The sequence below is a fragment of the Olea europaea genome, chromosome 16 (genome assembly GCF_002742605.1).
Source record: "Olea europaea var. sylvestris chromosome 16, O_europaea_v1, whole genome shotgun sequence".
Classification (NCBI taxonomy): Eukaryota; Viridiplantae; Streptophyta; class Magnoliopsida; order Lamiales; family Oleaceae; genus Olea; species Olea europaea.
This window is the reverse complement of record NC_036252.1, coordinates 14,194,615-14,250,747: the sequence shown is the minus strand read 5'-3', so window position 1 is coordinate 14,250,747 and position 56,133 is coordinate 14,194,615. Positions and strand designations below refer to the sequence as shown.

The following is a 56,133-nucleotide window of genomic DNA, read 5'->3' as shown; positions in this document are numbered from 1 at the left end:
TTCCGTTCAATGCGCTCCGCGCCGACATCGCCCCATTTGATCCAGGACCTGTGTTTCACTCTATATGAGCCACATGCACAACAAGTTCAATCCTCTTTTTTCCTCACTTTGGTCTGGAACAAATTCAGAATTCTATTCCTCTAGTTTGAACAATTTCTCTCTCTTCCCCAATTCCCTTCCTGTTCAATCATTGTGGTCACTATGCCTACAGAGGACTCTCGTTTCTATTACACCATGAATTGTCATGCACGTGTAACTTCTAGCATTTACTTTAAACACTCATTTTCAGAATGAGGTTTATGTTCTGTTCTGCTCTCCCCCATCTTCAAAATTTGTGTTCCTTTCTTCCTTTTCAGGTAAGTAACAAGCATAAAAATTACTGAAGACAAACCATATCCACACGCAATGCACCTTGAAGGGTCAGCAAGGTCACATATTTTTTAGCCTTAACTAAAACTTTATAACTATTGCTTCAAACTTCCTCCCACAAAGCTTCAGCTATTGACTCTTTCTACCTGTCTTGTAGGATGACAATGTAATATGAGTATTTACTCAAAGTTATGAATCAATATCCTTCCAAGTATTAGAGGACCAACATAATTACTAAGAATCCCTATGATGTGGCTCATTTGGGGATAAGTTAGTTGCAGAGAAATGCTAGGATCTTTCAGAATTCTTACAAGATCCTTTTTTAGTTCATTGAATAGAGCTGTGTTTTTTGTATCTTCGTGGTCTGAAAGCTGTCCTCTGGACTAGGTTCCTTTTTTTTTTTTTCCCTCTTTTACGTATTTGGCCTGAGGCCTCTTTGTTCTCTATTATTATTATTATTATTATTTTTTTTCCTTCAATTTTCTCTCTTGTAATAATTTTCTTCTTTATCCAAAAAAATGAAGATAAAAGGTCACCTATTTTTTGTAATTTGTCCCAGCAATCTTTCACATAAAACGTAACTCCCTAAAATTTGATGTCAAGAAGACCTTTGCTTTCATCTTTTTCAGACCCCTGATTAGATTGCGTAAAGAAGATAACTAAGGGTAATCAGATTAATGTCTCAATGGTTTTGTAGTCTATCTCTAATCCATCACCAGGATCTGAAGGAAAGAGATCTCGAATACACCGTAACACTGTGTATGTATAGTTTATTTGTTATATTTGTGGTCTGAATCCTTCGTTCTTGGCCTCTATAACTTTTACCCTGTTAAAATGTCCTCACTTGCTTTATCTGTCCAATTAATCTTAATTCTCTAAACATGGTTTGGATCTGTTGAATCTTCAGTTTCAAGAAGTTTGTCGCCAATTTGGAAGAGGAAATGGGATATGAGAACAGTTGGAGCATTGATGTAGAGAAAGAATCTGCTGCCACCGGTGCAAGTAAAAAGAATAAAAATGAAGTCTCTCTCATCGTCAAAGACTTGTTGGATTCTTCTGATAGATCCATCAAGTGCAAAGCCTTGGATAGATATAAATCTGTTGGAAATCAATTCTATCAAGAAGCACGCCTATTGGATGAAGAAATAAAAACTTTTGAAACTAATATTCGAAGGAGGTATTTCCAAGTGACTCCCCTTGATGACGATGAACTTACTAATTGGCATCGTTATTTGGATTTCATTGAGAAGCAGGAGGATTTGGACTGGGTATGACTCTCATCATGGATTTGGAGTTTTCCTTTTCATCAGCATGCTAAAGTTAAACACTAACCGTACAGGCTGTGAAATTGTATGAGAGGTGCTTGATTTCCTGTGCTAATTATCCTGAATTCTGGATTCGATATGTGGAATTCCTGGAATCTAAAATGGGACGTCAGCTAGTTATCTCTGTTCTAGACCGAGCAACACAGATATTTTTAAAGGTGCATTGCTCATTAACATGTATGCAACTTTTACAATTTCCATTAGTTTCATGTTTTTCTTCACTCTCTGTCCTCTCTCTAGGTTTGGAGAGAAGGGTTGGGCTGGAATATAAGTTTCTGGTACTTGTAAACCTGCAATTGATTCGATCTGCACTCCTGCATTTAGTTTCATGCAGTCTTTTAGCTGTGATTTGTTGAGATTTCTACTCTCTAATCTGTTTATGATCCACCCGAACAATAAATTGGGTCATGTTGTCAAAACTATATCGATTGGATTAACATAGGAGAGATAGTTTTTGGCCCCATATAAAAGCTGCCTAAGATTACTTGGCCTCAATCTGTAATAATTGTTTCTCAGTGTATTTCAACGTACACGCTATGTAATTCATCCGGCAGACCTCAAAACAATTAAAAAAAGGTTACAAGTGATAGGGTTTGCTTCTATAGCATGGCCAATTTTGTGGATGTATATATTAATTTCTGTCCCACACTTGAACTGTGAACAATCAGTTTATACCCTCTTGCCTCTATCATCAAAGAGGTTACCAAGAAGGTTTAGGTTTGTGGTCTGTTAAAGCTAATACTGCCAACTCAAGGCAGCTGCCAGTTGAGAAGGCAGCTGTCACTGGTTAGACTAGGGAAGGGTGAATTATTGTGGGCTAAAATTGTAAAAATAATCTACTTTGGAGTCAAGTTTGGCCATTTTCTCTGTGTGTGTCACACACTCACACACAGAGAGAGAGAGAGAGAGAGAGCGCTTTACATGTGTGTGGATAGCTGTATGCTTGTATTTATTGAATTTATGTTTGATTTATTGGATAGCTGTATGCATGTATTTATTGAATTTGTCTGATTTATTGAGTTGGTATTTGCTTTGTTTGTACTTTGTCGAAGTAAGCTCTGAATGACAGCATTTTTGCTAAAACCTGTGGAGGTAAAAATGTAAACTAAAATAAGCCTAAGTTTTAATCTAGTTTTATCTTGACTATCTAGTTTCATGTGGAGAAATATGGAATCTTTCTATCCAGAATCAGAGTCTAGACTTCCGAAGTTTTAATTTACATTTTTAGATTGCTTGCTGCTGTTATAGCAACTTTGGGATTTCGATTAAAAAAAGAAAAAAAGAAAACAATACTTGAATTGTCAAATTTTCTGGACTAAAAAGAAATCATAACTTATCTTTTCTTTTAGTATCTTAAGAGATGGGGAGGGATAACTGCAACTAACTATTCTCTTTCAATTATCATTTTCTGACAGAGTGTTCCAGAAATTCATATTTTCAATGCAAGGTTTAAGGAGCAAATAGGAGATGCAGATGGTGCTCGTGCAGCATTGCTTTTGTGTGATGCAAAGACTGATTCCGGCTTCATTGCAAGTGTTGTAAACCAAGCTAACATGGAAAAACGTTTGGTATTCTTGCGTTATTCCATACTTCCTTAGATCTAGGCTGGGGATTTTGTTGAGAATGGATGGTTTGAAATTGCAGGGTAATTTGGCTGCAGCTTCTTCTACATATGAGAAAGGCCTTAAAATAGCATCAGAAAAGCAAAAGTTACATATTCTTCCCACTCTATATTTTCACTTCTCCAGGCTTACATTTATGGTAAGAACCTTGAGTTTGAGCAATCCAACTTTTCTGCATTGTGAAACATCATAATTCTTTCTTTGTGTTTGGTCACTTTTAGATAATAGCTTCCGGTGCTCTGCCAAGGTGAGAGGTGTGGGCAAATCGCGAACTAGACATTTGATACTTTTGGACTTCATAATTCTCTGTGTTCTGATTCTTTTAAAGTTCAAGTAGTATCGGTGATTGATGGTGTCAAATGATTGAAACTAAACAATTGATTAGACTCATTAAATTATTTGCTGATAGAATTTTGGCTTTTTTCAACACGAAGAATTACTAGATAGTGTATAATGGAAGAATTCATGAGCTTTAGGCAGCTTCGCTACATGTGACTATGGATTTAGGGTTGGACTTGTATAATGGAAGAAGTCATGAGCTTGTGGCAGCCTCTCTAACATTGTTTGTTGGCTGTTCTGTTTAATGGAAGAAGTCATGTTTTCATGTTTGATGTTATGCTGAATATTTTATTTGGTTAAAATTGAAGATATTTCGTTAGATCATGCTAACTGAGAGAGGACCATTAGTCATGGCAATATTTCCTGATGTATTGTGGAAGACAATTCTGTCATTCTTAGTTACAAATCAAAGAAACTGTTATGATGATAATGCCACTCAATCACAACTATGCTTAGAGTGCCATTTTTTGATATATCTCCTTGTAGTTTTTGTCTAATTTCTTATTTTATGAGGTACAACTTAATATGTATATTGACTTCTTGGTTATGATTTCTAACTACGCCTAATTGGCTGGTAGATAACTGGTAGTGCAGATGCTGCTAGAGATATAATAATCCGTGGTATACGACATGTGCCTCATTGCAGATTCCTTTTGGAGGTAATATGGATGGTCTTGAATAGGTCATTATCTGATCTCTATCCCTCTATGGTAGAATTAATGAAAAACTGGTAATATAGCGGTTCTAATTTATCTACTTAGCCTTCCGTGCCAGGAGGGATTATTCTCGGTCCATTCCAAGACTGGGCCAATTAGGCATAGTCGTAATGGTTGCTCAATTTTGACTTTCAGAAATTGCTGCTCATCTAGAATGTCAATCCGTAATATGGATTGTTTAATCACTTGTATTTACTGCTTTGTTTCCTTACTGCCCTTGCCAAGTACTGTGATCAAATAATTGATTGTTCTTGCTTCAGGAATTGATAAAATTTTCAATGACTCGTGAAGGAGCAAGTCAAGTGAATATAGTAGAATCAATTATAGTTGATGCGATCGCTCCTGGATCAGACAAATCTGAAGGCTTGAATTCCAAGGATAGAGAGGATATATCATGTCTCTTTTTAGAGGTTATATATTTTCTTATGTCTATTTTAGTTGTCTTTTTTTCCTTGGTTTGTTCATGGTGAAGTGCACTTGCATGCTCTCCTCTTACCATCCTTTTTAATTTGGAGAAGGGGAGGGGGCGAAGTTGATGAGATTTTCCCAATCTAATTGCTCAACTTGCCAAGGATTGGAAATATTATTTAGTTGATTTAGATAGGAAAACCTGTAAAATATACAAATTATCTAGGATTATGATTCCTGGGATGTGGATATGATGCTGTTCTGGGGCTTTCAGCAGCTGCGGAAGCAATTGCATAACGATTGGCAAAATTTTTGTGAAGTTTTTTGGAGCTTACCAGTCAAGTACATACGAGTTGGAGCCATGGAAAATAGGAAATCCACCTCATATGATGTAAAAAGTGTTGCATCAGAAGCGTCAATTTCTATTTGAGGCAGTAGTTTTTGTATTTGCTAGCCATGACAATGGACATTTCCTGGATTAGCAATAACAACGAAGAAATGCTGTTTGAAAGACTTGGATTACATCTGCCATTTTAATATTGAGCAAGCTCACCTTTCAATAACTTGTCGATACATTTAGCCCCTGTTTGTGTCCCATTTTGGTAGGAAAATGTATTTTGGAATAGTCGTTTTTTTGGAGAATGTGGTTAAAAAAGACGGAAAATTTTTGATTTACTTGTAAAATTATTTTATGAAAGAATGTGATTGAAAAGGAATTTTGAAAAAATGAGTTTTTTTTTGTAAAAATGGGGGCCAAACAGCTTAATTGAAATTTTGCTAATAGCTCTGTACATATAACATGCAAGTCATGAACTGCAATGATACCATCTGCACAAAATTATTTTGGCTTTTGCGACTAATAATTATTTGGAGTGGTCATGAATGAGTTGCCTAATAAGGATGGCATTGTGATGTAATAGAAAAAGCTATTGAAATATTTCATGCATTTTATAGTTACCCTTTCACCATCTGTTCTGTGACGAAAACGTTGTTATGGCATACACTTCATTGGTTGATTCAAAATACTTCTTGACTGCATATTTCTTTCTGAATTTACACATATCGGCTATACTCCCCATAAAATTTCACATTTTATTTAGTTGTGGATTCCATATAATTCACTGTTTGATGTGTCATTGATGTCCATTTATTATAATGAAGCAGTTTGTTGACCTTTGTGGAACTGTAAATGAAGTAAGAAAGGCTTGGAACCGTCATGTTCAATTATTTCCCAAGTGTACGAGGAAAAGAGCCCTGTGCAAGAAGCCCATATCAGGCAGCCATTTATTAAATTCAGCTGAGGAGCGAAGTCAGAACTTTAGTTTAACTGGGCTTGGGATTGACCAGGCATCCAAAACCCGGAGTTCTGATATTCTAATTAAACTTGCGGAGCAAGAACAGGTACCCGTACTTCCTGAGAATAATGATGTCCAGCCCAGTCCAGTTTTAGAAGATTATTCAATGCAAATGGACGATGACAACAATACAAAGGAAAAACTGCAGAGACCATCCACCGAAGTTGCAGTTGTATCTAAGGAATATGCATCTCGTGACAATGACCTAGCTCATAGTTCGAAACATCATTCTGGAGATCATGTTCCTGGATCAGTTGAATCAACTCTTGGTTTGACATGTCAACCTAGAGAAGATAAACGGGAATTAATGGAAGTCACTGCCGAATTGGTCCGACCACATGAATTAACTCACGAGGTTAGCAAGTCATTGGGACCAACTGGTTCTGTAGAAGCCTTGCGTGGATGCTCCGGTTCAGTTAATTTTCAGTCAGAGCTGGACCCTGAGCTCCAACATCATAAGCAGCCAGTTTTTTTGAATGACGTTTCTTCAAATTCGCAGGCAAAGGAATCTCAGGAGTTGATACCCATGTCTTGTAAAGAGTTCGAGGCTACAAAAGGCACGCCTGCCTGTAGTCGGAGCCCATCACAGAATTTCCCCATTGTTAATTATAGTACTTCTGCCAGCCCAAATAGCTTTCAGACTGTTGATTCACCGCAACTTCCTAATGAATCTGATAAAGATATATCAGAAAATCATCAAAATCATACTCTAGCACAAGTACATCCAAATCCAGAAGTGTCTTCCAGGACTGATGAAAATTCTCATCCAAGAAATCACATGGTGACAGCTGCAGGACAATCACCGCTATTATCATCCCCACCTGTTTCTGTTCCTTATGATCAACAAAATATGTTACAAAGTGATTTGCAAAGTAGCCGGCAGCCTGGACAAATGCTCCATGACCAAGCAACGAGTCAGATGTTGCAATATCAGTATCAGCAGCAACAGCATTTTCTGCAACAGCAGTATCAGCAGCAGCAGCCCGTTCCTCAAGTGCAACAACACTATGTACAACATCCGCCTTATCAGTTGCAATCGCAACAGCAGCAGCAGCAGCATGCCCAGCTTGCACACCAGCACCAATATGTCCAACAGATGCAACAGTACTATCAGCAACAGATGCAACAACAGTATTACCAGCAAAACCAACAGCTTGCATACCAGATGCATCAACAAGGATATCAACATGCAGCGCATGGACACGAGCTACTTTTGCAGCAGTACCAGATGTATAAACAAGGGTATCCGCCTATGCAAGTTCAGCAAGGACATCACCAAATGCAAGAACAAAATGTTCATCAGAATTTACCACAGACGCCACAGCACGAAAATCTGCAGCAGCGCCATCAAGTTACTTCAGAACAGAATTTGACTCAAAGCTTGAGCCATCATCAACAGGTAGTTTCGAGTAACTTCTAGTTCTTGTTTTATATAGAATTCCTTGAGCCATATGAGTTGCACTAAATTAATATTTTGGAGCTATGGAGTTCTGAAGGCTTCATCTCTTACAAAGTTTTTGATGAAATAACCTTCTATTAACTATCCACACTTCATATTTAAACTTTAGCTATGATCTTTACTGAGTTATTTAGGTAATGACGTGGTTATGATTATCATAGGATGCAATAATGGATTTGACATTAATACTTACAATTTTACTCATATTTCAGAAGACTGATTTCTTATTACCTGCAGGATCAAGATGTTGCCACACCAGACTTTGATGGTGCACCTGAACCTTTTGAGTTGTCACTTCTTCAAGGCCAATCTCCAAACTTAGCATGACTTCATAATGTTGATTGATCCTGATAGTTTGACCCTTGGCATTCATAGGCACATCCAAATCCTGCATTCTGCTGGATAATGTTGCAATTCCTGACGATAAGCAGTAGTCTTCCATGCTCGATGAAACTGGGACAAGGTGGTATTATCATGATGATGTTGACGATTTGTAGTGTATCCTTTACTTCTTTTCTTCAAGTAACTTTTGGCACTAGTTGTGAGTCTAAACATTTTGAGTATTGAGGGGCTTTATTACACAGCTTCAGAAGCCCCATGTGTTCACCAAAAATTTCAATGACAGCCCCTGCACTTAAATTACTATTTTTCACAAGTAACTTAATTTTATGAAAAATGCTATCTAGCACACATCTATGTTGGATTATGTAATAGACTCAATTAAAGATGAAATTATGAAATTCATTTGATTGCACTTATCATTTAATGGCACTCAATGTCATTTAGATTGGTGTTGTATCACTAGTAACGTGAGTATTACATTATAAAATTGATGCAGGATAAAGAAGAGAATAGCAAGAAAGGGGGGGAGAACCAGAGAGAAAGGGGGAAGAAATTGGAGGAGAAGCAGAAATTCAGGGGTAAAGGGGAAGGGAGAGGAAGGAGACGCCACAACCAATTTCAATAATTCATATTCATCCAAAACTAATGAAGTTACATAGGAAATTAGCTTTAAATAGTAAAGAGAAAACCCTAACTAGAACGGGCTTGGGTCGATACAAGCACAATTACATAAATAAGAATTCAAAATTAAAATAAAGTCCCACTAGAAATAAATAAAATAAATGATGTCCTCATTAACTCTCCTGAGGTGGAAGAAAAACTCGACCCTGTCGAGTTGATAGAACAATGTAGGCTGCAATCAATCTGAAACTCTAAATGCTTCAAGTCAAGCCACAAGGGATGATCTTTCTGACGAACCAAGTACCGAAATTTCATTATTAATAATACTGAAAACTGTAGTTTATTCCCAAGAATATGATATAGCTAAGAAGGGCGGTCTTTCCTTATATCCAAGTACTGATATTAGACTTCTTGGGATATCATGACCTTTACACTTAGTTTCCCAAATGGAAGGAACATTAGATGGGGAAGGCTCACTGATAGACTTATGACGAGGTGATAAGATGGGTGAACGATGGTGACCAGGCTTTCCATATGGAGTACTAATAAGTAACTCGTAGTCCCGAGCTAATGAGTAAGCGTAATCAATAGTAGTGACGTCTCGAAAGAAAAGTTCACGCCTAAGTTCATCTCTTAGACCTTGTATAAACCTACTCAAATTCAGGGCCTCATCCTTAATGACATGACATTTCATTTGAAATTCCTCAAATTGAGCAATGTACTCAGTTACTAGCCAATTCCCTTGTGTAAGGGTGTTCCATTAGGTAAAAATTTCATGACCTAAGCAACCATCGAAAGTAGGAGTATCTGACTTAATGTCACTAAAAAAACGCTCCTTATGACGAGGAAGAGGTTGAGTACCATGGCCTCGTTCTCGTTCACGGCCCTGATCCCTATCTCTACGATCGTGTTGAAAATATTTTTGATCACCTTGTCGCCGACGATATTGTCTATTGTGGGACACTTCAAAATTATTAACATTAGTCGAATGAGGAATGTGCTTAAAAATGTTCAAATTAGCAGAAAGGGCCTTACTCTCTTCAAGAGTAGTAGTTATCTGGGTTTTGATAGCTGCTATTTGTCGGGTGAGTGTATCAAATTGTGAAGAATCCTGTTTAAGCACTGAAACCAGAGTGACAAGACGATCGGTCAACCACTATGCATGCATTGTATTAGCAGCTAAATGTCGTGCAATAGAAAGATCAATGAACAATAAGTGCAAGAAATGGAAAATAACTTGAACCTTTTTTATTTTTTTATTTAATTTTAAATATTGGGATTAAATAAATCCAAAGCAAGCTAATACTGTTGGTGCATGTAAAATAGCAAAGCAAGGGTCAACAACACACTAGTCAAATTCTCCAATCAATTTAAATGGGAACAATGAAAGTCAATTCGATCATTGGTGTCAATTTGATCAATGGTTTCGATCAAGTGGGGTTTAAGGCTAAAATTATCACGTTAACAGCAAGATAATGAAATTAACGATGCAATTTTAAAATGAAGAGTAGTATAAGCCAATAATAAATAAGAACAGTGACTCCCTGAATTCAGTTGATTTGAGTTGTTGATGTGCGGGTTTCAATCCAGTTTGTGTCCTATGCTTCGTGTCAAGTGACTTCAATTTCTAAAACTACTCCAATTGCGCCTTGTAAAGAAGTAAGGTTTTTATTTTTGTGGTGATTGTTTCTCTGTTGCGGTGGCAGATGCGTCTGGGGTGAGAAGAGCAGATGTGGTAGTGAGCTTATTTTGTAGCCGTTGATATTGGTGATGTGAGTGACTACTGTTGGACCCAGTTCTACTGGTGGTGATGGTGGCAACGACAGGTGGTCGTATGAGCAACAACTGGTGATAGGCAGTGTTGGCGGTGTGAATGTAACTTTGAATGTGGTGATTGTGGCTTTTAAATTGTTGAGATGGACTGGAAATATATGAATGCTGTGACTGTGGTTGAAGTGTGTGGGCCTGGGTTGGTGGAGGCTTGCGGGGGTTGGGATTTCAAGTGGCTGTAGTCGTTGTGTTTAAGGTTGAAGATGATGGTGGCAATGATAAAGTAGATAGCGTGGCTCGTGGATGGTGCGACTTGGGTGGACGTTTGGACTGTCGGTGATGGAAGCCGACAATTGAAGGTTGACCGACGACGAGAGACGCAATTCGGGTTGCCGACGTGGAGGACTGGATCTGGAATCTGCTCGAATTTGGTTGTCGACTGGATCGAAGAGGATTGGGTTGAAATTGTATGGGCTAAGGTGAGTTGGGTCAAATGAATGATATTAGGTAGTTGGGCTTGATGAGTTTGTAGTTAATTGGGCTTGGGTGGGATATTGGGATTGGGCCAGATGGGAAGAGGTTTGGATCGTGTTATAGAGATGGGCCAACTATGGTTAGTGTTTGGGGAGTGGGCCTGTGTCGTAGAGAGTAGGCTGGGTTAATTGGGCTAAACGGAATTGGGCCGTGTGTAAGAAGGATTGAAAGTTAGGGTTGGAATTCGTGGAACAACAATACAATTGTATAGAAGAAACAGCAGCAAACGAGAAATTTTTTTTATTTTATTTTATTATTATTATTATTTTTTTGTTTTGTGGGTGAAACTGAAATTGCAGAAAAAAATCTAAATTGAAATTTTCGAGTGTGAACAATAACGTGAACAGTAATATTTTTTTTTTAAGGAACTAACCAAAATACTAAAATTGAATTTTCCGGCTATGAACAGTAACTTCTTTTTTTTTTTTTTTTGCAACTTTAACTGCTAACTTTACCACAAACTTTTCATTTATGCTGTTCCAACGAGAAGAAATTTTGGGAAAATGATGAGAAGAAAATTTGGATAAGGAGAAAAATTACTCAAGTTTGACTCTTATACCAAATTTGATGCAGGATAAAGAAGAGGATAGTAAGAAAAGGAGGGAGAACCAAAGAGAAATGAGAAAAAATCGAAGAAGAAATAGAAATTCAGGGGGAAAGAGGAAGGGGAAGGGAAAGGAAGGAGATGCCACAATCAATCTCAATAATTCATATTTATCAAAACTAATGAAGTTACATAGGAAATTAGGTTTAAATAATAAAGAGAAAACCCTAATTAGAACGGGTTTGGGCCAATACAAACCCAATTACATAAATAAGAATCCAAAACTAAAATAAAGTCCAACTAGAGAAAAATAGAAATAAATAAAATAGATAATATCCTCATAAAAAATACTAAATTAAAGCTAGAGTAATAAGCTCCCGTCATGGTACAACCAATGTCTTAAAAATAATTAATTATTTTAATCTTCATGGATTCTATTATGTAAATATATCTACGTGTATTAACGCTTTTTTTTCTTCATTTTTTTTTTCACTTCAAAGCCAATAAGCATGTTTTGTTGATGTTAAAGAAATTTTACTAGGGCTTGTTCGATAGTAATTATGAGAATTGATTTTTTGGTCGTTAGAGAGAAAAGTGGATTTCACCTGTGAGAAAAGAACCTAAAAATGATGGCTGAAATTGTGAAATGACGATCAAAAAATTGATTTTTTGGGGTGAAAAATCAATATCAAACTTGCGCTAAAAAATTTATTAGAGGTACTTACGAATTAGACTGTTTGAGTCATATTTAGTCCCTATTTGGTAACAATTTTTTATTCAAAAAGATCAATTTTTTTTATCGTTATTTTACTATTTCAACCATTATTTTTGACTTCTTCTTTTATAGGTGGGATACACTTTTCTCTCTGACGATGAAAAAATTAATTGTCGTAAACACTTCCAAACGGGATCTCAATTTCATGAATCAAACATCTTTTTAATAATTGATTTTATAAATGCAAAAATAATAGCTTTTTGTTTTAAAACATAAATAGACAGACCCCACACTTTCCTCACAAGTCATTGTATGTCTAGTGGCGTGACAACCAAAGGTCTATACTCAACTCCACATGTCCAATTCACAACCAGTGGTCTAAAGAAGATGATAATGCAATTTCACATCTTTCTTTTCGTCTCCTAATATTTATTTTAATAAAATTTAAATATTTTTTTATTTTTTATTTTATTTTATGTTGTGTTGATATTAGTGTACAACTAGAATATAATTAAAAGCATATTTTCATAACTTTTTGTTTTAAAACTTATCTAAGGAAGTTGCTTTATTTTACTATTACATTTATTTAAAAATTAATATTGATTTTATTATCAAAATAAATCACTTTTAATTCCTAGCAAACACGCTGGCAGTGCTGGTAATGATTTTGGACATGCAATACAAAGGTAAAATCGAATAAGGGGGCGAATATGCTCTATATGTAGGAAAATCGCTCTGGCATTATCACCAAAAATGTTCTGCGTGGGGAATAGCAAAATCTTGTCTTGTAAGAATTTTCCCAGTAATTGGGTAATTAAGATGATGATTAGAACCATAAACTAGAATCCAGCAGACGAAAGAGATGTGTATAATCCCCAAGCAGTCTCCTCTTGCTGAAGAAGCGAGTACAGTCATGATAAAGATCCACCTATTATCACTATTATTACTACTGAAACTGAATTCACTTGAATTTCTTCGGAAACTCCATTTTCAAGAAACACCCATAAAATGGAGAGGGAGGAACAGAGTAAAGAAAATAAATATCCCACTTCTTCGAATATCAACTTCTGGAAAAACGAGAATAACGCTAATACCGCCTTTTCTTCTTCTGCTGCAAGCAATATGAACACCAACAAATCCATCGCTCAGTACAGTGCTGATGCGAGTCTGATGGCTGCGTTTGAGCAATCTGCGGAGTCGAGTAAGTCGTCTAACGATGCTTTTCATGCGCCACAGATTTTGAGTACCGAGGAACAGGTGTCTGTTTATTTATCAAGAATCCAGAGGGGTGGTCTTGTGCAACCCTTTGGTTGTATGCTTGCTATCGAGGAATCCACTTTTAAAATCATAGCTTATAGTGAGAATTGTTTTGATATGTTGGGTTTGAAGAAATTTGCTGAGTCGGAAGAGTTTACGAATCTCTTTGGACTTGATGCAAGAACCCTTTTTACCCCTTCGTCAAGTGCTTCATTGGCAAAGGCCGTGGGGTCTAAGGAAATTTCTTTTTTGAACCCAATTTGGGTTCATTCTGCGACTACCCACAAGCCTTTTTATGCAATTCTACATAGAATTGATGTGGGAATTGTTATTGATTTGGAGCCTGCTTATTCTGGTGATCCTTCATTGCTGCATGCTGGTGCAGTGCAGTCTCAGAAACTAGCTGTTCGGGCGATTACGAGGCTCCAGTCTCTTCCCGGGGGAGATATAGGGGTTTTGTGTGATACCGTAGTTGAAGATGTTCAGAAGCTTACTGGGTATGATAGAGTAATGGTTTATAAGTTTCATGATGATGATCATGGTGAGGTTGTGTCTGAAATTAGAAGGTCCGACTTGGAGCCCTACTTGGGATTGCACTATCCTGCAACAGATATCCCCCAAGCGGCACGATTTTTGTTTAAGCAGAATCGTGTCAGGATGATTTGTGATTGCAACGCTCAGCCAGTTAAGATAGTCCAAATTGAAGAACTTAAGCGGCCTCTTTGCTTGGTTAATTCAACACTTCGAGCACCCCATGGCTGTCATTCTCAGTACATGGCCAACATGGGGTCGATTTCATCTTTGGCAATGGCGGTTGTTGTTAATGGCACCGACTCAATGAAGCTGTGGGGATTGGTGGTGTGCCACCACTCTTCACCACGCTATGTCCCTTTTCCCCTTCGCTATGCATGTGAATTCCTGATGCAGGCATTTAGCCTGCAGCTTTATCTGGAGCTGCAATTGACATCACAGTTAGCAGAGAAGAAAATTCTCCGAATGCAAACGTTATTGTGTGACATGTTTCTCCGTGATGCTCCATTCGGCATTGTCACTCAGTCTCCTAGCATCATGGATCTTGTAAAGTGTGATGGGAGTGCATTATATTATGGTGGGAAATGTTGGTTGCTTGGTGTTACCCCCACTGAGGCACAAATTAAAGATATTGCAGAATGGCTACTTACTAGCCATGGGGACTCAACAGGGCTAAGTACAGATAGTCTTGCAGATGCTGGCTATCCAGGTGCAGCTCTACTCGGCGTTGCAGTTTGTGGAATGGCTACAGCAAGAATTACTTCCACAGATTTTCTATTTTGGTTTAGGTCCCACACAGCAAAAGAAATCAAATGGGGAGGGGCTAAGCATCATCCCGAGGACAAAGATGATGGTGGAAAATTGCATCCTAGATTTTCATTCAAAACCTTTCTCGAAGTAGTTAAAGGCCGTAGTTTGCCGTGGGAGGTTTCAGAGATTAATGCTATTCACTCTTTACAGCTTATAATGAGAGATTCATTTCAAGATGTTGAAGACAGTGGCTCTAAACCCATGATAAATTCTCAACGGAATAATTTGGACGGGCCAGAGGTGGATGAACTTACTTCTATGGCAGTTGAAATGGTCAAATTGATAGAGACAGCCATTACTCCAATTTTTGGGGTTGATTCATGTGGTTTGATTAATGGATGGAATGCAAAAATGAGTGAATTGACAGGATTACAAGCTTCTCAAGCTATGGGGAAATCCCTAGTTAATGACATTGTTCATGAAGACTCACGCGTTGTTGTTGAAGTTCTTATGCACAGAGCTCTAAAAGGTAATTATTTTCTGCCATCAATTGCTAAAAGCTGTCTGAAAGATGTCAAAGACGCTCATTTTTTTATGAGTACTTCATACGTTTATTCATAAACCATCTTGGAAAATTGGAAGTCTTATCCTTTTTTCTATTTTTTATATAAGTGAAGAAGGAAAGACGGTAGCATTTGTGCGTCACTGATTTGTTTCTCTCTGTGTTCTGTTTAAAGTTAGAGTAGCTGTATCTGTGGAATAGTAGACTTTGTTGTGACCACTGCAGAGCTGGTCACGTGATATAGAAACCAACTTCCTTATCAATGCATATGGTATTAAGGACCTGATCAAATAGAATAATACGAAAAATTGAGCAGTTTTTCATCCCTGACATGTGCTAAAAGATAAATCTGAATTGAAGCTAACTATACGCAATGTATTTAGGGCATGTTTGATCCCCATTTTTTTGAAATAATAGGTTTTATAATAGTTATTTTTTGGAAAGTATGTGGTTAAATAGTAGATAAAAGTTTTGGGTTTACATGAAAAATTATTATTTTGGAAGAATTTGTAGTTAAAAATGAGTTTTTATAGAATGGAGCTCAAATAGGGGCTTATATTCAAGTATTTCAGGTTTCTTGACTTAGGCCCTTCCATCTTTAATTGTTTCAAAACCGTCGAATTGAGTCACTCAACCCCCACGCACCCCTTCACTCTACCTCTCTCTTTCTCACTCAACTTGATGTACTTTAAATTTAGGTGAGGAGGACAAAAATGTTGAGGTGAAACTGCTGAGGTTTGGGATACAAACCCCAAATTCGGACATTTACCTTCTGGCCAATGCATGCACAAGTAGAGACTATAAAAATGATATTGTAGGCGTTTGCTTCACGGCTCAGGATATCACATCTGAAAAAATTGTGATGGACAAATTCATCCGTCTGCAAGGGGATTATAAGGCTATTTTACAAAGTGTAAATCCACTTATTCCACCCATATTTGCTACCGATGAGAATGCCTGTTGTTCAGAATGGAATGCAGCCATGGAAAAACTAACAGGTTGGACGAGACATGAAATTGTTGGTAAAATGTTGGCAGGGGAAGTTTTTGGAAGTTTTTGTCAGCTCAAAGGTCAAGACACGCTCACTGAACTTATGATTTTACTGTACAGAGCAATTAGTGGCCATGACACCGAAAAGCTTCTTTTTGGATTTTTCAATAGAAAAGGAGAGTTTGTAGAGGTGTTCTTGATGGCCAATAAGAGAACGGATGAGGTGGGAAATGCTGTTGGGTGTTTCTGCTTCTTGCAGATTATGGAGATTAAACAGCGGCGGTCCATAGAAGACGAACAGGAGGAGGGGCATCTTTCAAAACTCAAAGAGTTGACTTATATTAAGCAAGAGATGAAAAATCCTTTGAATGGAATCCGTTTCACCCACCAGCTTCTGGAAGGTTCTGATATTTCAGAGAATCAGAAGCAGTTTCTTCAGACTAGTGATGCTTGTGAAAGACAGATATTATCCGTTATAGAGGATATGCATTTTCAATGTTTAGAAGACGGGTAAGTCTTTTTTCATGGTATATCTTCTATGAGCTGGAGATGTAACTTTTTCAAGCTATATTTCTGAACTATTTTATGCATTCTTTCAAAAATAGAGAATGGAATACGTCCCCATATTTTTTCCTCCTGCTGCTAGAACTAAATCACCTATTTCATAGAGATTACCTCATGTCGTGCACTATATATAATCTTTGATGGATTCTTATATCTGACATTAATATGTTTTGAATTCTGAGGTGTGTGCAATTAGGCATCAATGCGTGATGTTTGTATATAAATAAGATTTTTTTACTTTTAGAGAATTGAGCATGACCTTAAAATCTTCTCACTTGTATTGAACATTTGTATTTAATAATGTAGTGTATGTCTTTAAGAAGTAGGTTGCATAGTTTCAATGATTTCGATAGAAAAGGCAGTATTTAGTTAGAACATTTCGCAATATCTCTCTCGCTATCTGATAGCCATATTTGTAACGTCAGGATGTGATTAAGATGATTAAGTTTAAAAAGATAGTCTACTTCATTTTTAACCACACATTTCATTTAAAAAGATAGTCTACTTCATTTTTAACCACACATTTCATTAAACCCACAACTTTCATTTACTTTTTCCCCGCACATTTCATGGGACCAACTAACTTTTATCAACATCATGGAGCCCCTAATTCAAAGAGTCTCAGTTTTTTCTGTGATAACGCCATGAGCTTGTTTGGTTAAGCCAACAAAAAATTAAGCTTACTTTTCTTAAAAGTAAGGACTCACTTTAATATAAGCAAGTTTTCTAAAAAAGAAAAGTAACTTATAAATAGTTGAAACTTATTTGTCAAAAATGGTGACTTTTAAGCTTGGATATATTTTGGCCATGCTTAAGACTTGAAAGTTACTTTTTATCTAACTTCAGTTTTTTAGGCTTAGTGAAACATGCTGTATATTTTTGAGGGTCTCTTTTATTTCATCTAGGCCAATATTTTGGGTCTTGATAATTCACTGTTATTCTGTCATACTCTCCTGTTTCTCCACCTTGCCTTTACATTGTTGCAAGGTACCATAGATTCATGCTTTGAGCTCTGTCTTGGTAAATTATCTAAACAAAAGGCTTTCTAGTGTATAATGTTCTCCCATTTCCAGCAGCAGGGTTGAGCTCAAGATGGAAGAATTTTTTTTGGGAAATATTATCGATGCTATCGCTAGTCAAGTAATGATTTTGTTAGAGGAAAAGAATTTACAACTTCTCCATGATATCCCTGATCAAATCAAAACTCTCTGTTTACATGGGGATCGAATTAAGCTGCAGTTGGCATTGTCAGATTTCTTGCTCAGCATAGTGCATTATGCGCCTTCTCCAAATGGTTGGGTTGAAATTAAGGTCTCTCCTGGATTAGAGATGATACAAGACGGGAATGAGTTTGTTCATATACAATTTAGGTACTGTTAACCTGAATATTTTTGCTTATTAGGTGTTTTCTTTCTTCTTGCTTAAGGCTCTATATTGCCCGGAATTTCCTTTTACTATAAATGCATGTATATCATAATGGTTAAGTAGTATCAATATTGTGTGAATAAATCCAGGTCCTAATATCTTAATTGGCAAAATAAACATCATAATTTTGTGAAAGATTTTGCTGTACTTACTACTGTGTAAATTCACCATCTGAAAATATTTCTTATCACTTTTTTTTTACTGCATTTAATACTATATTCTCTTTTCCATTTCTGTAGAATGGCTCACCCAGGAAATGGCATCCCTCATACTCTTATTGAAGACATGAACGGAGCAAAAAGTCAATGGACAACACAAGAAGGGATTGCTTTAAACCTTTCTCGGACACTTCTCAATATAATGAATGGTAATGTTCATTATATCAGAGATCAGAATAAATGCTACTTCCTCATTGATCTTGAATTCAAGTCACAGAAATCACGATAAAGGGGTTCGACCATGAATTCAAGCAGCTGATGCAGTTTTATCTCATAGTTCTGAGTATTGTTTGATGAAGCTCTTCTGTAGTTATTCCTGGTCACTTCTGAAGCCAATCCTGCTAATCTTTACTTTCTCCTTGCCAATAAATTAGTATTGCTGGTGTGATGCAGTACATATTCTAATTGTCAAAAGTTGCAAGTGATTATGTATATTTTGTTGTTTATTTGCAAGTATATATATGATGAAGAAAAAGGTTACTATTATTTCATTGGTTAGTAAACTGAATCGAGCAAGACCATACCTGCTTTTGATGGCCTATCATGGAAAATGTTGCCCATTTGATTCTTATGTTCTAAAACAGGTATGTTAAACTTGTTATGGATGTTGTGTATGCACGGCCACATACCTTACCTTACTCCCGCTACACTCTCACTCCAAGCTACGCCTACTGCGCTAATTGCGAGATTTCTACATCTATGATCCCCTGTTTTGGTTTCATTAAAATGTGTTTTTGAGGAAAAATATATTTTGGAATAGTGAATTTTTGAACAATGTGTAGTTTAAAAAAAATGAATTTGGATTAGTGTAAAACATTATTTTACTGGAGAATGTGGTTAAAGAGAAAATGTATTAAAAATTAATGGAGCCCAAATAGGGGTATTTTTCAAATTTTTGAAATCTTAGTTAATAGTGTGGAATAGATAAAATTCTTACGAAAACTTGAAAGTTAAACAAGGAATAACCCTTTGAATTATATTCTTCTTCCTAAACAAATTCTGAAAGTGCGCTATCAGTTAAAGAGATATTTCCAGCAGTTTAAACATTGGGTACAAGTTGCATCCACTTCAAAATTAGCTATTTTACATTAATGTAATGATAATAATTATATCAAATTCTCCAACATCAAAGTTCTATAATGTCACTAATGTTCATAACATAGAATGATATGTTTCAAAGTTGAATTCTCCCTCATAACCCCCCCGCCCCCCACGCACCCACCCACACAAAACAAAACAAAAAGGGTTCAACTAAAAAGACGATTTAACATTATTTTTATGCTATAACAGGACCAGTTTCCCATTTTCCCAGACAAAATGACCGGATTGGGTCAATTTTCAATACACTAAATAGGAAATGAATTTATCTAGTAGTACATAATGGGGTATACCGAATAATGTACACTCCACTCACATGGGTGTGGACCCCATGTGAAAGAAATGATATTTTAATTGAGTGGGTCCCTTCTCCATGTGAGTAGGGTGTACACCATCAGGTACCCTCCGATGTACCATTAGCAAAACCGATAGGAAATTACCTTTATATTTGGAATCCTGGATCTTACACTGAAAACAAACCATTTCCATTCCTTTGACATGCCATTGATGCAAAAGCAGAATCCCAACTTACATATATTTTTTTCCATTTATGTTGAGAATTCTGTCTATACAAATGTAAACAGTCGCTAACACAGAAAGATTCAAACTTCAAAACTAATTTAACGAGTTCCTCTTACCAACTGAATTCAAGATTAAAATTTCCAGTCTGAAAAAATATCAGAAATCTACAAAATGCATTGCACCTTGTAGATAGCTAGCCTGCATGCTTCCCATCCAAACTGATAACAAAAGTACATCCTTTTAGGTGACCTTTTTCTGCCTTCAAATCAAAATGCCATGCCATGGTGCAAAAATCTGTTCTGCTATCTAAGGGTCTCGGCCTATACTGTATACACATTCTTTTTCCTATTCTGCTTCTGACTCCTTTGCTATTGCTTCTCCACCTCAGCACCCAAGAAACCCTTGCTTGAGCTTCCAGGTGAATTTGTGGGGTCCATTTCCTTCGATTGACAGGCTTGCACGTTCAAATTACGGGAAAAAAAATGTCCCTGGATCATCTGCTGCTGCTGCAGCAATGCCAACACTTATGTTACAATGTGCTACTTTAGCTAATTGTCATGAAAAAAGGAAAATCAAATCCAATTACATAAACCTATTCCATTAAAAGGAAGAGAAATCACAACAAAACAAATTTTTTAGAATAAGAATATGTGAAATATAGCATAAATTTGTCATCTTCACGTTTATGTTAAAGTCACCTGATTGCCAGATTCTGAGCTCTCCGGATGAAAGAGAATGGGCCTGCAACGCTTGTCTTCATTCATCAAACTAGAATTTTGGAAGTGAGCGACCAGGGCTGCTGTTCCCTGGATCCGAGCATAAGCTAAACAAGCAACTTTCTCGCTGTTGAACTTCTCCCATTTCTTCCCGTTAAATGCCTGCAATTGTAGCAAAAATATATAAGGATGACCGGTAATTTAATGACATACCATACTACCAAAAAAAAAAAAAAAAAAAAAAGGCAAACCTCATAAAATGAGATAATGTGTGATGGAGACAACATGTTGATGAATGCATAGCCGACATTGCATTTGTTCTACATCCGCATTAAGGTAAATGTCAGATTCAGCAAGCTCAGCAAATCACAAGAATTGTATGATTTTTAGTACAACAATAAGTTTACCTTAAAATCAATGGGCAAATAGAGAAAATCATAAGTACTCTTATGATGCTCATCGATAGTAGCTAGCAACATCTTGGCAGTATATCTACAGAAAGATGAAGAGCAAAAGTAGTACTTAACATTCTTTTTGGAAAAAAAAAAGAAGAAGAAGAAGAAGTTGATATTCATAGTTAACCAGTATTTGAATGTTCTTACTTGTTCGGGATATTTTTTATCATCAGAGTTGTTCGAGTATCTTCACCTTTTCTAATCTTATCCAAATCAAGCTGAAATTGTTCCCTGTTATCCATCTGGTTCCCATTGTTCACGACAAGGCGGGACCTCCCACGTTCAGCTGGACCCTCCAAGTCCATGGCTGTCAATCCTGGAAAATGACCGTTATCCAAGAACATGGGACTAAGTCTAGGAGAAGACATCATGCCAAAACTAGAAGAACCAGTATCCAATCTGTTCCCGTAAACAGAACCAGCATTCATAGCACCGTGAGCATCCATATTTACCATGAAATTCCAATCTTTACGAGACAAAAATGATGCCTCTGGTGACTCCTGGTAAAACCCAGACTGTTGTTCAAAGGGAATGCCAGATGGAGCAGATCCAATATTATGATGGTTATGGTGGTGGTTGCTTTGAGATGAATAGTTTAAAAATTTATGCTCATCAGTGTATGAAAGGCGTTGGTGGCCATTGAGCGTAAAAGGATGTCTAACTGGTTGCGCTTTCCAGGAAGACGAGTTAGACTGGTCGGGGAATAGCTTAGGACTTCCCCAGAGAAATTGTGGCCCAGACAATGTCTCAACATGTGGTCTATTTGAACTGGAAGAGACAAAAGAGGGCATGTTTCCAGAATAAAGACCTGATTTTTGCTCAGGAAATGAATGGGACTGTTCAAATACTCCTCTTTGGCTTGAATATCTATTTTTCAATAAATGTTCCAAATGACTACCCCTCGAATAGTCATTGCCAATGGATGCCAACTTAACAGAATTCGACAGTTGTGAAATTGCAGCCAATCCAGGAAAACTCTTTCCTACTGGTGGACTCATTGAGCTATGCTCCATTGGGCTGCCAAACGGTGGCCAATCACCTGCCAAAATGTAAGAAAACTAATTGAAAAATGAAAATCTCCAGCATTAAGCTACTAATAATGAAAACCTTTATAAGACATACCAGGGGGAGAATTCCTAATTGGTGAACCCAATTGGTGGCGTAAACTTCGAGACTCGTCTTGTTCGAGATCTTGATTTGGCTGTAACATCAGACTAAGGTACAAGACACTTGCAACATTAGATTAAAAGTACAAGGCATAGATCATTAACATCTCTATTAAGTGAAAAGTAGGCATACAAGTTCTAAGAGGTTACATCTCGAAGACCATAAATCTAATTACTATGCCCAGCGAAGGGGACGGTAGTGAAAATATTATAATTTACATACGACAATTTGAATGTTTCCATTTGCAATAAAGTAGAAGAAAAAGAGAAGAAACAAATACTTTCAAGCTGATCTGATAATTGAAAAAGATATTTAGCTAGCCCCTGTTTGTCTATCATTATTCAATGAAAATGAGTTTTGAAATATTGAGTTTTCGAATAATGTGGTTAAAAAGTAGTAAAAAATTTGGGTTTATGTACAAAATATTTTATTGTGATAATATATGATTGAAAATGTGTGTGAGAAAAAAAGAGTTTTAAAATAATGGTAAACACACAGGGCTTAAGCATCTAAATGTTGCCTATTTGCATCATCAAGTTAAAGTAACATCATCAACTAACATGGAATTCGATTAAGATAAATTCATCTAAGCATCTAAACATCGCCGATTTGCATTGTAAAGTTAAAGCAACATCATCACCTAACATGGAATTCAATTAAGATAAATTATTTACATAGTAATGCTTATAATAGAGTTTGTTTCAGTTTCTTAACACTTTTAATAATGGTCTATCCACCGATATTATCAATGTTTTTTTCCCTTCATAGCCCTTCAACTTTCTTGATTTCAGTCTTTGAATATGGTATTTCAAACAGCAAGTGCATGGCATGTACACCTTGATTTTAATTCTAGAAAATAGTGAACAATCGAAGCAAATCAGTAAATGCATCAGCAGGTGAACCTTCTTCGTGCACCCCCAGGGCGGCTAGGCTCTAGCTTTATTCGTTTCCCAGCTATTTCACTTCTATTTAAGGATCTAAGTGCAACTTCTGCACATCTGACGTCATAAAACTCAATAAATTTATGATGCCTCTTGTGCGGTGTTTCCCTTATCTGCTTTAAGACAATTGATACCATATACAACAGGATGTCAACCAATCATCAGATGAATGTTTGGAAAATAAAAATGGGAAAAAATGGTAAAGAAAATAAAATTAATTACCTCTTTGACCTCACCATAAGCACCAAAAATTTGGCGGAGGTCTTCAATAGAAACTGATGGATCCAAATTAAACACTACAAGGGTTCCTTGATTAATATCCTTGTCTGATGGGTTTTCCTAAAAGAAGATGGAAAGGGGCTCAGCAAATGACAATTATAACAACAGTAAAAAACTTCGAAGAGGATAATTCAGAACCTTAGGAATTGAGAAGTGAATGTCCAGTTTTCTCCTTCTGAGTGGCTTATTTTGCAACGCTCGCATGGCAGTTTGAGCAGCACGAATATCGTAATAAGATATCATCACAAACCCCCTATGTTTACATGCTGTGTACAAAGTTCTGATATCACCATGTTGCTGACAAGAACGAAAACAGAAATTTGCACAATGAGTATGTTAGTAACTCTCATCAAATTTAAGGAGAAAACAGGAAGAATATTCCTAAAACTGATTGACGGTTGGAAGAATAAATTTACACTCTTCCTTTACAACACAAGGAACAGCTTGTTTCTTTATGTAAAATTCCTATCGTCCCAGGTTACGTCTGTTTTGAACCAATGCTCACTAAGAACGATGCTATCCTTANTAATAATGGTCTATCCACCGATATTATCAATGTTTTTTTCCCTTCATAGCCCTTCAACTTTCTTGATTTCAGTCTTTGAATTTGGTATTTCAAACAGCAAGTGCATGGCATGTACACCTTGATTTTAATTCTAGAAAATAGCGAACAATCGAAGCAAATCAGTAAATGCATCAGCAGGTGAACCTTCTTCGTGCACCCCCGGGGCGGCTAGGCTCTAGCTTTATTCGTTTCCCAGCTATTTCACTTCTATTTAAGGATCTAAGTGCAACTTCTGCACATCTGACGTCATAAAACTCAATAAATTTATGATGCCTCTTGTGCGGTGTTTCCCTTATCTGCTTTAAGACAATTGATACCATATACAACAGGATGTCAACCAATCATCAGATGAATGTTTGGAAAATAAAAATGGGAAAAAATGGTAAAGAAAATAAAATTAATTACCTCTTTGACCTCACCATAAGCACCAAAAATTTGGCGGAGGTCTTCAATAGAAACTGATGGATCCAAATTAAACACTACAAGGGTTCCTTGATTAATATCCTTGTCTGATGGGTTTTCCTAAAAGAAGATGGAAAGGGGCTCAGCAAATGACAATTATAACAACAGTAAAAAACTTCGAAGAGGATAATTCAGAACCTTAGGAATTGAGAAGTGAATGTCCAGTTTTCTCCTTCTGAGTGGCTTATTTTGCAACGCTCGCATGGCAGTTTGAGCAGCACGAATATCGTAATAAGATATCATCACAAACCCCCTATGTTTACATGCTGTGTACAAAGTTCTGATATCACCATGTTGCTGACAAGAACGAAAACAGAAATTTGCACAATGAGTATGTTAGTAACTCTCATCAAATTTAAGGAGAAAACAGGAAAAATATTCCTAAAACTGATTGACGGTTGGAAGAATAAATTTACACTCTTCCTTTACAACACAAGGAACTGCTTGTTTCTTTATGTAAAATTCCTATCGTCCCAGGTTACGTCTGTTTTGAACCAATGCTCACTAAGAACGATGCTATCCTTAAAACAAATTTTTTAACTACTTAACTCATGAAACTTTGCTGAATTCTCGATGAGAGTTCAAATACAGCACACTCTAGACCAAAGATACTAGGGAAACCAACAGGAAGTATAACGACGGCTGACTAGTTCGAATTACCTCAAAGAGAGATCTAAGCTCTGAATCCTCAACATTACTGTTGATGTTACGGACAAATAATGTTCGGGAGGGATGTTCACCAAGAGGATGTTCTCCAGCAACAGTTCCCATGCCGTTTAGAAGACCATAATGAACCACTCCATTGCCAACAACACCATCAGATGGACTCGCTTTTGAGAAACCCGCATCCAAGTTTTCCTGTGGATCGGATTCCAATTCCAAACCTCCTCCACTGCCAAAAAGATCATATTCATCAGAGTTGTCCATGTGATTAGGCAATCCACCAAGGTCAAAAGTGCCCATTATCCCAGCTAGGAGTTCATCCTCATCGTCAGGGAGCGAGCTTCCAATTGCAGAATTGTCAATGTCTTTAAGCAAGTCATTGTACTCAACTTCAGCATGAAGTTTGTTCAAGCCGGACGAGGCGCCCTCAATCGGACGAACATGTTCTGGTTCACGTAGGTTCACTGTATGCAACCCAATTCAATAAAGAAAAACAAAATAAGTATTTCCTGCTAAGCAAATCAGATGCATTAAATTTGAATTATACATAGTGCATACACATCTCATGGGGAAGCACAGGCAATGAGCTTGAGAAAAGGGAAGCGTCATTGGTGGTACGATAAGTGCCAAATCTGGGAAAGATATCCCGTATCCTAGTTTCCATTTCTTCAGATGGTTTTGTTGACGAAATCCTCAGAAGACCTATCAGACGAAATTGGGTTTGTCAATCAATATTGACGATCTAACTTTTCTTCGGCAATTGCAATCTTCTATTGCATGGCACGACCTTTTTTGCAAAACAAGAGAACTAAAAAGCATGAAAGTTATTCTTATAGTATTAAATAAACAAAAAATCACCTACCACATGGCTAAAAGCATAAAACTAAATTTAAACTCGAGATTAGGTCAAAGAATTTTAGCAAAAATGAACTCATTAATGCTTCAGGGGACATAAAACGACAAATAACCACAGGAGTACTTGGCAAAATCCAACATCACACAGTTACAACTGTAGATTCTCAAAACCAGTGATCCCAACGACAAATGTTCTATAGATAACCGACAAGAAGCACGTGAAAACTAAAGGTCAACGAGACACAGGTTATCAAGCACGTAACATGTTCGATACCACTTGAAATTTGATCAAGCCATTTGATCAGTTATCTCAAATGTAAGTTATTGCTCTTTAAAAAGCAACTTGAGAATACCCTAATAAATCTTGATCTATTCAATGTCCATTATTACAGTTTCTCATGATCCAGCAGACAAACGGGATTCAATAAACACAAACATGAAATACCACATGATCATCACTCCATCACCATCAGAATAAAATTCAAAAAATTCAGCATAAAAAATCAGCATAGGATAAAAATTAGGGCATATCAAGAGCAAAATCTCGTACACACAACCACCATCCCAGGCTCATTGAAAACAAAAGTCACGAGTTTGACGTCAATTAATCAAAAATATATCTCACAAACAAAACTTCAACAACAAAAGTCAACAACATTTGTTAGAAAAACCAAAATTAATCGTTCTTATAACCTATTTGCCATGAATTCTGACAACCCACTATAATCAAGCAGAAAAAAAAACATAAATTTCTACAATCCAAAACATATATAAAAGAAAAATGGAGAGAAAGTACCTCAACAATAACAAAATTCATTAAAAACCCACAAGAGTTGCCTCAAGAACACCAAAATCGCTGTAATTTTTCAAGAAACCACAGAAAGCCTGAATCTTTGATTAAGAAAAACAATATAGACAGAAAGCCCATAAACAAAAGGAAAAAAGCAATAGAGAGAACTATCTCTTACTCTTTCGTTTACCCTTTCCTTCACTAACTCGATTACTACAGAAATGCATATAAAGTATAAACTGTGACAGATACAGAGGGAGTGTGCAAAAAATGTGACTCGAGAAAATGCCAAAAGGGGTAGGAAAGGAGACGACAAAAATGATTATGAAGGGAGAAATGGAGTTAATGAGAGGGTGGGACTTTTAATTCAAGCGAATTTAACTGGATTTAATTGAGAGTTGGTGTCCGTACGAATTCACACACAAAAATTTTACGTTTCCCCTTAACTTTGAAGACCTTATGAGGACAAAAAATAAATGTTTTAAATTAAGAATAGAATAAGAACGTTTTGTGGATGATAGGATAAGGTTTAATTCTTTAAGTTTTCACTATGCAAATCTGACCTGTTATTTAGTGTTTGATTATTCTAATATTATATTTTTATTTCATTCTAAAGAAAAATACTTGTAACTTAGTTACCAAGAAAACGTGGTTGACGACGGGTAGCAGGTTAAAAACTTGAAAGTAGCTACACACTTTGAATATTAATGTCCATTAACTATTTACTTAGCTGGATTCAACGACGAGGTGAAATTGCATCGAACATCATGTGTTGTATGGTTGGTGACTGAGTCATACATAGATTGATTGATTCTATACTCGACTATAAAAATTTACTTCGTGCGAATGAATAAATGTGAATTCATATTATAAATCATAAAAATAAACTTGAACAAAATCAATTATAAAAGCTTGTACCCAAATTCCACAATAGGAATTAAAGTTTATATGCTTGCTTTCAAGTTTGTAAATTATAGCAATAAGGGTAATATTCACACCAGAATTTTTTTTACCTACACTATATTTTAATTGCAATTAATATATCTAAGATTTTCTTACTTTTTACACTTATATTCTAAACTTCTTCTTCTTCTTTTATTTTTTTATTTTTATCATCAATCTTGTATTAATTTTTACATCTTGTCCGTAGAGACAATTTTCGTCTGTAATATTCGTTGTAAGGGAGAAAAAGCCATATTTATCTCTCGTATTTTAAATAATCGAAATAAATAATTAATACAAAAGTTAAACAAAATATTTGCATCTCTTTTCGATTCACGTTAGCAGAATATTTGGATAAAAATCGTGATTAAAAATAAAATATGTTAATTAATTGAAGGTTAGAAATAACAATGTGATGAGAAAAAAGTCGAGGACATAAAAGAAAAAGTGAGCATATATTAAAAACCTTTCATGTAAATAAAATGTGGTGCAATTATTAAAAATTATTGTGTGAATATTATCCCAAGAATAATATTATCTATTATTTGTAAAGATGCATTATCAGTTGAACCATGTTGTATGTACCTAAAAATTTTACCTACTATACACAAAATAGGGGGTGGGACCCACGGCTTGAATTTTTCAAATACACGAGGGGCCCGAGTGTTTTTTGAGGGGGGGGGACACGATTCAGCAACCCCCTTCGGTACATGTATCTTTTTCCTTATCAGTTATGTGGCAATGAGTCCATTGATTTATTGTTTGGTATCGTTGTAACACGCTTGAATGCATTGACTTGGACCCCACATCCACCTAATTGATAAGGCATCTCTACTAATAAATTTGTTAGACTTACAGCTGTTATCCACTTTTTATTTACACATTTGTGGGACCAATTGTTTGAATTGTAACTTACACTTTCAAATAAACACTAACAATATACAATCTGTATATTTTAATATATTTTTTTCTTGTAGAATTTGTTATAACTAAAGTTATTTATGATTATCAATGTATTTTCCCATAGAATAATGCTTCTGGCACCCGTGTGTTTAGTGACATTAACTCATTAAGTGAAATGCTCAATTAAATGGAAGAATGTGAAACTCAATTAATTATGTCTATTATTTAATATCACTCAAAACTACCTAAATTGGTGTTCTAATAGCCTATGCTCTTTTTTTGTATTGTAAATAAATTTTGAGTCACCTTTAAACGTTGATTAGTGAGCGATAAGTAATGTCAAGGGCCTTGGGGAAAGTAAAGCTAGCTATGGGATTCTTAAATTATGAGCATATATATAAAGTGGTGATGTTCGAGTACGTAGCAGATAAAGAAAACTAAAATTGAGCGTTTTCTTAGTTCATAGTATAATAAGGGTGAACGTATGAACTGCTCATCAACTCGATCACACGCGACTTACTTAACAACAAATTGACTATGCGAGTCACTCGCCAACTTGTCAAATTGAGTGGAAGCAGGCTCGACTTTGGACCAAAGCATCTAGGTAATGACTTAGGGCCTCAACATTTAAGCGACCTTAAAAAAAAACAGCTTTCTTTTTTTGGAAAAAGTAATGTAAAAAAAACAGCTTTCTTTTTTTGGAAAAAGTAATGTTGAAAAAGAGAAAGAATCTCTGACGCCTTTTGAATTGCTCTTTCACAACCATTTGTGGCCGATTGAATTAATCAGAATTCAGGTTAAAAATTAATGAAATCTGAAATGAAGAAGGAAACAAAAGCATGGAGAGTGCTGTGTGCATTCATGAAGATTCAAAGTTTATAGCTATTTTTAGTGAGTTATATAAATTTTAAATTAATTACACAGAGCAGCCCTGCATCTCGACTTTGAGCAGTTACACTAAAATATCAAATGGAAAGAAGAGTGATCAAATTTGTACATAAGAAAAGTTTGGATATGATTTAGAATTCGAAAACTAACCATTCATTTTTCGGCCATGGTGTCCTTTTATAATAAAATACAAATAGATTCACAGTGTATTTAAAAAAGAAATAATATAATGTCCATTGTAAGCATAAGCTATAATGTCCGATGTGGACGCGGCAATATGTCGTAAAATTTTAATTTTGTACGTGTACGACCCGTAACAAGTAATAGTGGACCTAAGAGTCCAAATTGTCGATTCTACAAGGACTATTTTCTAACACTTAATTCAATTTTTCTTTAACTACTATTTGACTACAACAAATTAAAAGTTGTAGGATTTGAGTTTTAATCTAAATTCTAGAAAATAAATAGATGCTCACACGATTGATTGGAAAATCAAATAATGAATAGATGTTATGGCAGAATAACTTCATCTATTGATCACTTTTACATCTCAAATTAAGACTCAATTATAATGTAGTGTTCGGTCAAATTCTCCTATTATATTTAATTTACCCTTCTCGAATTCTCATTGAGCCTATTCAACTAATTAAATTTCATGTCTCTATGCAAATTCAATTTAGTTAGACGAGTTTTTTGTCATAGAAATTCAATTATGACCGCAATAAATGGTATAGATATCTCTACTCGTTATACCAATGTACTAAATTTTACTACATGGTCTAAATCCTAAACTCATATATCTATTCGTAAAGGAATCACACAAATCATCAAATTATTGATCAAATAATTTAATGCATTCAATTCATAGCAAAATCAACACATGAAAAAATTAAAAACTAAGAATCTTGATAAGAGAATATAAAGGATCCCAATTGGTTACATTGTTCGTCCTAACAATAAATTTAACTATTCATAGTGTAAGAAGAAAAAAAATCAATTGTCTTATAATACATCACCAGATTTGTAATAAAGATGTAGAAGAAAAAGTAGAATTCTTGTACTAAGATCTCCTTCCCCTTCCAATCAATGCTTCAAATATTCAATTGCTTTGTGTTATTATCCTTGAATTTCTCTTCTGAATCTCCCTTTTTATTATCTTGCCTCTCAATGCGTGAAGAACCCTTCAAAAGTATGAGAAATATGTATTTATAGGTACTCCCTCCGTTTTGTATAGAAAGTAGGGTTTCATAAATTTTAAAACAACCCAAAAACGCATCCTAAACGACCCTGACGCAGTGCCTAAGCGCTAGGATCTAGTGCCTAAGTGTCGCGTTAATTTAAACGTAGCGCTTAGGCACTAATGGTAGTGCCTGGGCACTATGGTTGCAGCACTGCCTCTCAGGTTCAAATTTCAGTTTTTTTTAAAGTTTCGTAACACCTAGGCGCTACAGGCACTGTCTTTCTGGTCTAATTTCCTTATTTTTAGTCTCTTCATCTGCTTTAGTTCCTCTTTTTGCATCGCCTTTCCTAATCTTCAAAACAACATTAACAAACACATCAAAAGCATTTTATACTCATAAGATCTAGCAAATAATCAAGTTAAAATTGTGCAAAATTCATGAGTGAAACAAACTCATCACAATACCAAATATTGTCACATCCATGGTGGACATTATAATGGATGCCCACCATGGACATTAGATCAAAGCCGTTATTTTATATATTATGCATGAAGCGGCATTGGTTCGTACGTGATACATGGATAAATTTGTCTAAAAAGTTAAGTTCCTAGATAATGTTATTTAATTTAAATGAAACACCCTTAACCAAGAATTATATCATTTTTTTTTCTAGTATAGACTTGATACATTTACAAGTGTTTTTTCCCAAGTGTGTGCACATAGAAGTTCTGTCTTTGATGACATGCTCACTAATATCTAAAAGTTTGACTAATTAGAATATAATATATTAATTTACTTAATTTTTCATAACGTTAGAAGTTAGGACTCTTTCTAGTAGCTTGAGTTTTTAATTATTTAAGAAAATTAGAGGTATATAGTTCACACACACACACACACGAAAACTTAAGGTCTCAATGGGTTAGATATGATTTTTATAGAAAAAAATTGATTTGAATAGTTCGATCACTAATTTTTATGTCAAAATGTAAAAAAGGCTAAATAATATAATAAGTCAAATCTCACGAGTTGTGAGAAATGTTTTATATTTTGTGCAAAGTTTTCATTTAAGTATAAATAGTTGTGTTATTTAAATATTCAAGTATTATTATGATCCTTAAAAAAAATTATGTTTAAGAGTCTCGTAATTAGTTATCTATGGCTTCAAACTTTTAGGGCCTATCGTGAGTGGAAATACGGCAAGTTGGCTTCAACTCCAAAAGGCGAGCTTGTGAAGTGAAATGATAAGATACGGAACTTCTAAATAATTTGTTTGGATAAATATATCATTTTCTTAACACTATAGACAACCATAAGCATAGGGCGAGCATTATCTGTATACGAGTGTTGTTCACTTTTCTATTTTCATTGTTTTTTACTTATAAATGCGATATAGTAAGTACTATTGGCATTTCCAGGTAAATAAAGGAATTAACGAAAGTAAGTTTTAGGAATACTATAATGTAGCCGGTATGTCATGTTGGATGTAAAGCTATTAATAAAACATGTATTCATCTAAACATGTCACTACACCAAAAACGGTCTTTTGCAACGGTAAAAAAATGTTGCCATGCAACGTTCGGACATATGTTGCGGGTTTCGACGTTTCTATAGAGCAGAGAGATACGACAACGTTCAAAATTGTTGTAAAAAACTTTTTGCAATGTTCGTTACACGTTGCCGTTAAAGTTTTAGCAACTTCACTGTGTGTTGCATTGATATTTTCGCAACGTTCCATATGTGTTGCCATTAATGTTTTAGTAATGTTCTATGTGTGTTGCCATTGACGTATTAGCAACGTTCATTGCACGTTACCATTAATGTTTTAGCAACATTTTTGTTCGTTTCCATTGATGTTTTCGTAACATTCTTTGCCCGTTGCCTTGATGTTTTCGCAACATTTGTTGCCTGTTGTCATTTCCTACTATTTATATAAAAAAATCATTTATATCCTCACTTTTTGCAACATTTTTTTACCATTGCCGTATGTCCTTTTTTTTTTTTTTTTTTTTTTGCATTCTTTCTCTCAACAAAAAAAATATATATATTTTCGGGATTGCATAAAATCGATAATAACTTCATTAATCCATACAAAATAAATATAGAACATATCATTTCAATAAATCAAAGAAAATTCTTGATTTGCCTTAATCAAACAAATAAAAATGTCCTGTAAACTATGCAAACAAGATAAATTCACTACTAAAAAATATGGCTTCAGGCACGAATTTTCTGTTCCTAAAACCTTGATATCTGTTTCTATTACCCTTTACCAACAAAATATTTGCAACCACAAATCTTTTGTTAATTTGAGAGTCGCTGATAGTTATCAACGGATTGTGCCGTAGGTAAAGAGTAAATATTTTACCAACGAAAATTCTATTGTTAATTTGTGAATTTTTTACCAACGGAATTTTCGTTGATAAAAATCTTAATCAATACCAACCGACTTTTCGTTGATAAATGTCTACTATTACAATTGGTAAAAATCAATGTTGTAAATAGTCGTATAGATGTGAGGCATGATAAAATAATAATAATAATAAATAAATTATTATTTACTTATTTTTTTATTATTGTTATTATTATTTATTTAATAATTATAATTTTTTAAAAACTTTTAAACAATTGAATTGAAAAGCCAAAATATTGTTTAACCACTTATTAGACCACAAATTTATAGAGGACAACTCCAAAGACTTTCTTGTAAACTTCCGCTGTGGGATAATTGAATTATTTTACCAACGGATAATCCGTTTTTAATTACCAACGGAATATCCGTAGGTGAAAGATTCAAATGTTAAACGGTCATATTAGGCACAGAATATCCGTTGGTAAAGAGATATTATCATTACCAATGGAAAATCGGTTGCTAATTATCGTAGTTGAAAGTGAATTACTTTTATCAACGGATAATCCGTTTTTAATTACCAACGGATTGTTTCCGTTGGTAATATTTGGTACGTCACCTACGGAATATCCGTAGGTGAAAGATTCAAATGTTAAATGGTTACATTAGACACGGAATATTCGTTGGTAAAAGGATATCATTGTTACCAATAGAAAATTCATTGCTGATTATCGTAGTTGAAAGTGAATTACTTTTACCAATAGATAATTCATTTCTAATTACCAATGGATGCAATCCGTTGATAATTTTCCGTAGGTGAAAAGCTGTTTTTTAGTATTGATTTAGAGAGTAGTCACTCCCTATAGAAACCTCAACGAAACATTACATGAGCAATGTTTTACGTTGATTTTTGATTCCAAATGATAGGCTGCAAAATTTTTCTAACGTCGGCCTCTCTTTCTTCACTTGATGTAGTTCTAAGTAAAACTATATAAAAATAGCCTATCAGGGTGATTCGAAGTAAACAAGTTTGTTTTCCATAGGGAACTAAAAAATTACAGTACTGAAAATTTCCAACTCCAGCTATTCCAATCACCTTAGAATCCAGCATTAGAGTCAACAAAAGTTTTCGAAGATGCCAATTTTGATATGCTAACAAGCCATGGCTCGTGGGATGATAAAAAAGACATGCACTCCCGAACTTGCAGTCACCAGGACGTTCTTAATGTTGGCAAATACTTCTACCCTATATAGAGATTAAAGTTGAGCGTAAGGGATATCCTCAAATTTTCTTCAAATTAGAAGAATGTACTTGTAACTTTACAATAGGTCGTAGCATTATTAGCACTTCATACTGAACACAAACTGTTGACCCCAAAAAATATTGTCAACAAATGCCAGATCCACCCGTGCACACATGAGCAAAAGTCCAACACGCTAAGACACGTGGACAGTTTAAAATGAACAGATCGAGGGCGTGGGAGTAACTCAACGGTGCAGGACGAGAGCGTTTGGAATCCGACGGAATGTTCATAGACCGATTGTACAATAATTACCAATCGATATTTGTAAATATGTAAACTCGTATTGTGTTGCAAGGTAATAAGAAAGAGAGAGTTAAGTAAAGTATGATTTCTTGTATTGATTCTTGCATTACTACTTTAATGTTACATAAGGGAAGTATTTATAGTAGTACATGTGAAATAGTGGCCCTTGGATGAGGAGGCACGTGGCCTCATCTCCTTAACCCAAATGTTTAATCCTAGGCATCATTCTTGTTTTGCTAGCCTGTTGTACATTTATTGCTTATGCAGAACCCCCACTCTATTAACAAGACTTAACATTTACACTCATGACAAATGTCCCACCAATCATTCAAACACGATCTTTATGTAGAAGAAGATCTCTTGGGAAAAGTGAATATGGAAGATGCTCCTTTATGGTTCAGAGGCTTTTGCTTCGGCTTCAAGGCTTTGGCCATTCACATAATACTTCCACTTCAGGGCTTTGGCTCCATTTTCATGGTGCTTTCGTATCATGGCCTTAACTACTTTTCACAGTGCTTCGGCATAAGAGCCTTGGCCACTTTCACAGGGCTTCAGTATATGGGCCTCGGCAACTTTCAAAGGGTTTCGGCATAAGGGCCTCTACCACTTTCACAGCACTTTGGTATATGGGCCTCGGCCATACATACCACCTCGGCTGGAGTGCCACGTGGTTCGGCATGAGTAGGCCATAGGCCCCAGTGGGTTGGCCAAGTGTGTCAACACGTAACAATAGTCCCCCAAATTCAAGTATAGTCATTTATCTAATGCGTAAACTTTAATGAAGTAAAGCCAGTGAGTTGGGTAAAACTGGAAAGAATTTTTGAACCCCAAATAATAGTCCCCCAAGTCCAAGTATATATATTTATATCATGGTTGGAGTTAGAAATGTGCTGTTGTGGATGGATGATGAAAAAGCCGAGGTGGTTGAATAAATCAAATCTGCGAGGCTTGTGAAAGCTGAATTGTGATGAAGTCGAGGTGGTTGCGCACTCGAACCTGCAAGGCTCGTTATGGTTGAATTGTGATGAAGAAGTCTAGGTGGTTGAGAAACCGAACCTGTAAGGCTTGTGAAGGCTGAATTGTGATGAAGTCGAGGTGGTTGAGAAATCGAACTTGCGAAGCTTGTTATAGCTGAATTGTGATGAAGAAGCCGAGGTGGTTGAGAAACCGAACCTGTGAGGCTTGTAATGGCTGGATTCTAAGGCTCAAGCTGCTGAGGCACCTGCCATTGAGGCACCTCTACCATTGATTGGGCTTAGCGTAGTTCACTTTTCAATTTATATCAATGTACTAGCCTCAGACCCACCTTTTGTAATCTTGATTAAAGATCAATGTAATCTATCTTCATCATATGTTGTTTTTCTTCCAAGTGCATTGGCCTCATTAAGTAGTTGAACTTAAGAATGACCCAATAACTAACTCAAGTAGTAATTTGAACTTGACATCCTAACTCCAATCACTTGAAGTTATAACTCAAGCCACATGAACAATGGCTCAACTCAGATTGAACTTAAGCAAGTTGTGACGTCCAAGTGAGTTGAAGTACTTAAGTTTGATAACTTTGTAACTTGAATGGATGCTTAAACTGAAAAACCTTTCAATTGAATTGGATTACTTTGGCATTCTAACGGCTTTGGTAGGTCAGTTGAAAAGGTAGAGCTGCGTGGAGCTCGTAGCGATTGAGCGTCGAAAATCAATGTGTAAAGGAGTTCGATCAAAGTGGAGGCTTCTTCATTTGGCGTTCAGCCTCGCCAAAAGAAGGCATGTGGCGTATGCCTCGGAGTTCAAGCGAGGTGACCCAGAGTTGGGATTAGGACCTCTCTTTCGAGGCGTCGACGCTTCCCAACATGGTGGATGGTTCAGTCATGTTGAAACTTCTTCCCTTGGCGTTCAGCCTCGCCAAAGGGAGGCAAATGGCGTGCGCCTTAGAGTTCAAGCGAGGTGGCCCAGAGATCAGAAGCGCTGACGCATCCCAACATGGTGGATGGTTCATCCATATTGAGATTTCTCTCTTTGGCGTTCAGCCTCCCCAAAGGGAGGCAAGCGGTGTGCGCCTCGGAGTTCAAGCGATGTGGCCCAGAGATGGGATCCTGACCTCTCCTCCGAGACACCGACACTTCCCAACATGGTGGATGGTTCATCCATGTTGAGGTTTCTCCCCTTGGCGTTCAGCCTCGCCAAAGGGAGGCAAGTGGCGTGTGCCTCGGAGTTCAAGCGAGGTGGCCAAGAGATGGGATCCTGGCCTCTCTTCTAAGGTGCTGACGTTTTCCAACATGGTGGATGGTTCAGCCATGTTGAGGCTTCTCCTCTTGGCGTTCAGCCTCTCCAAAGGGAGGCAAGTGGCATGCGCCTTGAAGTTCAAGTGAGGTGGCCCAGAGTTGGGAACCTGACCTCTCCTCCAAGGCGTCGACACTTCCCAACATGGTGGATGGTTCATCCATGTTGAGACTTCTCCCCTTGGCGTTCAGCCTCACCAAAGGAGGCAAGTGGCGTGCGCCTCGGAGTTCAAGCGAAGTGGCCCAGAGATGGGATCTTGACCTCTCCTCCGAGGTACCGACGCTTCCAACATGATGGATGGTTCAGCTATGTAGAGGTAAAATAAGCTCTCCGAGGATAAGTAGATGTAACATGGCTGAGGCAGAAGCAAAACTCTGAAAGATAGACAGTTGCTATAATGCAATAACTCGTAGTGAGGCATCTCATGAAGTAGGAAATAAATATCAAGCTGGTGGCTCGTCTCAAACTATCGGAGTCTTATAAGCAGGCCTCAAATAGATGGGGTCTTATAGCTAGATTCGTGATAGTGAAGGGCGAGGGTTTGTCATCTCGCGAAGCCAAGAAAAAGCATCTGACGAGGCAGAGAATAAACATTCCGTGAGCAACTGTCGTACTATCGGAGTCTTATAAGCAGCTTTGGAATAACGAGGTCTTATGGCTGAGCTCAACGATAGTGAGATACGAGGAATAAATATCTCGTGAATTTAGGGATAAATATCTGGAGAAGCAAGGAGTGGACATCCCGCGAATCTCTCAAACTATCGGAGTCTTATAAACAGCCTCGGAGTGACGATATCTTATGGCTAAGCTCGATTGTCAGAGGTGAAGGATAAACATATCATGAAGGGAGTTAGGAAATGCTCATTTTTCAAGGGCTAACACGTCTGACCAGGTGGAAAATAAACATCCTGCTAACAGTTCTCAAACTATTATAATCTTATTTGCTGGGGGCCTATTTTTGCATGGTCTCTTCCCTCTTCTTCAGCCACCTCCCCACTTCAGGGGTTCTTCATTTTAATGGCCTCTTTTTTCAAGGAGGGGGCCTCATCAAGGGCCACTTTATCAACCTCTCTCGTTACTGGGGGCCTATTTATTCATGGGCTCTTCCTTGAGAGAGGGGCCTCATCAAGGATCACTTCAATAGTTTTTCCCCTTTGAGGGAGTCTTCTTTGGCATGACCTCTTTTGTAAAAGAGGGGACCTCATCAAGGGCCGCTTCATCAACCTCTCTTTGCTGGGGGCCTATTTTTGCATGGCCTCTTCCCTAAGAGAGGAGGCCTTATTAAGGGCCTCTTCTTCAGCCGCCTCCCCACTTCAGGGGTTCTTCATTTTAATAGCCTCTTTTTTCAAAGAGGGGGCCTCATCAAGGGCCACTTCATCAACCTCTTTCGTCACTGAGGGCCTATTTATTTATGGGCTCTTCCTTGAGAGAGGGAGCCTCATCAAGGGCCACTTCAATAGTTTCTCCCCTTTGAGGGGGTCTTCTTTGGCATGACCACTTTTGTAAAAGAGGGGGTCTCATCAAGGGCCGCTTCATCAACCTCTTTCTTTACTAAAGGCCTATTTAGGCATGGTCTCTTCCTCGAGAGAATGGGCCTCATTAAGGGCCTTTTCTTTAGTCGCCTCCCATAGTTCTGGGTGGCCACTCTCGTACCACCTCTCCTGTGATGGTGGTGGGACCTGCGGTGCACAGCTAGGACAGCTGCTGGTCCTAGGGGCTATATCTTCTTGTGTGCTCAATTTTTCTCTAGGTTTCGACTCCAAATTTTGTCCAAGTGATGAGGCTTCCTCTTGTTCTTTTTCAAGAACAAATCCTTTTTCAAGGGGATGCTCAAATGTTCCTCTTCAGTAAGCTTCCACCACAAAGTTGTTCGTGGTTATAGTATGCTTTTTCACAGATGGCACCAATCTGTTAACCCTAAAAAATGTTGCCAACAAATGCCGGACCCATCCGCGCACACGTGAGCGAAAGTCCAATACGCTAAGACACGTGAACGGTCTAAAACGGACAGATCGAGGGCGTGGGAGTAGCTCAACGGCCCAGGACGAGAGCGTTCAGAATCCGACAGAATGTTCGTAGACCTATTGTACAATAATTACCAATCGATGTTTGTAAATATGTAAACTCGTATTGTGTTGCAAGGTAATAAGAAAAAGAGAGTTGAGTAAAGTATGATTTCTTGTATTGATTCTTGCATTACTCCTTTAATGTTACATAAGGGAAGTATTTATAGTAGTACATGTGAAATAGTGGCCCTTGGATGAGGAGGCACGTTGTCTCATCTCCTTAACCTAGATGTCTAATCCTAGGCATCATTCTTGACTTGCTAGCCTGCTGCACATTTATTGCTTATGCAGAACCCCCACTCTTTTGACAAGACTTAACATTTACACTCATGACAAACATCCTATCAATCATTCAAACACGATCTTTATGTAGAAGAAGATCTCTTGGGAAAAGTGAATATGGAAGATGCTCCTTTATGGTTCGGAGGCTTCTGCTTCGGCTTCAGGGTTTCGGCCATTCACATAATACTTCCACTTCAGGGCTTCGGCTTCATTTTCATGGTGCTTTCACATCATGGCCTCAATTGCTTTTCACAGTGTTTCGGCATAAGAGCCTCGACCACTTTCACAGGGCTTCGGTATATGGGCCTCGACAACTTTCAAAGGGCTTCGGCATAAGGGCCTCAGCCACTTTCACAAGGCTTCGAAATATGGGCCTTGGCAACTTTCAAAGGGCCTCGGCATAAGGGCCTCGCCACTTTCACAGGGCTTCGGAATATGGGTCTCGACCATACATACCACCTCGACTGGAGTGCCACGTGGTTCGGTATGAGTAGGCCATAGGCCCTAGTGGGTTGGCCAAGTGTGTCAACACGTAACACAAACTATAAATATTGCAGTCTTTTATAATACATCTTACAACCTCAATGTCAAAAGGGATAAGTACCATTTAAAGACCTTAAATAGCCTCATTTTGGACACAAGTCACCTAGGTGTGGATCCTAGATCACACTAATACAAAGGCAAGACAAAATAAAATTAACTATCCGTTTGGTACCCATTTTTTTTTAAAATGCATTTTTCTTTCTTTTCTTTTCAACCACACATTCTTTATTAAAATAATATTACACGTAAATCAAAAAAATTTCCTTATTTTTAAACCACATATTTCTTATCAATTTACTATTCAAAAATACATTTTTAGATTAAAATGTCTCCCAAACACCCTCTAAATGACCATCAAGACCCCTGCCACTTGGTTTGCCAATACAAGGAGGCAGTACCAAGAGTGTCCACACAAGGTTTCAGAATTTTCCACTAGCAGCTTTTAAATTTCGGCACTTACTTCTCTTTAAGTGCCTACCGGCAGCAACTAATTATTCCTTCAGGTTAAAATCTATGAGCATTTTTACACTGTTACCCAAATATACTTCTTGAAGTCTACATGCTAAAACCTAAAATATTTCAAGTAATTGACTTCCTATCTTCCTCGGGCTAGTACACTGAACATATTTGGAAAAGAACTTAATGCCATGTATAAAAAAAAATAAAGAAGGATATATGAATATTCATACAAATAATGCAAGGAGCTGAGAAGAGTTAGAATGACAGTTACTGCTCCTTGGGAGGTCCCAAATAAATGACTATTTAGATCAAGATTTTGAACATAAAGATTCCACTGACCTGTAAAAAGTGGGAATGGGACCTATTATGGGACATACAATGCATTATAGACGTATGATCATTACGCTTCAATCGGGTTATTCTATAATTAGTTTGTTTCTCTTCTATTTCCCATTTGTCTATTTTCTAACTACTTCGGTGGGGCTCGGAGGGAAAAAGCAAGTCTCTTTTCTGGCTGACTTACAATTGGGAGGAGTTAAATCTTGATATAATTTGAAAAAGCAAACAAGAGGTCCAAGGCAATAAAATATGAAAAATATTTGAGGGTTTTTATTCCCCAACATTTTCTTGAGTATCTTTCAACGCATCTGTCGCTTGCATGCAGTTCAACTCAACTTATAAAGATGATAGGAAGTTGTGGATAAATAACTTACACCAGTCACATCCTTTAAATGATAAATATTATATGTTACACACTGCCCAGTAGTAAAAATAATTACTTATAAAACAAAATCACTTATGAAACAAATCTGTGCAGCCATAATCGGCCAGTTCCAAATTATCATTAGATAACCCACATTTGAATGGAATTTCGACTCAGTAGGTTACACAGGTAAAATTTAATCTAATATGCAAAATGTCTTGAGAGAAAAAGTAAAAAATATACTTATGTCCTAACGTTTAATTTTGAAATTTAGTACTTGTTTGATTCTCATTCTTCTAAAAATTCATTTTTTCAAAACTCATTTTCAACCACACATTTTTGAATAAAATAATATTACACGCAAATCCAAAATATTTCTTTAATTTTTAACCACACATTCTCTATCAATCTACTATTTAAAATGCATTATTTCCTCCAAAATGGGGATCAGACAAGGGCTTAATCTAACTTGCTTATTTATTTATGCTAGACATTGGTGGGACTAACTTTACGAGATGTAGATTTGTAGTACATAAGGACACAAAAAAGAATCGATTTAAGAGATGTACATTTGACTAAGTTTAAAATGCTTACTTATAAATAATTAAAGATACACAAATGATTTTCAAAATAAAAAATTACTCGTTTTGTTTGTAAAATAAATTTTTTTTTACCTTAAAAGGTTTAAATAAAAAAGTACATTATCTAAACACTTTTAGAAATAAAAAATTACATACTAATCGTGTTAGTCATATTAATTCATAGCATATTTATTTTAAATTAAAAATCAAAGTTACATTGAAAATAGATATAGAAGTCAAAAACCTTAAAACAAAAGTTTTCTTCTTCTTTTGAATGAGATTAAAACAAATGAAGGAATAAAAAATTTCCCTTTAAATGTATCGAGATAAAAATCTTTTATTTTTTGTATATATTTATATCTAATAAGTAATTGAATTACCATCAATTTTTATGCTTATACAAAGATAAACATGCAATAATAATAAAATATCCAATACTATATTAATTTTTTTAGAACACATATTAATTTTTATTAATACTTAAAATTTGGTTTTAGTTAAAAATGTGTAATTAAGATACAAAGCTCGTATTTAGTGGGGTGGATACAAATATGGGAAGGGTGAGTAACTCTTAATTATTATGCGTAATTAGTAAGATTTTTAAGATTAATGGATAATTTCTGTCATCTTCGATTCTTTCCCTCCAAATTGTTGATCACACTTGAGCAATTTTTTCTTTTCAATTTATTATCCTTTGTATTTAAATAGTTATATTATCTAATATTAATTAAACGTGCAACTTATAATCTTTCAATGAAAATGTTGACAATATTATATAAGGACAAAATGGTAAATTGAACGTTTCTTATCTATCTCCTCATTTTATCTTTATATATATTGTAATTATAATATAATTATATAAGTAGATGAATGTTGGTTTCAAGTGAAGTTTACTTATATAAATATTAACTAATATAATATAATATATATACACACACGTATATATAAAATAATATTATAAATATATTAAAGGTAGCATTAATAATAGATTAATTATAATTTAACTTCATGCAGTCTCCTTTTAAGTATAGAGTTCATTTTTCATATTGGAGTACTCATAATTCTATTTTAATTAAATTAAGGTTAATCACTTAAAATCGAAACTCGTCTACATAATTATATTAAAACTACAAAAAAAATTCTTTTATATTGTAATTAATCTACCATTATGTTAATGCAACCTTTAATATATCATATTATAATTATAATAATATTACATCTACATATATGTGAGCTTTGATTTTAGTAGTAAACTTAATTTGAATAATGTAATTTAAGTAATTAAATTTAATTAGATTAATGTAAAATTCTAAATACTCCAATATAAAGAGCATACACTTACATGGATATTAAATGAAGTTTAAAACCCTTCAGGCATATAAGGACAAATGTGAGGTATACTCAACCTTGTTGACAGTCGCTCTGTGAGGGTTCGATTCCTGAAACATGGGTTGTGATTCTTTGGAGGCACCAGTGTACATGCAGCTCTTATTCCCTGTCCTGCAAGGGTATATCCCGCGATTAACCTCTCTCACAATGCTTCAGGGATGGGGCGGTGGGGGCCCTTAAGATTGAGGTTCAACCTTTTTTTTTTTTTTCTTTTTCAAATGAAGTTTAAATTATATTTAATGGTCCTATATTAAATATATAAGAATAAAATTAATGTTCCACAATATTAAAAGTTAAAGAATGGGGAAACGCAAGAATACTTCAATGGATAATTAGCCAAAAACGCGAGAATGCTTAGCTGAATTTATCACCAGGTATTTTACAGGCGACCGATTTAAGTATCTTATTTCTGTGACCAAACGTAAAAACAATGCAGGGCTCTTCGATTCTCCGTTGTTCTTCAAGCTCGCTCCCACTCTCAGCTCCTTACAGATATACACACCTCTCAAAAAAACATCACGTGAATTCTATTGCTATTTCTTCATTTCCCAGTAAATTGGTGTCTTCTTCTTTGCATATATACCAGTCTACGCGCTCTGCTCTTCGCTCTACTGGTAGTAATTTTACCTACAAATTGTCGCCTTTTTGTCCTTTTTTTTGGTTATTTTTCTATGGGCATGTTTGATTTTATACATTCTCAAATGGGTGGGTGTTAGATTTTGTTTTGTTTGCTGATTGAGGGGAGGGAACTCTTGGGAATCAGGTGTAGTAAGGAGTTTGTGGGAATTAGCTATGCTGTTGTTATAGTTTCCAGTCCTTTTGCAGGTATTAAAAGGTGCAATATGATTGTAAAATTCTTTTTTGTCTTCACAAATATCCGTTGTTGTTTTGGGGCTTCTTATATCTGAGATTGTATTATTTGACATCATATTATATAGATATTTATGCCTATTTTATCTTATTCTTTTTTTAATTTAAACTTCTGGTTAGGATTAGTAATATCCACATTGCTATTAATAATTCCATTATTTGTGTGATATAAACAGGTCATATTAAGTGTGTAAGCTGTCTGTTCATTCACTATAAAAGTTGTGCTTTATAAGTTGTAAGAAATGGAGATCTTGCCAATAGTATTGATATAGAATAAATTCTCTGGAAAATCAATGTAGAGTCCTTGTTCATGTGAATTTTTTTAACTATGTTTAATTTACACCACGAAGCTGATATTCGTGTTTTTCACTTGCTGATTCCAAATCCAGCCACGCAAGAGACTGTTGAAACCAGTTCTTCTGATTCAGAATTTGTGGAGGTTGGTTACATTTCTAGTGTTCACGGGCTTCAAGGAGAGGTTCGTGTGAAGCCTAGCACTGATTTTCCCAATCTACGCTTTTCCAAGGTAGAAAAACAACCGAGAAGTCATTTAATAGTTTAGTAAATGTTTATGGTTCATGATCTCTAAAGGGAGGTTGTTATTCTTTCTAGCGAGGTAGACGATGGTTGAGGCAGCAAGTTTCAGGAAATGAGTCCCTTCAAGAAATTGAACTGGTGGAGGGACGTGGACACCCGGGACAAAGTTGGATATTAAAATTCAATGAAATTGACACAGTGGAACAGGTGATTTAACGCAGAGTATAATTCTAATGGTAGATTCAATCATGATAATGGTTTATTTTATTTATTAATTCAGGCACAGAAACTCGTAGGGTCAACTATGTTGGTAACAAAAGACGATAGACCTGTCTTGGAGGAAGGCGAGTTCTACACACATGACCTTATTGGAATGACAGTTGTTCTTAAGGTTTGGGTTTCCAAATGTCTTTGTTGTGCTAATACGGTTAATTAATTTGAAAGAAAAATATATTATTTGTTTGATATTACTGTTCAGAATTCTATCCATTATATGGTACATTGAAAGGATTTCACAGCATATTTTGTTAGATTCTAAAGAAATTATGAAACAACTACATATATTGTTGGAGTCTGACCTCCCCCTTCATTGAAATAAATACTTTTAGATCACTGTGCCTACTTTAAACGCTAAGGTCGTACGCATTAGTTGCTAGATCGGATCGGACAAACGATCGCCTTAATTTGCAAAGACAAAATTATGCATAATCATTGCCACTCTGTCACACCTTTTTATCAACCACTCTAAAAATGACACTTGGCAGTCTTGACGTCAGTACTTCTTTTTTAACCAATCATCTACAAGTAATTATTACTTGATATCATGCCATCATAACATAGCTGAAACCTATGTGTAATGATAATCAGACGAGGCCGGTCATAGTAACCAATCAAAACAACAAAAAATCTGGATAAGTGGCATGCATTTCTGGGACGGCACTATAGCTGAAGTGACATGAGCCATCCAAGCAGTATGGTCTTCCTTCCTATAAATAGGAGTTAAGGGTCCCCTCCTAGGGCTGAGCTAAGACTCAATTGAAATCGACATTTTATTTCCAGCACTACTTTCACTTTATGCAAATTATGTACTTTGCTCTAATTCTATTGGCAATAGACGTCCTTTTTCTCTAAAAGTTGATCTAAAAATCATCTCTCATTTTTAGCTATCAACATGTATAATCCTTAGTTTGATCAGACTGTCGTCTTCAGAGGTTATGCATTGTTACTGTTACAATCAGTTTTAGTATCATTATCAGTATGATCATATAATATTATTGCTTTTGATTAAGGTTCAGTTACCTTCTTCTTTTCATAATAACAGATATTTTTCAACTGTCTTAGGAAACTTGTGAACCTGTGGGAACCGTTGTCGAAGTTTTTAACAGTGGAGCAAGTGATCTTCTACGTGTTAGGCTTCATTCCATGAATAATATACCTAACCAAACTGGAAAGTCTAAAGTTGAGGCAGGTGCTTCTGGTCCTTTGGTGTGGGTACCATTTGTTGAAGCAATTGTTCCAAATGTTGATATGGAGAAAAGGGAAATGTTGGTTACTCCTCCTAAGGGTCTTCTAGAGTTAAATATTCGCCATGATGAGAGGTCCAAGAAAGAAAGACGCGAGCTTGTAAGGCATACTCTAGTGTTGTGCTATTTGCGGGTTAAAAACCTGAATTGTCCACAAACTTTACACCTTGGGCAAAAAAATCCTCGAATTTTATATTTGTTAGTCCCTTTAAAGTCGAGGGACAAATGAAGTCCATTTATAGTTTTGAGGATATTTTTGGCACATGGTGTTTGGGGGCCATTCAGGTTTTTTACTGGGTATTTGCTTATATTGGTTCTTGTAGTTTGCTGTTTAACATGTTTCGTCAAATCTATATATTTTTACATAATTTTGTTATTCATGATCTGTAAATTTAGCATGCTTACTGCTGACAATATCTGTTTTCCACTATAGGAATGGAAAGAAAGAAAAAAGTTCCAAAGACGCCTCATAGCAGCCAAAAAGAAACTCTGTGAGATGGAGCAGCAACACGTATTTCATGGGTTTAGATATGGAGAGAAAGACCAGAGGAACTTGCTTGCGAATCAGATAGTAACTGTAAATTCAAAGCTGCTTCGACAGGCTATGCAAAATATTGAGACCCCCTCTACAAGGTAAACTTCCTTGTCTGTTATTTATAGGTATGAAAATGCATCAAATTTAATGTGTTTATTTTGGATTGTCATATATATATACATTAACATGGTCCTTTCCAAAATGAAGATAGGAAACAATTACATGCTAAGCAAGACATTTGGTGTTCTCACATTCTTTTATGAACTGGCCATGGACAATACTACTTCGAAGACTAGCAGATTCATCACTTCAGTTTAGAGACTATTAGGCATCTGTTCCTCTTGATTGTGAAGTAGATTTTGTATCCTGTCCACATTATTATGCAATTGCAGTGGCAATTATCTTAAAAACACTTTTGTGCGTGTAATCTTGAAGTGATGAGACTTTATATCATATGGATCTGTCATGAAAGAAAAATGTTAATGTTAATGTCATTGCTCTTGAAAACATTTGTCATATAAATTGTTTCTAGAGATGAAATTTTTTCGATTTATTGCTATTATTTGGTTGAGGTAATAAAATATTTTCCAGCGGATTGGTGGAGCGGACAGTGGGAGCAGTGTGTGAAGGCATTCAATGTTGTAGTGGTGCACATAAGAGTTGCTGGTGTTATTGCGAAATGTCCTACGCAATCAAGCTTTAGTCATTCCTGAGATGTCCTAAGTCAAATGTTTTATAAGAATTTTAGGTTATCCAAATGCCAGAAATATGCAATCTTTCCTGGAAAATATTTTACTTTTAATGAAAAGGAGCCTCAAATGTAAGTTTATTTATTTTGTTGCCGCAATTTTAGTTTGTAAATGTCATAAATATGCAAATATATCTGGAAGATATTTTTACTTTCAAACAAAAGGAGCCTTAAATGCAAGCTTGCTTATTATGTTGCAATTTCTGCATCTATTTAGTTTTGTATGCGCCATTTTTTCATATATCAATAAAAATATTCTTTTGAAGAATATGAAACAGAACTTCGGTAAAGATGCATTGATTTCTCGTATTCTTGACTTATGACACAGGCAGAATCTGCTAGAGATTTTGAATGCAGTACCAATGAGAAACACAATAAAAGTATCTGCTAACTCTGTTTCTGCTGGGAGCTGGGAGCAGTCTGACCTATATTCCAAACTGCTAAGGAAGGGTCACCACCTGACATCTCAGGGAAAGATTGCCACAGTATTAGTTTTGAAGGAAAGCATAGAGATTGAAAGGAGTTCTAATCTTAGTCTGGTTAATTCTGAAAGAGACAAGAATGCATGTCTGCTTGTAAAGACGTTACTATATGATGACCAGAGATTTATAAAGGTGATCTTTTGACATGATCTGTCATAATATGTGGTGCTCAGGAAAAAAAATCAGAATTCTATATTCTAAATAAAATGTTCATATTCAAAGAAATTTCTTCTTATTTTTTTGATCACCCGTATTTCAACTTGAATAACTTGCTTAGGATTTTAATATCTTTGTAGTAATTTTAAGGCATTATTTACTCGGACCTTGAGATTTAGTTCTATCCAAGACAGTATTGTGATGCTTTCTCCCTGCACAGAAGTATCAAAAGAAAACTTCTAACTCCAGATTCCAGTTTATTTTAGTGTTACAAAATATGATTTCCTTGGTAGTCAATTGTGGGATCTGCATATAACCTGAATTACTGGGTTTCTTATTGCAGATAGAAGATAGATCATCCGTGCCTCTGATATTGGTCTGTCCTGCTCATTCAGTTGGTTCTCTGCAGGAACTATTCTTAGTAAACGACAACTTTTCTTTTGATTCTGAGAAGGTTAGACGCACACTTCATCGATATATATGGATAGAATTAGGTTGTACACCTGCATGAACTTGTATCATGGTTATGAAGTGATCTCTTCAAGATTTTGTTGAGATTTCCTTGGAAAAACCAGAGTGAAATGAAGTTTTCTCAAACTGAGGGAAGTTAACTACACACTTTAGATTGAATTTCAAAATGGTGTAAAGTGGTTCCTGAACTTGGTTTTTGTCTTGGAAACTAAGTGCTTGTTTGATAGAACTTTGCTAAAATTTTATCAATTTTTCAATTGTTCAAACTTCAATTTTTAACAACACAATTTCAAGGAACCTGCAATTTTTATCACCTTTTCAACCATAAATTTCATCAAATTTTATAAAAAATACGCCAGAAAGTTTATCAAAAGCTTTTTAACACAGGCCCTAAATTTTTCAGATTCTTAGACACTGGCAACTCTGTGGCACTTCTGCTTCTCAAGTGTCCACTGGCTGTCGAAATATTTACCTGCTTGTCATTGATTTCCTTTCTGTGCATTTTAAGGATTACTAAATCTCACTAGATTGACAAGGTGTAATTTAATTTATACATGTCATGTAATCTCTAGTCAACATGCATGCTGTTCTTGTTCGTTTAAGGAGTCGAATTTCTATAGGTCTGGTTTTTGGAAGAAGAGAAGCTTCCAGTTGTCAGTAACTCACTTGAAGGGGTTAACAGTCATAAGATATTGATGGAGTCACCATGGGAGTTCCTCCAGACGCCTGTTGGATCTGGAGGCATTATCAGTTCACTTGCCACACAGAACTTGATGGAGCATCTTGCTGAAATAGGCGTGGAGTATATCAAGGTGAGACACTTTGCTAAATTATTTTGCATATTTGCTTTGCAACTTTAGGTTTTCGTATGGAAAATTAAATTTAAAACAAGTCCGCCTCGAGCTTTTTGGTACATTTTATCACTTTGCCTTCCATTAGCAGTAGATCAGTAGAAGACATTGGTGGCATGTTTAGTAGGGTGGATTGGATATAGTTAGACAGTATTAGAGGACAAAAAGAAGTTAAGATCTTCTTCATCGTACCAACCAAACATACACTGGGTGTCCATGTAAACTTCATTTACACCAATATTAGGCCATTTTAGGTCTTAAGCGGGTAGACTTCATTTTTTAATTATTATTTTGGTTATACTTCTACTACAGAGTACGGCTAATGATGTGTTCTTTGCATGGCGTTTTCTTGCAGGTTTGCAGTATCAATAAAAATTATGAAAATAGTCATACACTTCTTGGCCTTGTTGATTCGTGCAGAGCGAATGTTGGAATTCGAGTCTTCAAGGATATCACGTTAGAGGAAGATTTCGACCTGATATTCTCCGTAAATTTCATGAAGAGATTGGTGAAGCAGATAGATAAGCTTCAGTTTGATGCTGTTCTTAGCTTAAATTCACATGTGGAGAAGGTTGAAAAGGATTGGATTGATGTTATACCCTCCACCCCCAACTCTTATGAGTTCCAAAGTTCAATTTACAGTTGCTTGGATGCCTGTCCTCTTAATAAGGTCTGTGTATTAGATGCTGCAGAGTAAATGTAGAAACTGATGTATATTACAATAGCATCAAAAGCATATAGAAGAAGAATCTTGTACAGATTGCACATTCTTGGTCCATACATCCTACAGGCTACTCTTTACTAACCATACTGTGAGTTACATTTGCAAATAAAATGATTCCTTTGTGAATGCTGGTAGGCTGTATTGGACTTAGCCCCTGTTTGTCACCCATTGTTTGGAAATTAAAGAGTTTTTATCAGTATTTTTTTTAAGAATGTATGGTTAAAAAGTAAGAAAACTTTATTGGTTTGGGTGTAAAATATTTTATTGTGTAAATATGTGGTGGAGAATGATACTATAGCAAATAATTTAAAATTTTAAAGGGTGACAAGCAGGACCTTAGTTTAGGTGTTTCTTTTATGCGGTGTGGGCCCGGCTGTATGGCCGTCTTCCTCATGGACATGTCGAGCCAGCCCAATGGGCCTAAAAATTAAGTGTGGATTTTCAATGGAGTCACTTTTATGCAAGCAATGGCATTTTGAACCGTATTTTTTCAATACATGCTTAGCCTCTGTTTGAGTCTCATTTTTTAAAAACAAAAAAATAATAATAATAAAAAAAATAAAAAAAAAATTATATATATATATATATATATATACACTTTTTAAAATAGTGATTTGATATCATTTCAACAACACATTTTTCAATAAAATAATATTACACGTAAATTCAAAATTTTTGTTTATTTTTTAACTACACATTCTCTATCAATATACCATTTAAAAATGCATTTTAATGAAAAGAATGAGGCACAAACAATGGCTTAATAGTACTGCAATTTTCGTTTGTGATTTTCAGTTATTCTCTTGCTATAATAATAATAATAATAATAATAATAATAATAATAATAATAATAATAATAACCGATCTAATTTGTTCACCATTCATTTCAAAATTGAAGTTCGATTTGCAAGTTGCAGTATTATAATTAAAAGTGTGTTATTTATTTATTTATTATGTTTTTTTGGTGGTACGCAATTTTCTATTGTTTCCAATTTAAGTGCTTGTTTGGTAGGGATTTTAATAATTGATTTTTGATCGTTAGAGATAAAATGGATCCTACTTGTGAGAAAAAAATTCAAAAATGACTCTTTGTTTTCTACCATTATTATGTGTATTTTCTTTTAGTTGGTACTTGGCAGCTCCAAATATATATTGCATGGTTGTAAATGCTTCAAGATTCATCAAATGTGACTATTGATGTAACGCCCCAATTTTTTCTTTTTTATTTATATGTATAAAAACTGGAGTGTTACAAAAAATTCAATTTTTCTTCTTAATAAATGCGGAACGACACAAATCAAAGAAATTCTTTACTTTCAACCATAAATATCAATTTAAACGTGAGATTTGAGTTTCTAAAAATTTAAACACAATCAATAGACTAATTAAACAAATGTGTCTATAAACAAATAACACTAACAATTAAATTTAGAGACATGAAAAGAAACAAACTAAATATTTAATATCTTTTTCCTTTCTTCGATTCATTTGGCAATTCGCATCACCATCCTGCCACAACTCCAATCGATCCGAATTAACATGTAAAAATTTGTAAAAGTAAGTATTCGAAAACACCTAATGAGATACGTGCAATTTTCATAGACAATTATATAATAAATAAAATCTACACTTCATATCACTTTGCTCTTATGGAGTATATCGGTGATCAAGCGATACATCTATCTTAGGTCCATCCTGTAAGATTTCATCTCTCTTTTTATAGAACTCGAAGGTCCACTGACAATTCTTGCATATTTAATCGAATATAAAAATATAAGGACACAAAAACACTTGTACAAAAGTATCTTACGTCGTTAAATAAAATAAAAATATGAATGCACGTGCTCGAAATCTTTTCTCTACTTTAGTGAACAATGGTTACAAATTGGCTTCTTGTCTTCTAACTCCCAAAAGTATCCTCTCTCTCTCTCTCTCTCTCTCTCACTCACGTGTGTGTGTGTAATTTTTTTTGGTGTGGTGAAATATGAGACCCCTGTATGGTATTTACAGTAATAAAAGGTGCTTGAGTTATTATAGAAAACGTGTACTACTTATTGGAGTTTGAATTGACTAATTATTCTAATAAAATAAGATAGAATATAATGGAAAAGAAATTCTAGTTGTAGCCACTCACGTGTGGTACCAAACACCTAACTAAATAATAAATCTTGATAAATACAATTTCTTTAAACTTTAATATCTTTGAGCTAACTTATCCAAATTAATTTTTTCTCGAGCTAAAAACTTCTAATTAATTAAGACCTTCGAAATGAGTCCAATATCGATATACCAAATCTTGTTCCATCATCATCTGATTATTAAATCTAACTAAAATGGGAATTAAAATCCTATTCCATTTTAGTTCCCAACTTTTAAAAATATAACAAAAAATTCTTTTTTTTATTCTACTTTTTTTTTGGGTTGCTACAATCTACTCTCTTTAAGAGAATTTCGTCCTCGAAATTACATATGTTCGAGGCTTTCGCGGCCTGTCTTTGGGCTAAAGTAAAAACTCAGGCATTTTCCTTCTTTTTTGGCTCTTCATTCTCCTTCGAAAGGTCATCTTTGCAGTTTTTGAAAATATGCCTTGTTTTACCGCATCAATAGCACACATGCTTCCCAAACAGACATTCCGATGTGATCCAAGAAGCACAAGTACCAAAGTCAAGTCCAGAGTCAAGCCCAAGGAAAGATCCGTTGATAGTCGAGGGGCCGATGACACTATCGAGGGCCAAGCGCGTGAAAGAGGCGATGGGGATTGCTCGTCAAAGCAACGGTTGATGAAATAATGTTCGGGATGCAAAATGGAGTAAGTTTCGTGTTGGGGACGAAGGCCGAAGAATATTGGATCAACGTGTTTAAAGTTGAAGAAAACGGAGTTGGAGCATTAAACCATGTGGCCGCACAGGTCTAAAGCCCCGCGGTCGCATACACCCAGCAGAAGCCCCAAAGTCACAGAGCAATTGCACTATGCGATCGCATGCTCTAAAGCTATGTGGCCGCATAGGCCAAGTTCGAGGCAAATTTTTCCAAATTTCGCGTTTTTTCCTTATTTTAATAGAATTTCATTATTAGTAGATTTTTACCATAATTAGGCTATTGTGGACGAGTTTTGCATTATTCTTAAATATTTTTCCTAGTTTACTTAGGTTTTCTAGAATAGTATAAATACTTTATTCCTTATTGTAAAATATTACAATTCTCATATTATTGAATATTATTCATGAGGCATTAATTGCTTTCTCTCGTTCTTCGTTGAACAATTTGTGAACTTATCAAAATTAATCTTGTAGCGTTCAAATCAACCGGATGAGATTCATTTAAATTGCATAATCAAGATGTCCGCATATTATCGACGATTCAGGTTGCTTGGTTCCAATTTATTGGGTTTAATCCAAAACATTGTGTTTGACTTTCTTGTGTTTGATTCTCAATTTGTTGTGGATTTGATAGTGATCGTGCTACGCGGGTTCGCATCAGTTAGTATCAGAGCTTAGACTCCAATTCAAGGTTATATCCCTCTTAAATTCTTGTTGAGTCTTTGTTTCTAGTTTTTCTTCGTTCTTCGCGTTCTTCTGTCCAGTAAAATTTTTGAGTCTTTGATCCGAAATCTTTTTGTCTAAAACTTCAAAAGTTGTTTTTAGGTTCATTTAGAATCCAAAACAACTTCCGTTTCTTTTATTGGTGTCATAGTTGAAGTTCGGGTCCCAAAAAAAATAGTACTGTTCATCGTATAGTAGCAAAAAAAGCAAAAAAAAGTCGAAAAAAAGTATTGTTCACGTCTACTGTTCAAATTTATTTATTTATTTATTTACAAATTAGTCTCTTGTTTTTTTAAATTGTCTTTCTTAGTCCAAATCAATTCAAGAACCACTTTCTCGAATTTTAAAACTTCCAAATTCGAGTCCTTCTTTGTTTTGTAATCTCACTCACATCCGGTTTGGGTTTCACGAGACTAATTCCTTGGTTGAGTTCCAATTTATTTTTTGAAGCACGTAGTGAAAGCAACGAACGGTAAAAGGCAAAGTGGTAAGATCAATTGAGGGTAAAAGCCAAATTGAGTGAATTCCGAGTGAACTTGGTGAGACAGAAAAAGTTAGATTATAGGATGTGTGACATGGAAGGACTACATTCTGGTAGGGACAATGATCAACTTAACATGATGGCAGAATCGATACTGCGGATGGAAAGGATGATGTAGGACGTGAGGGATCGGTTGGATCGACAGGATGTGCGGTTAGACAGGCTTAATCCAATGCTTGCTAATCTTCGACGGGGAGCCAATAATGCACGACGGAATGGAAGGCGCGAAGTTATGATGGATGATCAGGATGACTTTGAGGCTGATAGTAGATTCGATGAGGATGCACTTGTGGATGCGGGAGTTGGAAGGTTTAGAAATAGAGGCGTTAGGCAAGGTGTGAGAGGTAAGAATCTTGGTGGAGATGAGTTGGATGGTAATTTGAGAAATATTAAAATGACCATTCCTTCTTTCAAAAGGAGGAGTGATCCGAAGGCGTACTTAGAGTGGGAGAAAAAGATTGAGTTGATATTCGATTGCCACAATTACTCAGGGGAGAAAAAGGTGAAAATTGCCCGATCTTGAGTTCTCCGACTATGCAATAACTTGTTGGGATCAAGTGGTGACGACGAGGCGGAGGATTGGGGTACAACCTATAAATACTTGGAAGGAGTTGAAGATGTTAATACGAAAACGGTTTGTACCTAATCACTATTACCGGGAGCTTCATCAATGGTTACAAAATCTATATCAAAGCACTAGGAGCTTAGAGGATTACCATAAGGAGATGGAGATGCTTATGATTAGGGCGAACGTGGAAGAGGATAGGGAAGCCACTATGGCTCGGTTTTTGAGGGGTTTGAATAGGGACATTGCCAATGTAGTGGAATTGCAACATTATGTGGAAATTGAAGACATGTTACATGTGGCCATGAAGGTGGAAAAGCAATTGAAGCGAAAGGGGACAACAAGGTATCAAGGTGGATTGTCCAAATAAAAGAACAATGATTTTGCGAGATAGCAGGGAAGTGGAGACCGAGGGTGAACTGAAGGTGATTATGAAGACATGCCGGAGTTAGAGGACATTGACGAGGAAAACACCACGGAGTATGCAGTTGGGGAGTTGTTGGTCACAAGGCGAGCACTTAGCGCTCAAGTCAAGGCGGATGACTTGGAGCAGCAGCGGGAAAATATATTCCACACATGGTGTCACGTCAACGGGAAGGTATACAGTGTAATAATTGATGGTGGAAGATGTACAAACCATTGGGAAGTATCATGATGAGGTGTTAAGTGATGTTGTACCTATGCATGGGGGGTCATATTTTATTGGGGCAACCTTGGCAATATGATAGGAAAACAATGCATAATGGGTATAAAAATAAATATAGTTTTGTGAAAGAGGGACAATTTATCACTATTGCGCCATTAACACCGGCATAAGTGTATGAAGACCAAATCAAATTGAAAAATGAGGAAGAAAAGAGAGTGAGAGAGTTAGAGAAAAAGAGAGAAAATAGTGAGGTGGCCGGTGAGGAAGAAAAAAGAGTGGGGCCACATGAGAGAAAAGAAAGAGAGTCTTCCAAGAGGAGAGAAAAGCCAAAAGTGAATTTCTTTGCAAAATGGAGTGAATTGAAAAAGGCGATAGTGGAGAGACAACCAATGATTCTTTTGGTATATGAGGAATCACTCCTCAATTTTGAGGAGTCTAACACATTCCTCCCTAGTTTGACTACTTCTTTATTGCAGGAATTTGACGATGTGTTTTCGGAAGACGTGCCTAGTGGATTGCCACCCATTAGGAGGATCGAACATCAAATTGATTTCATACCTGGAGCTGTCATTCCAAACCGACCAGTTTATCGAAGTAATTCGGAGGAGACAAAAGAGCTTCAAAGGCAAGTGAAGGAGTTGATGAGCAAGGGTTATGTAAGGGAGAGCATGAGTCCATGTGCCATACTCGTATTGTTGGTGCCAAAGAAAGATGGAACTTGGAGGATATGCGTAGATTGCCGAGCTATCAACAACATTACGGTAAAGTATCGTCACCCAATTCCTAGGTTAAATGACATGTTAGATGAATTATGTGGTGCTTGCATCTTTTCTAAAATTGACCTTAAGAGTGGGTATCATCAAATTCGTATGCAGGAGGGTGATGAATGGAAAACAATATATAAA

General features: G+C 36.0%; 4 protein-coding genes across 13 annotated transcripts in view; 3 read left to right on the top strand and 1 right to left on the bottom strand.

Annotated features, from left to right (window-relative positions):
- LOC111412207 overlaps positions 1-8,325 on the top strand; it is a 19,971-nt gene extending 11,646 nt beyond the window's left edge. For 2 of the 5 annotated variants that reach the window (XM_023043027.1, XM_023043030.1), the window contains 8 exons: positions 1,277-1,637; positions 1,709-1,852; positions 3,110-3,262; positions 3,339-3,455; positions 4,234-4,314; positions 4,632-4,781; positions 5,944-7,533; positions 7,831-8,325. In XM_023043027.1, the coding sequence (XP_022898795.1) occupies positions 1,277-1,637; positions 1,709-1,852; positions 3,110-3,262; positions 3,339-3,455; positions 4,234-4,314; positions 4,632-4,781; positions 5,944-7,533; positions 7,831-7,920 (2,686 nt within the window). In that variant the 3' untranslated portion in view covers positions 7,921-8,325. Of the gene's footprint in view, positions 1-1,014; positions 1,129-1,276; positions 1,638-1,708; positions 1,853-3,109; positions 3,263-3,338; positions 3,456-4,233; positions 4,315-4,631; positions 4,782-5,943; positions 7,534-7,830 lie in introns of those variants that run through there. The other 3 variants (XM_023043029.1, XM_023043031.1, XM_023043028.1) reach the window with 3 other exon arrangements.
- Positions 8,326-12,816: 4,491 nt separating this feature from the next.
- On the top strand, positions 12,817-18,983 carry LOC111412206 (phytochrome E). 3 transcript variants are annotated; one of them, XM_023043025.1, is made up of 4 exons: positions 12,817-15,186; positions 15,918-16,719; positions 17,853-18,143; positions 18,438-18,983. In XM_023043025.1, the coding sequence occupies exons 1-4, from the start codon at positions 13,128-13,130 to the stop codon at positions 18,643-18,645; spliced, it is 3,360 nt and encodes a 1,119-aa protein (XP_022898793.1). In that variant the 5' UTR covers positions 12,817-13,127; the 3' UTR covers positions 18,646-18,983. The 3 variants fall into 3 exon arrangements, with proteins under 3 accessions (XP_022898793.1, XP_022898791.1, XP_022898792.1); XM_023043023.1 differs by having other exon boundaries at positions 17,847-18,143; XM_023043024.1 differs by having other exon boundaries at positions 12,818-15,186; positions 17,850-18,143.
- A 994-nt stretch (positions 18,984-19,977) lies between these two features.
- LOC111412204 (protein MEI2-like 2) lies at positions 19,978-27,279 on the bottom strand. Of its 3 annotated transcripts, XM_023043021.1 has the most exons (13): positions 27,108-27,278; positions 26,936-26,995; positions 25,843-25,986; positions 25,282-25,748; positions 24,760-24,918; positions 24,565-24,681; positions 24,304-24,455; positions 22,330-22,421; positions 21,355-22,246; positions 21,160-21,244; positions 21,004-21,072; positions 20,735-20,914; positions 19,978-20,542 (listed from the first exon to the last, which is right to left on the bottom strand). In XM_023043021.1, exons 3-13 carry the CDS (start codon positions 25,946-25,948, stop codon positions 20,405-20,407), a joined length of 2,457 nt encoding a protein of 818 aa, XP_022898789.1. In that variant the 5' UTR covers positions 25,949-25,986; positions 26,936-26,995; positions 27,108-27,278; the 3' UTR covers positions 19,978-20,404. The 3 variants fall into 3 exon arrangements, with proteins under 3 accessions (XP_022898789.1, XP_022898790.1, XP_022898788.1); XM_023043022.1 differs by having other exon boundaries at positions 19,978-20,539; positions 26,936-27,279; XM_023043020.1 differs by having other exon boundaries at positions 26,936-27,278.
- Positions 27,280-43,355: 16,076 nt separating this feature from the next.
- On the top strand, positions 43,356-50,100 carry LOC111412203. 2 transcript variants are annotated; one of them, XM_023043018.1, is made up of 10 exons: positions 43,356-43,651; positions 44,297-44,433; positions 44,520-44,651; positions 44,725-44,835; positions 45,786-46,067; positions 46,401-46,600; positions 47,579-47,864; positions 48,232-48,342; positions 48,980-49,171; positions 49,566-50,100. In XM_023043018.1, the coding sequence occupies exons 1-10, from the start codon at positions 43,468-43,470 to the stop codon at positions 49,905-49,907; spliced, it is 1,977 nt and encodes a 658-aa protein (XP_022898786.1). In that variant the 5' UTR covers positions 43,356-43,467; the 3' UTR covers positions 49,908-50,100. The 2 variants fall into 2 exon arrangements, with proteins under 2 accessions (XP_022898786.1, XP_022898787.1); XM_023043019.1 differs by lacking the exon at positions 44,725-44,835.
- Positions 50,101-56,133: the final 6,033 nt, after the last annotated feature.

Bases quoted from the DNA above. Each gene is read 5' to 3' on its own strand.
- LOC111412206 (XM_023043023.1), top strand. From the start codon at position 13,128: ATGGAGAGGGAGGAACAGAGTAAAGAAAATAAATATCCCACTTCTTCG. The intron at 15,187-15,917 runs GTAATTATTTTC...CTTTAAATTTAG, and splicing joins TATGCACAGAGCTCTAAAAG to GTGAGGAGGACAAAAATGTT. The intron at 18,144-18,437 runs GTACTGTTAACC...CCATTTCTGTAG, and splicing joins TTTGTTCATATACAATTTAG to AATGGCTCACCCAGGAAATG.
- LOC111412203 (XM_023043018.1), top strand. From the start codon at position 43,468: ATGCAGGGCTCTTCGATTCTCCGTTGTTCTTCAAGCTCGCTCCCACTC. The intron at 44,836-45,785 runs GTTTGGGTTTCC...CAACTGTCTTAG, and splicing joins GAATGACAGTTGTTCTTAAG to GAAACTTGTGAACCTGTGGG. The intron at 47,865-48,231 runs GTGATCTTTTGA...TTCTTATTGCAG, and splicing joins ATGACCAGAGATTTATAAAG to ATAGAAGATAGATCATCCGT.
- LOC111412204 (XM_023043020.1), bottom strand. From the start codon at position 25,948: ATGGAAACTAGGATACGGGATATCTTTCCCAGATTTGGCACTTATCGT. The intron at 22,247-22,329 runs GTATGTCTTATA...ACATTTTGGCAG, and splicing joins AATTAGGAATTCTCCCCCTG to GTGATTGGCCACCGTTTGGC. The intron at 21,245-21,354 runs GTAAGAACATTC...ATCTTTCTGTAG, and splicing joins ATAAAAAATATCCCGAACAA to ATATACTGCCAAGATGTTGC.